This window comes from Erythrolamprus reginae, chromosome 2 (assembly GCF_031021105.1).
Source record: "Erythrolamprus reginae isolate rEryReg1 chromosome 2, rEryReg1.hap1, whole genome shotgun sequence".
Taxonomy (NCBI): Eukaryota; Metazoa; Chordata; class Lepidosauria; order Squamata; family Dipsadidae; genus Erythrolamprus; species Erythrolamprus reginae.
Genome location: NC_091951.1, coordinates 233,725,664 through 233,797,752, shown reverse-complemented (window position 1 = coordinate 233,797,752; position 72,089 = coordinate 233,725,664). Strand labels below are relative to the sequence as shown.

General features: G+C 42.5%; 1 protein-coding gene across 1 annotated transcript; it reads left to right on the top strand.

Annotated features, from left to right (window-relative positions):
- The first annotated feature begins 20,519 nt into the window (after positions 1–20,519).
- On the top strand, positions 20,520–59,043 carry LOC139159534 (uncharacterized). The gene is made up of 7 exons (XM_070736846.1): positions 20,520–21,372; positions 28,497–28,582; positions 33,379–33,447; positions 35,505–35,757; positions 39,482–39,669; positions 47,386–47,514; positions 58,659–59,043. Exons 1-7 carry the CDS (start codon positions 20,520–20,522, stop codon positions 59,010–59,012), a joined length of 1,932 nt encoding a protein of 643 aa, XP_070592947.1. The 3' UTR covers positions 59,013–59,043.
- Positions 59,044–72,089: the final 13,046 nt, after the last annotated feature.

Sequence of the window (72,089 nt, the reverse complement as noted above, 5' to 3'; positions counted from 1 at the left end):
TCGGGAGAATGGCGAGAAGCGCCCCTGCTGTTTCGGAAGGTGACAGCCAGGCGACGGCGTTTCTCGGCATGCTCCCGAACCCAAACTTTTGCCGAACCTTTGGAAAAGTTCGGGTTTGGGTTCGGCATACCGAATTTCGCAAAGTTTGGTACGAACCCGAACTTTGCGATTTCGGTTCGCCCAACACTAATTATGGCCATTAACTCACAGAGCTTGTTGCTCAAGCTTCGAGCATTCGTGCACATTACCCTAAGAACATTATTATCATTATTAGTTTTCCCCTTATCATCAGCAACTACATCTATTTTATTTACAGCTCTCTTTTCATAAACTTCAAGCAACTGATTTATCATCATTGATCCGGGACAGAAATCATCCACGTCGGTTACATCTCTGTCCCCTTTACCTAGTTTAAATGCCTGTCCAAAAAAGTTCTGAACTCCTCACTGAGCACCTGGGTCCCTCTGTATGAACCTAGAACTTTCAATTAGTAAGAATAAGATGGAGCAGCCAAATCTATGTTAAACCCCTAATGAAATGTATGGTCTTTAAATGTATGGTCTTTTAAGCCCATCAAATTTTCACAGAAACTGGTTTTGAAAAGATTTTGACTACTAAGCCCATATAATATGAAAAATCAAAATTAAGTTAAGAAAGCCCATAACTTTGTATTGAGAATCTAGATTTGCATGTCCAGCTGGTCTAACTATAATCTAGTATCGTGTCATGCTACAGGTGAAACTTAAAAAATTAGAATGTCCATGTATATGCCATGTATATGATATAGACCAGTCTAAATAAATAAATGTACCCGTATATACTCGAGTATAAGCCGACCCGAGTATAAGCCGAGGCACCAATTTTTGCCACAAAAACTGGGAAAACGTATTGACCCGAGTATAAGCCGAGGTTAGAAAATGCAGTGGCTACTGGTAACTTATAAAAATGGAAAACAATAAAATTACATTAATTGAGACATGTTTTAGAATATTTATTTTAAAGAAAACCAGTAAACTAGCTCTGTAAATTTAAAAGAGGGTAAACAAATTAACAATATTAACAATAAATTAAAAAGTAAAAAAAGTAGCTCGATCAGCAACAAAGCTAAAACCTAAGAGTTAAAATCCTTCAAAACTGGATTCCTTCTCATCATTAATTGGATTTACATTATTGTTCTGTTTTTATATATGCTGTGAGCCACCCTGAGTCCTTGGAGAGGGATGGCATACAAATCCAATTAAATAAACAAACAAACAAACAAACAAATAAATAAGTGTATCCAAAGAAGAGCTTCAGCATTAGCTGCTGTGAGGTTATCAGCATAGAAAACCAAATAGATAGATAGATAGATAGATAGATAGATAGATAGATAGATAGATAGATAGATAGACAGACAGTAGATAGAAAGATAGATAGACAGACAGACAGAAAAATAGATAGATAGATAGATAGATAGATAGATAGATAGATAGATGGACAGTAGATAGAAAGATAGATAGACAGACAGACAGAAAAATAGATAGATAGATAGATAGATAGATAGATAGATAGATAGATAGATAGATAGATAGAAATAGATACAGATAGATAGATAGATAGAAAGATAGATAGACAGACAGTAGATAGAAAGATAGATAGACAGACAGACAGAAAAATAGATAGATAGATAGATAGATAGATAGATAGATAGATAGATAGATAGAAATAGATACAGATAGATAGATAGATAGATAGATAGAAAGATAGATAGACAGACAGACAGATAGAAAAATAGATAGATAGATAGATAGATAGATAGATAGATAGATAGATAGATAGATAGATAGATAGAAATAGATACAGATAGATAGATAGATAGATAGATAGATAGACAGACAGATAGATATAGATAGAAAGATAGATAGACAGACAGACAGACAGATAGAAAAATAGATAGATAGATAGAAATAGATACAGATAGATAGATTGATAGATAGATAGATAGAAAAATAGATAGATAGAAAAATAGATAGATAGAAAGATAGAAAACTAGATAGATAGATAGAAATAGCTACAGATAGATAGACAGACAGACAGACAGACAGACAGATAGATATAGATAGAAAGATAGATAGACAGACAGACAGACAGACAGATAGAAAAATAGATAGATAGAAAAATAGATAGATAGAAAGATAGATAGATAGAAAGATAGAAAAATAGATAGATAGATAGATAGAAATAGATACAGATAGATAGATAGATAGATAGATAGATAGATAGATAGAAAAATAGATAAATAGAAAAATAGATAGATAGAAAGATAGAAAAATAGATAGATAGATAGATAGATAGATAGATAGAAATAGATACAGATAGATAGATAGATAGATAGATAGATAGACAGACAGACAGACAGATAGATATAGATAGAAAGATAGATAGACAGACAGACAGATAGAAAAATAGATAGATAGATAGAAATAGATACAGATAGATAGATAGATAGATAGATAGATAGATAGATAGATAGATAGAAAGAAAAATAGATATATAGAAAAATAGATAGATAGAAAGATAGAAAAATAGATAGATAGATAGAAATAGATACAGATAGATAGATAGATAGATAGATAGACAGACAGACAGACAGATAGATATAGATAGAAAGATAGACAGACAGACAGACAGATAGATATAGATAGAAAGATAGATAGACAGGCAGACAGACAGATAGAAAAATAGATAGATAGATAGAAATAGATACAGATAGATAGATAGATAGATAGATAGATAGATAGATAGATAGATAGAAAAATAGATAGATAGAAAGATAGACAGATAGACAGATAGAAAAAGAATTCCTGTCTAGCTCTGCCTCACAACACATTATTAGATCCTATCCAAGCAAGGACAGCAACTACCACAAAATACCATTTTTTAAACAGTTTAAATCCTTTCAAAGGAGGGGGAGGAGAATCGGACAGCAGGGGGCCTTTTTAATCCAACTAAGGGCAATGCAGAGAGAGCAAGGAATAGTTACTGTAAACCTGTTGACAAATACACACAGGGAGTAAAAAAAAAAAAAGCCACTGGGTTTCAGCGAGAGGTAGCTGGCTTTTTTCACGGTGGGGGGGAGAGGGGGCATGCACACACGCACACACACACACACACACACGACCTCACCAGAGGGGACAAAAGCTGGTGCCTCCTCGCTCTGGCTCAAGCAATGGCGCCCTCGTGTGGTGACTTTGTCAATGACCCGAGTATAAGCCGAGGTTGTGTTTTTCAGCCCATTTTTTGGGCTGAAAAACTCGGCTTATACTCGAGTAAATACGGTATATGACACAGAGCAGGCTAAATAAATAACATTTGCTCCCAAATAGAAATATCCGGTGTAACCATTTCTTCCTGTTGCCTTGTCTTGTTTTGCCTTGGTATTTTATCGCCAACTGGGTTTCTCCCACTTCGGACTAGTTCACAAGAACCGGTAGCCACTCGCTGGTGCCATTACAATAATGTCACAAAACCGGATTGGTCAGTGCTGGTCCATGGGCTATAAAGATGGTTCTCGACTTATGACCAGGATTGATCCCAAACTTTCAGCTGTTAAGTGAGACATTTGTTAAGTGAGTTTTGACACATTTTACTACCTTTTTTTGGCCATTGTTGTTAACTGTATGTGATAAGTTATTAACATGGTCGTTAAATGAATTTGGCTTCAGCATTGATTTTGCTTTTCAAACGGTTGCAGTAGATGATCAGATTTATTTATTTATTTATTTAATTGGATTTGTATGCCGCCCCTCTCCGAGGACTCGAGGCAGCTCACAGCATTTACAAAAACGAGAACAATCATATAAATCCAATTAATACTACATTAAAAACAACCATTAAATTCTATTAAAAGAAAGTAAAACCTATCAAACCAATTATTCAACACTCATACTTGAAACATTCATTGATCAGGGGGAAGATGTAAATGTCCCAAGCCTGGCGGCAAAGATGAGTTTTTAAGCTCTTTTGGAGGGCAAGGAGGGTGGAGGCAGTGAGAATCTCTGGGGGGAGCTGATTCTAGAGGGTTCCCCTAGGTCCCACCAGCCGACATGGTTTGGTTAACGGGATCCTAAGGAGGCCAACTCTGTGGGATCTCACCGGTCGCTGGGATTCGTGCGGCAGAAGGCGGTCTCGGAGATAATCTGGTCCTATGCCATGAAGGGCTTTATATGAACTTGGGAGACAGCAGTGGTCATAAGTATGAACCAATTGCCAAACATCTCAATTTGATTACATGATCAAGGGATTGATACAAGTTTGAAAAGTGGTCATAAGTTCCTATTTTCAGTGCCATTGTAACTTTCAACAGTCACTAAATGAACTTTAAATGAAGCCTAATGACTACTTGTCCTATGTCTACCTAATCCTGTTTCCAATATTTTGAATTCTCCCATTACAGGAAGAATAAAAACTATAGCGATATGATACAATGGATATTTTAGAACCAAAAATGCAAAATTGGATTTAAAAGGAAGTCAGAAATTGTTCAGTTTCCGTGAAGCGTGTGCTTTCATATTTCATTGTATCTGATTTTGTACAAATTGGTAAACTGGTTACTTTAAACTGGGTGTCTATTTTTATTTTTATTTTGTTCCTAGTGTATATTTGGAAATTTAAAATAGAATATATTTGCTACTACCAAGTCCGTTCCTGAGGAAAGAAGAACTGTCTCTCTATATATATTAGGGCAGTGAATGTATTTCAGTACAGAATCTCTCTAATGTGAAATCCCATTATCAGTAACAGTAATCCTCAACTTAAGACTGCAATTGAAGCCAGAATTACATTTGTAAGTTGTTGCAGTCCTAAATCGAGGCATCACATGGATTCCAGAAGGATGCAAACAGTGACAAATGTAAGGCAATTGCCGAGCATCTAATTGCAATTATGTAACCATAGATGTAGGGATACGCAGCCCCCATAACTCATAATATAAGTGGAGAGAGAGAGTTTGACTAAAAGTCGATTCCGCCCTAGGATGCCATGATGCCCTCTGTGCTTTGTGCCACAATGATGGTACTTCCCTGTTGTTCATGGACAACTACCCACAGGAAATGCAGAGGCCAAAGGTCACCAAAAGAGTCAGCCACTGGCCTCCCCTAGACCCAGGTAGACATAGACAATGGCTATTGTTTACCTGTTGCCAAGGGAACCAGATTGTCAGTTGCCCTGATAAGCCCCTCCCCCCCAGAGCATTCTAACCGGGTGAAATCTAACGATGGCAGCCAGAAAGTGCTGCAGGGTAAGTGTTGGTATCTCAAATGGGAGGAATCTGGCAGTAGGGGAGGAAGTTCATGCTTCCCAACTCTTTTAACATGTCTATTTTATTTCACAGAGATTTTGGAAATATTTGCGAAGAAGACTTTGCTGCTGCACAGGAGAAGAGGAGGTCATTCCCAGGTACCACCTCCCCCTTCTCCTTAAACCCTGGCCATGGTGGGACAACACCAGGATAGGGCAGCCAAAATTTTTACTAAGGCCATGGTTCCCAACGTGGGGCCCACGCCCTACAGGGGGGCAATTTGATTTTTAATGGGAGCGATTGGAACCTTGTTTAAACCAAGTTATTGGCCTTTTAGGCTTCCTTTGGCTGAGGAGTTCACTTTTGAATAGTAACAATTATATGTCAGGGGGGTCACAATTTTAGAGATGCTTAGGTGGGGTATGGTCAAAGAAAGGTTGGGAACCACTGTCCTAAGGGCATTGCGTGAGGGTGCAGATGGTCAGGATGAAGCCAGAGTCAGCACCCAGTTAAGGGTTTTTCAGTTGTTAGGAATCTTTGAATTATACTTTTTTCCATCTGTTTGCCAATCAGATATTTAAGAATTGCTACTAATCCATTTGAACACTTTTAATTATTCAATTTTTTCTAGTTTTTTTCTTACAATGCTTATAAACTCTTCGTTCTCATTATAAACCGTAGAACTATTTCTTTTTTTAATGGTAATTTCATTTAAGATTACAATTTGCAACAAAGTAACAATTTACAAAGTAGTGTATCTGTAGAGGAAGAAACTCTTAAAGTTAATTTCTAGGTTCATTGTTCAAAATATTTTTAGTATGTGCAATGTTAAAATATTTTGCTTCATTCTATATTTATAAATTGAGGGTGAGTGATTTTTTTATAATTGTAATATTTCATCTATTTTCCTTTAATGCCCAAATTTTAGACTTTTTTATTTTTTTATTTTTTAAATAATTCAAAATTATATTTTCCTATGAGAATGGGTCTTTATAATTAACTCCAAAATGTTATTTCAAATTTATCTGAACCCATAGCCATTTGAAACTTTTTAAAATAAAAAATTTAATACTCTTTCGCTATTTATTCCTTAAAGTTTGTCCTTCGTAACTTATTTCAGTAAGGATTGAAGGAAACTTCTTCAGTTCTGTAGAACATATTGATTTGTTACTTTGTTGTAAAATTGTAATCTTAAATGAAATTACCATTAAAAAAAGAAATAGTTCTATGGATTATAACGAGAACTAAGAGTTTATAAGCATTGTAAGAAAAAACGAGAAAAAATTGAATAATTAAAAGTGTTCAAATGGATTAGTAGCAGCGGGAGAAGAATCCTCGTCCCAGCACCCTGAGAAGCGAAACGTTTTATTCACTCTGGGCAGTCGAGAGAAAGGAAAATCAGGACTTTATTTACTTTATTTAAAAGGTGCCACCAAATCCCTGGTGTTTCCAAATCCCCAGTGGCTCGCTGAGCGCAGTTGTCCATGAGCGGCTGTAGGAGAGCGGCGGTGGCAGGGGAGGGTCAGGAGGGAAATAAACTTGGACAATGGCAGCATCTCCGTTTGGATGGGCCTGTGAGGGGGATGGCTGTTGCTTTGCAATTCTCTGCCTCTCATCGACAACTGCGGGAAAAAGCAATCACCTCCAGCGCTCCCACTCCAGCCTGTACTTTATTCATAAGGCAGTAAACCTGGACAATGAGGGAGTTTTCCAGCTGAAAGTGGTTGCTGCCCATCCCTAGGCACTGCTGAAGGTCTGCAGAGTCTGTAAGATCCTCTCCCCAAAATGACTTTCTGTGCATAGGGGCCTTCAGGGGCAAAAAGATGGGCAGGCTGACAGGCAAGGCTGAGAAAGGAGAGGCTCAGCTAGAGATGGATGTTTTTGACATGCCACCTTCTTCTTTTGGGCAGGACTGAAGGAGGAGGAAGAGGAGGAGAAGAGACACCTCCTGGAGTAAGTATGCTTCTGCAACGTGGCCAGTGGGTGGCCATTCCTCAAATCTGGGTGGGGAAAGGGTGGAAATCCCACTGGGGGGAACTTGGCCAGCCTAGAAAACTTAAGAAGAGCTCTTTGGATTTTTTTTACTTGCAGGTATCGATGGCTGGGGCTGCCAGGACCCCAAATACATCGAAGTCTGGCAGGGACCTGCCCTTCGTGGGGTGAGTGTCCTCTCATCCGAGGGACTCTGAAGCCCCCAAGAAGGTGGCTAGGAGTAAGGTTTACAAGAGGGGAGGCATCTCTACCCTCTGCCTCTACTTTGGCTAACAGAAGAATGACTCAGGCCCTTCGTTCTCTCCCCAGGATGGAGATCCCCAGAAGATGGACTCCAGGGCTCTCCTCTATTAAGGAACTGGTAAGGCCACTGGTAAGACCCCCTCCCCACTGTAATGGCAGACATCCTGCCAAGAAATTATGCCAATAGATTTAATATTTGCCTTCTTATTTCAGGAGCCACAAGATGAAGAAAATAGCCAGGGTTCAGGGTAGGTAAAAAAACGTGCAGAGGGGAGGCGTCTCTGCTTCTGCTGCTGCTGCTTGTGTCACAGGACAGGTGGCACAGGGCAGTCCCACTGGCAGGCCAAACCCCTTGTCAGGCCAGCTGGAAGGGCTCTTGGAGCGTCTACATGGCCACTTTTGCAAAATGGGCCATGGCTGATTTTGATCTTTGTCCCCTTTGTTTTCTTCCCCCAGAGACACCACCTATACGATCTGGCAGCGAGAGCCCTCGGAGGTAAGAAACCCTTGGCAGGGGGGCAGAGGGTGAGAGGGTTAGGGCGATGCCTTGACTCCTGATGGAAGGGGGAAAAATTATGGTAGATATCCTTCTAAGCTTAAGGCTTGGAAAGCTTTCTCCCCCTCCCATCAGGACTGAAGGCATCGCCCTAACCTTAAGGCTTGCTGTTGGCCCCTAGGGCCTGATGCGCCCTCTCCTTTCTCAATCTTACTGGGACGCAGAAAGCTTAGGATTTAGCCTCCATATCTTCATTTGCAGGATTCGATGACAGCTCAAATGGGGTCAGGGAGCAGCCTGGACCTGGCCTCATTTTTGGGATCCTCCAGCCCTTGGGTAAGTAAGACAAAGTGTTCTCAGTTGGGGAGGGGTGGAGTCCCCCTAGTTAGTTCTCCTAACCTGACCGAGCTGTGCTGGAGCGTTCTGGGCAGCGGAGCAGGGGGACACCCGGCCCTTGGGAGATGGTACTTAGGTTAGCCACATGCCCCCAAGCTCTGGTGCCAATGGCTCCTTTGCCACAAATCAGCAGGGACTGGTGTCCTTAATGGAGAATGGGATTATTGTCATCCACAGGATTCTCAGGACAGTTTCACTGATTTGGGCAGCCTGGACGAAGACACCCCGGACAGCTTGGAACGCCTCATCCAGGAATTGGAGGTATGTATTCTTTTTTCTTTTTTTTTAATAATTTTTATTTACATACAGTGGTACCTCGGTACTCGAACGCTTTGGTTCTCGTACATTTCGGATAACGAATAAAATTTTCAGCAAAAATTTGCTTCGGTATCTGAACCCACCCTTCCTGCAGCTTGGAGCTCTTATACAGCTCCTCGGCCCCCTGAAGCTGCTGGGATTGCAGCAGCCCCCACACTTCCTGCAGCTTGGAGTACCGAATTTATTTATCCCATTGGAAATAAAGAAAATAGATTTAATTGGTTCTTAGAGAGTTAACAGGGGCTGGGAACCAATTAAATCCATTTCCATTATTTCCTATGGGATAAATAAATTCGGTACTCGACCAAATCGGTTCTCGACCACACTTTTGGAACGAATTGTGGTCGAGTACCGTGATACCACTGTGTATATAATAAGACAATAACGACAAACAGTACATTTACATAAAATACAGAGAACAGAAAAAACAAGCAAGAGATATATTTCTTCTCTTCTCCTGTAGTAGAGACTGTTGACAGCGTCCTCTCTTTAAAAAAAAAAAAAAATTCTTGGCGGTGTTAAGACCAGTGGTTTGAGTTGTATGTTGTTATAGTTGAACTCTTATGTCGTAAGTTCTTATCAAATAAACCAAGCAAAAAACTATATGGACTTTTTAAAAAAAGATTGTTCTTTAAGTTGTTTCTTTATCTCGTAGCACTATAAAGACTTAAAGAGGAAGGCATAGTAATAGATTGGCTTCCATATTACCAAATTCAAAGCAGATATAAAAGGGACTTGGTAAAATTTGGAATATGTAATAAACAAAATGAAATAGACAAAATATTGACAGGATCTGACAAAAAATTTATAACCAAAATGTATATTTATCTATTAAACTACGAAAACATCGAAGAAATTGTTAAACCTAACATGATATCTTGGATGACTAACTTTGGATATGCAATTCAGCTAGAAGACTGGGAAAAACTATGGTCAGTTAATTATAAGATGACTTTGTCAACACCATATAAAGAAAATCTTTATAAAATGTTCTTCCGATGGCATTATGCGCCAGCACGCCTAGCCAAAATGAATGTAAATGTTGGAAGTGTAAAAAAGAAGTGGGAACATACTACCACATATGGTGGCAATGTAACAAAGCAAAAAAAATTTGGATTCAAATTAGGGCATGGATGGAAGAAATATTGGGCTATAAAATTGAAATAAAACCGGAAATGTATTTATTAGGCATAATTAGAGGCAAACATAGCAAAGAAAATTACTACTTAATAAATCACTTACTTACTGCTGCAAGATTAACATATGCACAAGTCTGGAAACAAGATAAGATTCCAAACAAAGAAACGGTAATTAAAAAAATATTAGACTGCGCCAAATTTAGCAAATTAACATACGAAATTCAAAACCAACAAAATAAGGACTATTACAAAATGTGGGAAAAAATTTACAACTGGGTGGAAATTAAGAAAAAGGTATAGTAAATAGAATTGTTAAAAAATAAATCTTGTAAATATATCAAGTGTAAATGTTTAATGTTGTATTGTTTGATGTCTAAATGTTTGTAAGTCATATAAAATAAAATAAAATATATATATATAAATATATATATATATATATAAAGGGGTGTTCTTTTATTTAACCAAATGTAAAATTATTCCCATATTTGGTAGTATTTTGTTTTTTCTTTTTCTTTTAGTTCCATTGTTAGTTTATCTGCTTCAGCACAATCTAACATTTTTTTAATTAAATTCCTTTCATTTGGCATGTTTTCATTCTTCCAAAATTGTGCGATAGCTATTCTCGTTGATGTTATTAGATGTTGTATTAGGTAATAATGTTCCTTATTCATCTGATTTTCAATAATGCCAAGCAAAAATATTTCAGGTTTCATTTCTAGTTCAATCTTAGTTATTTCCTTTATCCATTTCTGAAGTTTCTGCCAGATTCCTTTAACTTGTCTGCAGGTTCACCACATATGAAAATATGAACCTTGTTTCTCACCACACTTCCAACAGTTAGGCTTGAGGTTGGTGTACATTTTTGCTAGCCTTTCAGGGGGCACATGCCACCTATAAAACATTTTTATTGCATTTTCTTTGTATGCGGTGGATTTTGTGATTTTGTAATTGGTATGCCATATTTTTTCCCATTGGTCCAATTGTATTGTGTGACCTATATTCTTTGCCCAAGCAATCATATTCCCTTTTACTATTTCTTCCACGTTTTGGTGTTCTTGGAGTATTTTGTAAATGTTTCTTGTGGGGTCCTGATAAGATTTTATCTAATGGAGTGTAGTTTTTCTGTATTCCATATTTCTTTATGTCTACATGGAATCTAGATGATATTTGGTGATAACACCACCAATCCACTTTTATTCCTTCTTCATTTAGCTGTGTTCGTGTTTTTAATTTTGAGTCTTTATCTAATAAGTGTGAATAGTTTAATAGTTTTTGTCGACTTATAGTGTTTGGGTAAATTATTGCTTCTATGCTTGAGAACCATAGTGGTATTTTAAAATAATGTTGCTTCCTAATTAAGTTCCAGTTGTCTATTAATGACTTCCTTATCAGATGGTGTTTAAAATATGAGTGTGTAGTAGATTTGCTGTCCCAAATGAAACTGTGCCATCCAGACTGGATATCATATCCTTCCAAAGCTAGTAGTCTTGTATTTTGAAGTTTAACCCATGTTAGGGCTGCTGCTCGGTAATAGAGTTTGAAGTCGGGTAAGCCAAGTCCGCCTTGCATAGGGCTATCTTGTGTCCATTTAAGTCTAATTCTGGTCTCTTTTTTCCCCATATAAATTTGGATATTAATTTGTCTAATTTTTTTTAAAAAAGGTTCCTTCTAATTTAATTGGGATTGTTTGGAAGTAATATAGAAATTTGGGTAATATGGTCATTTTTATTGTGGCAATTCTTCCTAGTAATGAGATTGGTAATTTAGAATGGGATCATTGTCGTCCACAGGATTCTCCAGAGAACAGTCCGGCGAATTTGGGCAGCCTGGAAGGAAACACCTCGGACAGCTTGGAGCGCCTCCTCCAGGAGTTAGAGGTATGTATTCTACCCTGTTCAGGGATCAATGCCTTGCTTTGCGAAGCTCAATGAAGCAATGAGCTATGCTGTGCAGGGCCACCCAATCAGACAGGTCCTAGTGGGGGATGCTGGCACAATGTGGTCTACTGGAGAAGGAAATGGCAGCCTTCTCCAGTATCCTTAGTAAGAAAACCCCAAGAAAAGCATCAAAACAATGCCAGAAGATGAGCCCCTCAGATAGGAAGGAGTCCAATATGCTACATGGGAAGAGCAGAGGGCAAGTACAGAAAGAGCAAACTGGTACTAACAACAGCCTTTCCTTCCTTCCCCAGGAGCTGCAACAGAAGGAGGAAGAACCAGCTCCAGGCACCTCCAGAGGTGAGTTGGTAGTTGGCTGGGAAAAGCCTGCAGGGAATGCGGAACTCCAAAAGACTGCGCTACGTAGTAATGGGCAGGACCCAGAATGGTTGGAAACGCTATTCCGGCAGCGGCAATGGAGTGCATAGTCTCGCTCCACTGCCGCCGGTCTTGCAGGCGCAATGCACGCACAACCTAAGCAATTCTGGCAGCTAAAATCACTTGGGTTTTGATTCCATGCGTGCACAGAATTTTTGCTGCTGGAAGAACGTCTGCGCACGAGATTACGGTTGCTCCACATGCGCAGCATCCGGAATCTCACAGCAAGAAGATACAGCAATGATAAATAGCCAACCTACATAACACTAAAGAAAGATACAGCAATGATAAATAGCTAAGCTGCATAACACTAAAGAAACAAAGGCACAAAGAAATCTAATAGGATAATGAAATACTAATGAAATAGGACGGTCAGTAGTCCAAAATTTACAACTATAATAAGGATCTGAATATCAGTTGTTAAGGTACCACAGTCATAAGTTGAGTCACTATTTGATAAGATTTAATGTTACAACTGTTTTTATGACCATCCGTAAGCAAGTCATTGTGATTATTAAGCAAAACAAGTGGTCGTAAGTGCAAATCCGTTTTAACCAGTGGGCGGTTTTGCCATTGGCAAAAAGTGTTGCAAATGTGATGACATGACCATGGGCCATTGCAAGCTGTCATAAATGCAAGTTTGGCTGCCAGGCACACAAAATGCAATCATCTGACCATGCGATAACTGAGTACATTATAATTTTGAATGGCTATTAAACTGGTTGTAAATCAGAGACGACCTACACCAGGAAAGGAACCTACACCTTGGAAAAAAATAAAGTATAATCCCCAAAAGGGATAAATCTGAAAGAGGTTCATAAGAATACAAACATTTAATTCTTTGTGTTTACAACTCTGTAGAATGAAGAAAAATAAAAGAGCAAGACCTAGAATAATGATTAATTTTTTAATAAATCTAAAGGACAGGGTTTTTTTAAAAAAATAAAAGATTGCCCTTTTTAATAAAGGACAGATATGGTTACTATAAATTTATAGCTACCTTTTCTAGCATCGGCTTCTCTGGATGTTTTTAATTCTAGTTAACATAATTCTTAATCAACCTGATTGTGGGTTGTTAAAACCATTGTCTTTCCTAACACAATTTTCCTTATCTCCCATTCAGCAGTGGAAGAAGCTTTTGATTGCTTTTCGGAACTGTCAGTCAATGATAGCCCGCCTCTGCCTTTTCATGTTTTCATAGGTATATAAAGACCACTGAGGCCAGAAGTGGCTTTATCCTTGGCTTTGAGGTATGTATGACTAACCTGAGTTGCTTTCCTAACCCCCCCCCCCCCCCGAAATGTGGTTTAAAGTTGGTCTTTCTGTTTTGTTTTTAAGTGACTCTGCAAAGCAAAACTAATAATTTAAGGGCGATCCGGAAGGGACCTCCGCATTGCGGCAATTGGAGCGAACACCCGCCCACCCTCCGCTATCAACAGTGTGTCATAAGGAGGTCGCCTTTGGGGCCGAATAGGAATTTTTTGCGGCCTCCCCTTTAGAGGCGGCCGTTTTTTCGCCTATTCCACACTGACGGTGCGGACTGGATTGGTTAGGGGGTGTGGCGCAATTAGTTATTTAGGAATTTCCGCCCCGTTAGTTTGGCTCTGCAGGTCCTTAGTTTGTTTTGAATTAAATATTCAAAGTTACGTATTTAAATTTATTTAAAGTTATTTAAATTTATGCTAATTAATAAATGACCCTTAATTAATCCACAATATATGTCTCAGCGTCTTTACTCCGCCTCCGGGGGGCAATTATATATAAGACAGCCCTAAACATGTCTTTTTCAAAGCCTGCAGTGAAGAAAAAAGGTTGGTGATGAGCACGTGTCTTATTTGCACAAGGAATACAATTTGAAATGTCATTACCCAACTAAACATGCTGAGGAGTATCAGATCCAGGGGCTTAAAGCACAGGTTTCAGTCTTCTTTAGAGGAAATGGAGTCAGAATATGGGGATGTGCTCTACTTCACCGAGGTACGTTGGCTCAGCAGGGGAAACATATTGAAGAGATTTTTTGAGTTGAGAGCGGAAGTGGAGAAAGATGGGATTGCTATTCCTGCGCCAAGTGATACAAAATGGCTTATGGACTTAGCTTTTTTTGTTGATATCAATACATGAGCTTACTGTACTGAACAAAAAGTTACAAGGCCAGGGGCAACTTGTCAGTGCTGCCTATGACAATGTGAGAGCATTCTCTACAAAACGTATGTTATGGAAAGCCCAGCTTTCTCAGACAAACATTTGCCATTTCCCAGCATGCAAGGCACTCATGGATGCAGGCACACCATTCAGTGGTGAGGAGTATGTGGATGTCATTTTGAAGCTACAGGAGGAATTTGATCACACATTTGCAGACTTCAAGATGCACAGAGCAACATTTCAAATTTTTGGGAACCCCTTCTCCTTTGATGTGCAGGATACCCCTCCTGTGCTTCAAATGGCGCTCATTGACCTGCAGTGCAACTCTGAACTCAAAGCCAAGTTCAGGGAGGTGAGTGGAAAAGCAGACAAGCTCGGGCAATATTTGACAGAATCGCCCCCCCAGCTTCCCTGAGCTTTCCCAAATGTTCAAGTGGACCATGTGTCTTTTTGGGAGCACATACTTGTGCGAAAAGCTCTTCTCTACCTTGAACTTCAATAAATCCTGTTATGTTTGTACTTTTAAATAAAGGTAACCGCTGATTGGCTTAAGTCACGGCCAAGGGAAACCTTGTTGCGAAAGTTTAAAAAAGAGGAACTCACGTCTGTTTTCCCTGCGCAGATGCCCCATTTGCGTTTTATTCTAAAACCCTTTCACCTGCAGAAAGGAATTACTCTCAATTAGATAAGGAGGCATTAGCTTTAGTTGCAGGCGTTAAACGCTTCCATGGATATTGGTTTGGCCACTCTTTTACATTGATTACGGACCACAAGCCATTGTTAGGCATTTTAGCAGGAGATAAGCAGACCCCCACATTTCTGTCTCCGAGAATAACCCGCTGGACGATCTTTTTAGCTGCTTATAATTATGTACTTAAGCACAGGGAGGGGAAAGGAAATTGGGCACGCAGACATGTTAAGTAGGTGTCCTCAGGCAGAATTAGTACACGACCCAACCCCAGCGTCCAATGTATTGCTGATAGAAATGCAAGAAAACCCATTAATAACGGCAGCGGAAATAGCCAGAGAGACAGAAATAGACCCTGTGTTATCCCGAGTAAAGCAATGGGTACTTAAAGGGTGGCCGGAGGGGGGGGGGAATTCCAAAAGAGACATGCCAGGTATTCAAGAACAGACAAACTGAATTAAATGTATTAAGAGATTGCATATTGTGGGGTGACAGGGTGGTAATTCCTAAACAGCTACAGAAGAAAGCATTGAAATTGTTACACCAGGGTCACCCAGGCATGGTAAAGATGAAAAGCCTGGCCAGGAGCCACCTTTGGTGGCCAGGTTTAGACCAGGACATAGAAATCTGGGTAGCCACATGTCACCCATGCCAACAAACTCGCCCAAACCCACCAAAGACCAAACCAACGGAGTGGGAGACACCAAAGGGACCATGGTCCCGCATACACATAGACTTCGCAGGACCTCTAGCGGGACAATCATTCCTCATTGTGGTCGAAGCATACTCCAAGCGGCTGGAGGTTGTCTTAATGACCTCAACTACAACAGCAGCTACAATAAAGGGGCTGCGGAGACTTTTCTTAACACATGGACTGCCGGATGTGCTCGTCTCAGACAACGGTCCACAACTAACCTCCAGGCAAATGGAGGTCTTCCTGGCCGAAAGGGGGATCCAACATGCATTAATATCTCCCCATTTCCCGGCCGCTAGTGGCCGGGTTGAACGCATGGTGAGGTTCACAAAAGAAGCCCTGCACCGGTCAGCACCTGGAGAATGGCAACAGCAGTTGGACGAATTCCTATTAGTCCAGCACATCACCCCGTTGGCCAGCACAAACAAAAGTCCAGCAGATCTTCTCATGGGGAGGAAACTCCGTTCCCAGCTGGACAGAATTAACCCAGAGTATTCCGAAAGGAAAGACAAGCATACAACGGAACCAGAACGGACTTTTAAAACGGGTGACCCAGCAAAAGACTTTGACTCAAATCTCCGCTGGAGAGAGGGGACAATTGAATCAAAAACCGGCCCCAAATCATACACGATCCAATCAGCCAATGGGAAAATCTGGCGCAGACACATAGACCAAATCAGAAAACGACACCCAAGTGAGTTAACACAAAGTAACAATGACATTTTTCCCATAGATAAAACGCTTGGGAATTACCAAAACCAACCAGACTACTCACCGCATCCTCTTCTGGCATCCAGCGGTGGCTGCCCTGGAACCCAGGCGGCTGGCGTTGGAAAGACCACTTCTACGTCCATAGGGCAAGACAATCTTTACCAGGACGGAGCAGCACAGGACCCAGCCGACCAGGAGGACAATTCCCTGCAAACTGAACTGCGCAGGTCTGTGCGAGTCGGCAAGCCACCAATCAGGCTACAAGACTACATCACATATCTAAATGATTGAGTTTGTTCAACCTATGGGGGAAAGTGTATTATGTTTGTATTTTTAAATAAAGGTAACCGCTGATTGGCTTAAGTCACGGCCAAGGGAAACCTTGGCGCGAAAGTTTTAAAAAGATGAACTCACGGCTGTTTTCCCCACGCCAGCAAGGTATATAAGGCGCGGCTTTAGCCGGTAGCCAGCAGTCACTTCCTACCTGCGAGCTGGTCACTTCAACTGTTCCTGATTGCCAATAAAGAGCTGTTAACCTTCCTCGGCCTCCAGCTTCTCATTTAACAAATCCAAGTACAGGTCCAGACTTACTGGTGAGCATCTTCAAGCCCTATGGAGGGTCTCAACTGCTTCCTCCCTTAAACCAAATGTGGCTTAGTTATGCAAGAGTAAGAGCTGCCAGATCTCTAGCAGCAAGAAGTAGGGAGAAGAAGCCACGTTCAAAACAGTTCATGTTCAATGTTCCATTCATGTTCAGAAAGTTAAGTATTAAAGAACTATTAATACAGACATTTGAATCTCAATAATACTAATTACATTTCTCTAGTCAGCAATTACAATATATGTGGCTTCTTCAGTCTTCTATATGTGCTGTATTATTGTTGTTGTTGTTGTTGTTATTATCATTTTGTTATCATGTTGTTATCATTTTCATTTAATTTATTTATTACTGATTTATTTTTATTTTTTGTATGAATTTGTTAATTTATTTTTATTTTTTAACATAAAACAAGATGAAAAAATAAAGACATTTGATAACATTGGAATGTTTTTGTAAGAGCTTTTTGGGGGGAAAACCTGATGTGGCCCAGCCTCACCCAGCCTCTACCTCCAGCGGCCCCCAGGTAAATTGAATTTGAGACTCCTGGTTTAAAACAATGCGTTGAGGTAGGACCAAATGTCTATACATCTATAATAATTTAAAACAAATGTTAAGCTAGACCTTTCAGATAAATAAGAATAAGATGGAGCAGCCACATCTGTTAAACTCCTAATGAAATGTATAGTCTTTTAAGCCCATCAAATTTCCACAGAAACTGATTTTTAAAAGATTTTGACTTCTAAGCCCATATAATATGAAAAATCAAAATTAAGTTAAGAAAGTCCATAACTTTGTATTGAGAATCTGGATTTGCATGTCCAGCTGGTCTAACTAATCTAGCATCATGTGATGCTGCAGGTGAAACTTGAAAAATTAGAATATCCATGTATATGCCATGTATATGATATAGACCAGTCTAAATAAATAAAATTTGCTCCCAAATGGAAATATCTGGCGTAATCATTCCTTCCTGTTGCCTTGCTTTTTTTTGCCTTGGTATTTTATTGCCATCATAAACCTACTCATAGTTAATTATGGGCTTTTGTGTTTCTGTGTCTCTCTTCACTGCAAAAAGTGTACAAACCAGAGGTGAGTTTCTCCCAGTTCGTACTGGCTCACAAGAACCGGTAGCCACCCACTGGTGCCGTCATGATAATGTCACAAAATCGGATTGGTCAGTGCCGGTCCATGGGCACCACCATCTTTAAAAATAAAAAGGAATTCCCACCACATTTCAAAAATGTTTTTCCTCCTGAGCATGTGCAGAAGCCAAGTTCCTGTACTGTGCATATGGAGGCCATCTTTTTTTTTTTGGCTTTGGGGTTTTGGGGGGGAGGGGATTTTTTTCTTACTGTGCATGTGTGCCCACAAAGAACTGGCCCTCCCACGAAGCGCACCCATGCGAACCAGCAGCGAGGGAAGTTGGAACCTACCCCTGATGCAAACCATTGAAAACACTGGCTGTCTCATCCTGGGGGGAATTACAGGAGGACAAACAGCATGGACCACATCTCAACATCTCTCATCTCAGGCCTGATTTGGAGGCCTTGTGTTGGGAAAGGCCATTTCCTATTACCCACAAATTCAGTGAATGCTGATTGGCTCTTATAACCATCAATCAATAACACAGGGGTCCTCCTTCCTGTTTATATTGTTGGCTGGAAGAGAAGTTGGAAATTTGGGAGCTGGGAGTGGAAGGACAGACGGGAGGGAAAGCCTGGAATCTTAGCCCTAGGAAAGCTAATATGAGTTATAGAGGTGGTTCTCAACCTATGACCAGAATTGAACCCAAACTTTCAGTTCTTACCTGAGACATTTGTTAAGTGAGTTTTGCCCCATTTTACTATGGTTTTTTTGCCATTGTTGTTAACTGTAGGTGATAAGTTAGGGGCTTGAGCAAGTTTGCTAGCTCAAGAGCTACATTGAAATGCTTCTTGTCAAAAGTTGGAGGTATTGAGTCTGCCACAGGAAGAGTGAACTGCTTCTGAATGTTATCAATGAACAGCTGAGGAGCTGGAATAAGGGCCACTGTCTGGACTTGTTCAGCAATATATGGAATGGGAAGTAGAAGCTTTGTTTCCAGTTCCTGTGATAGGAGGCGTGGCCAGGCCAGAGGCCTTCTGGAGAAGTGATTTAAATAAGGCTGGTGGGAAAAGGCCTGCAGGAGTAGGCTGCTCTATTGGTAAAGCTTCATCAGGAGAGAGGGCCTCATCCTCTGCCTCTTCCATTGCTGAGGCTTGGCTCTCATTATCTGAGGTAGCTGAATAATTATGATCCTCTAATCCTCCAAAGATTTGTGTTGCAAAGAAGGCTGGTTCAGCAGAGGCTGGGCCTGGTTTTGTGGGTGACTAGAGCAAGCTCCGGTAATCACCATGTAGAGTGGAAAAACAGCCATTTGCTGAAAAGCAGCCATACACTGTTGTATAGTATTGGGCAATAATATTTTGAATATTGTTAGGATCCAATATTGGTGCCTGGGCTGTTTGGACAGTCCTTGGTTGTTGCCCTACCTGAATGCCAGGTGTAGTAGGCAAGGCTGTTATATTACTAACTAGCAGTAGTAACTGTGAAGCAGTTGCCATAGGTGGATTATTGGATCCAAAGGCTGAAGCCACCTGAGTGGGGGCACTTGCTGAGCTGGGGCTTTAAAACCTGCCTCCCACCAAACATTTGTGTTAATTAGAGACACACTCTCATAATCCAAAGCTGACTCACCTTGCTTGTTGAAGTTGAGGAAAAGTGAGGTGGTAAAGATGACCACTTTTCCACATTATTGTCAGGCTTGTGCAGTGTTCCCTCTAATTTTTTTTCGGTGTGGGCGGAAAAGTATAGTGTCTGAGCAGCAGTCCCTTCGGGACTGGGCGGCATAGAAAAATAAATAAATAAATAAATAAATAAATCCCTTCTTTTTTATTAAAAGAACCTCTTTATTTCTTCCTCTCTCTCACTCTCTTTCTTTCTTCCTCTCTCTCACTCTCTTCCTTCCTCTCTCATCTCTCTCTCTCTTTCTTCCTCTCACTCTCTTCCTTCCTCTCTCATCTCTCTCTTTCTTCCTCTCACTCTCTTCCTTCCTCTCTCATCTCTCTCTCTTTCTTCCTCTCTCTCTCTCTCTTCCTTCCTCTCTCATCTCTCTCTCTGTTTCTTTGTTCCACTCTTCCTTCCTGTTGTGTTTGTTTAAAAATATTCACAGAAATTCGGTGATTGGTTAAGATGCGGCTATTCGGAAAATTGCCGCGAAAGTTAAATTGTTGTCAGTTGAAAAAGCCCGCCGTTTTTAAGCGTATAAATAGGGCAACGGACTAGCCGTTGCATTCATTCGGATGACTACCGTTCCACTGCTTGTATTTTACCTCGTTATGAATAAACCAGTTCTGATTTAAGCTACCGGAGTCCTGACTTTTCAGTGGCGACGAGGAGGTCGAACACCCGCGAACGCAGCCATGAACTCGGCCATGGCTCCACCGCCGCCAGTATTCAACTCCGAGACAGAAGCCTGGACCTCTTACATGTCCAAATTCACATTTTTCCTCAAAGCCAGCAATCTACATGACGCCGATGATGAGAGGAAGAAAGCCATATTCCTCGCCTATTGCGGCACAGAAGTCTACAGCTTGGCCTCTACCCTCGTTGACCCAGACACTCTGGAAACCATTGCCTGGTCAGCCCTACAAGCAAAACTCGCCGCGCATTACCAGCCGACAACTCCTGTCCGTGTATACCGCCACCAATTTGCACAAATGCGGCAAGCAGACGGAGAATCTACCAACGACTTCATTACTCGCCTGCGCGCACTCCTTCCAAAATGCAAATACAAGGATCCGGAGGAACAGTTGATTGACCGCCTTATTTTCGGACTCACTAATATCACGCTACAGAAGAAATACTTAGTAGATGAGGCTGCCTCCCTCCAAGACATTCTCAAGGCAGCAAAAGCCTCCGAGGTATCTGAAACATCTGTTGCCGAGATTAAACGCGCAACCCCAACCGTTCATCACATCCCCGATGAATCCACTTGGCTCGCCTGCCCTCCAGATGAGAAACACTCGGAATCCACTACTCCAGATGACACCTGCCTCCAAATCCGAAGAGCTCCCGACCACGACGCCAGAGAGACACCCCGTTCAGACAGATGCGCCGGCTGCAACGGAAATCACCCACGTTTTCGCTGCCACTTCAAGGATGCCTATTGTTGCCGTTGCCAGTGCCGCGGCCACATCGCTGAAGTCTGCCGCGCCGCCAACCCAACTCCAGCAAACCCACAAAACCAGCGACCCTACTTTCCACCAAGGAATCGACGACCGCCGTTTTCACGCAACGTTTCCCGCCCGGCTGACAACTCTAACTCTTCGAACCAACGAGGTAACTGCCATTCTTCTGTAAACTTCAATTTCCCCACTGCGGAAAACAAACTATTTGTTTCTCTTTTCCTCAACGGCCGCCCCTGCGAAATGGAATTGGACACTGGCTCCAGACATTCCATAATGCCTTGGGAAAAACTTAAATTATATTTACCTCATGTAAAAGTGACTGACTTAGAACCGTGGGAACCGGGCTTGAGTGATTTTCAGGGACATAAGATTCCAGTAGTAGGATGTTTAAATGTGCCTATTGCGTTTAAGAAATTTCAAGGGTTTTTACCGCTCATTGACGGTCCTAAACACACACTATTGGGACTTAGATGGTTGCAACCCCTAGGCATTGAAATCTCAGGGTTTAACAATGTTTGTGACTCTTTTGACCCAACTGATTTAGTGAAAGAGTTTTCCGAAGTTTTTTCTAGTACACTGGGTAAATATACAGGCAGCCCCATTTCATTTAATCTGGACCCAAACATTTCTCCCATCCGTCTAAAGCCCTGCAGAATTCCCATCCCGCTTTTGCCTAAAGTGGATGAACAATTAGATAAATTAATAGCTCAGGGCATCTTGATTCCCACTGATCATGCTAAATGGGAAACTCCAATCGTAACCCCTGTTAAACCGGATGGATCTATTAGAATTTGCGCAGATTATAAAGCAACAATAAATAAAGCCTTACAGCATAATGCCTACCCAATCCCAGTTGTGCAACAGCTCCTGCACACATTAGGAAATGGGTCCATTTTCGCGAAATTGGACCTGGCCCAGGCATATCAGCAGCTCCCCGTTGATCAAGACACATCTGAAGCCCAGACCATTGTAACGCACAGAGGTGCCTTTAAATGCACCCGACTCCAGTTTGGAGTCTCCACCGCCCCCGGCATTTTTCAGGGTCTCATGGAACGAATTTTAAATAATATTCCGGGGGTCGTCCCATATTTTGACGACGTATTAATATCGGCCACATCCAAATCAGAATTGTGGGAGAGAATTAGGCGCGTTTTAACTAAATTTAAAGAAACAGGACTCCATTTAAAAGCGGACAAATGTTCCTGGGCAGTTCCCAAAGTAGAATTTTTAGGCTTCACCATAGACAAATTCGGAATTCACCCCACAAACGACAAAGTTGATGCTATAAGAAATGCTCCCACTCCTTCAAACAAGACAGATTTACAAGCATTCCTGGGACTCCTTAACTTTTATTCCGTCTTTCTTAAACAGAAAGCGACGGTGGCAGAACCGCTCCATAACCTTCTAAAGAAAGACTCTGCCTGGACGTGGGGACAAAAAGAACAAGCCGCTTTTACCGCAGTAAAAAATTTACTTTCATCCAACAGTGTTTTAGTACAATATAATGTAACCCTGCCCTTATCCCTGACTTGCGATGCCTCTCCATTCGGCATAGGAGCTGTCCTCAGCCATACCTTCCCAGACGGCACGGAAGCCCCAATAGCCTATTACTCTAAAACTCTCTCTTCAGCTGAAAGAAATTATTCCCAACTCGACAAAGAGGCGTTAGCCCTTGTAGCTGGAGTTAAACGATTTCATTATTATTTATGTGGCCGCTCCTTCACCCTCATTACAGACCATAAACCTCTTTTAGGTATTTTGGCGGGAAACAAACAAACTCCCGCCTTTCTTTCCCCTCGCATGATTAGATGGGCTATTTTCCTAGCCGCTTACAATTATACTTTAATCCACAGGGGGGGGAAGGATATTGGAAATGCCGATGCATTAAGCAGGTGCCCCCAAACAGAATTGGTCAGTGATCCTGCCCCTGCGTCAAGTATTTTATTAATAGAAACTAGTAAACAACAGTTATTAACAGCAATAGACATAGCCAATCAGACACAAATAGACCCAATTTTAAAAAATATTAAACAATGGATATTAAAAGGTTGGCCAAATGAACAGTATTCAAACCAATATCAACCCTTTAAGAACAGACAGCTTGAATTAAATGTGTTAAAAGATTGTATATTATGGGGAGACAGGGTTGTTATTCCCAAATCCTTACAAAAACAAGCATTGCAGTTATTGCATATAGGTCACCCAGGAATAGTCAAAATGAAAACTATTGCTAGAAGTCATTTATGGTGGCCTGGGTTGGATAAGGACATAGATGCATGGGTTGGTGGTTGTGCACCCTGCCAGAGAACAAGACCCAACCCACCAAAAGCCACACCATCTGAGTGGCCAACACCAAGAGGGCCCTGGTCTAGAATACATATTGACTTTGCGGGACCAATCAGGGGCCAATCCTTTCTACTAGTTGTGGATGCATACTCCAAATGGTTGGAAGTTGAACTCATGGCATCTAAAACTACTAGTGCAACCATAAAAGCACTAAGGAAAATGTTTGCCACACATGGCATCCCAGATATTGTGGTTTCTGACAACGGGCCTCAGCTAACAGCCCGTCAAATGGAACTATTTTTTTCGGACCAGGGCATAAAACATGTGCTCACCCCTCCTCACTTTCCCCAAGCGAATGGACAAGCAGAACGAATGGTTAGAACCACAAAAGAAGCATTAAACAAAGCACCATTAGGAGATTGGCAACAACAAATCGACGAATTTCTAACCATTCAGCACATAACACCATCAGCGTCCACAAACAAAAGCCCGGCGGAACTTTTAATGGGCCGGAATCTCCGCTCCAAACTAGACAGAATTCACCCTAATTACCAAAACGACCAAAAAGAAATTAAACTACAAAATGAGAGACAGTTTAATATCGGGGATTTAATTTACGCCAAAGACTATGATTCAAATGATAAGTGGAAAGAAGGAACTGTATTAGAGAAAACCGGGTTTAAAACATATATTATACTATTAACTGATGGGCGTAGTTGGCATCGGCACATCGATCAACTACGCAAAATAATTAAATCTAACTCAGACATTTTGCCTACTATAGAAAAACCAATACAGGACTTACCAGAACCACTTCGAGACTCCAGCGAAGGCTGCCTGATGCCCCTGGCGGCCGGCGGAGATCAAAATGCATCAACGCAACCAGGCCCGTCAGAGATTAGCTTTAGCGGAGCAACGGAGCCGGCCGTCCAGGCAAGCAGCTCCCAGCAAAATGAACTGCGCAGGTCCCAGAGAACTGTAAAGCCACCAATCCGCTTGCAGGACTACGTGACGTGGATTAACACGTAATCATGATCTCATCTAAAGAGGGAGGGGTGTTGTGTTTGTTTAAAAATATTCACAGAAATTCGGTGATTGGTTAAAGACGCGGCTATTCGGAAAATAGCCGCGAAAGTTAAATTGTTGTCAGTTGAAAAAGCCCGCCGTTTTTAAGCGTATGAATAGGGCAACGGACTAGCCATTGCATTCATTCGGATGACTACCGTTCCACTGCTTGTATTTTACCTCGTTATGAATAAACCAGTTCTGATTTAAGCTACCGGAGTCCTGACTTTTCACTTCCTCTCTCATCTCTCTTTCTTTCTTCCTCACTCTCACTCTCTTCCTTCCTCTCTCATCTCTCTTTCTTTCTTCCTCTCTCTTTTCCTTCCTCTCTCATCTCTCTCTCTCTTCCTTCCTCACTCTTCCTTCCTCTCTCATCTCTTTCTTTCTTCCTCTCTCACTCTTTTCTTTCCTCTCTCATCTCTCTTTTTCTTTCTTACTCTCTCTTACTCTCTCTCACTCTTTCCCTCTCTTGTTCTCTCTCTCTTGCTATCTCTCTTTCTCTCCCCCTCTTTCTCTCTCTCTCTTATTCTTACTTTCTCTCTATTTTACTCTGTCTGTTGCTCTCACTCTCTCTCGTTCTCTCTCCGTTTTTCTCACATCAGAGGCAGGTGAAGGGGATTTTCAATATCGGGCACGTGCGCTCCCCATCCCCTGCCAGCCCGCCCGGAACATTTAAAATAAGAAAAACCTTCGCCAGCTCTAAGTTCTCATGCTCGAGGAGGGGGTTCGACTATAGGACCGCCAATGTATTTTTCTATATTCTGGTTGCTTCTCTGCTTCCTGGCTGCGGAGGAAATCAAGCACCCTTTCTTGCTTCCAGCCGCTCCTCCGACCCGTCCTCAACTCACCCACCAGCTGCTGCTGCGACTCTCGGAAGCGCCCAGAAGATACTCGGTGATCCTCCCGTTCTCTCCCCTTTCTAGGAATGCAGTACTTGATGGTTTTAACCCCTTAAAGGTTAAAAAAAAATAAGGACACTCGGCGCGGCGAGGCGAAGCGACGTTAAGGGGATGACTCGAGCCCCCGCCCCCAGGACACTTGGCGAGGTGAAGTGGCGTTAAGGGGATGGCTCGAGCCCCCCCACACGCACTTAGCCATGGCGCACTTAGCTGCGTCTTTCAGTTTTTGAACCTGGCCCAGGAGCCAATCGCCAAATGTAGGCTTTTGCAAAAAGTAGGTGATTGGCTCCTGGGCAGGGTTAAAAAAAATGCGCGCTGACAGCTGCAGCTAAGCGCGCTATGGCGCATAACTCAGCTTACAGGGATCTATGGGCTTGTGCACTCATTCACGCTTTTTGTCACTCCACTCTCCCACTCTGGGTGACAACAGGCAAAGAAGCCTTCCACTCAAAATGTGATGCCTTTGCTTTTGTTGTTGTTTTGTTTTGTTCTCCTTGCATGGCATCGGCTGCTGGGAAATCTCCTGTGAATCCGCCGTAGAGACTCTCCTCAGCCCAGTAAGTGAGGGAATCTGCTGACAGGCTGGATAACACAGTCTGAAGCCATTGTTTTTGTTTTTTGGAGGGTTTTTTTGGCACGGCTGCAAGCCCCAGCGCCTGTAATATGGTGGACAAGAGCAGGAAATTTAAAATCTGGTGACTGTAGCAAGCTCTTGTAATCACCTTGTAGAGCAGAAAAACAAATACCAGCTAGAAGATAGTATAAAATGATCGGGCAAGCCCTTTGTGATCAGCATGGCTGGATTACTGTCCTGAGCTGACTTTGAGAAATACAGTATGTGACAAGCGGTCCGGTTACAGAGGTAAAATATTGCAGCCAAGTTAAAAATACAGTAAATTTTGATGAGATAACAGCAGAAGAAACTCTTGTAGTGTTAAATTTTCTTTTCTACCTATTAATCAGCAGTCAGATAGGAATTCCACGACCTCCCTCATGACGGACTGAGTGACAAACTGGAGATATTACATCGTAGGCGGATATGTATATCAGTCCTCAATGTGATTGGACAAGGAAAACCCTACCTGAAGTCTGACTCCAATTATCATGGAGAATTGTATGGCGCCCCTCTCCAAAGACTCGGAGCAGATCACAACATGCAATATACAGAGTACAAATCCAATATTAAAAACAGTATTTAAACCCCTTATAATAAAACAACAACCATGCAACCCACATAAACCATACATAAATCATAATAGCTGAGGGGAAAGGCAAGGAGGGTGGGGGCAGTCCTGATCTCCGGGGGGAGTTGATTCCAGAGGACTGGGGCCGCCACAGAGAAGGCTCTTCCCCTGGGTCCTGCCAGACGGCATTGCTTAGTCGATGGGACCCGGAGAACGCCAACTCTGTGGGGAAAAATTGGCCGCTGCGATTCGTGCAGCAGAAGGCGGTCCCAGAGGTAGTCTGCTCTGATGCCATGTAAGGCTTTATAGATCATAACCAACACTTTGAATTGTGACCGGAAACTGGTCGGCAGTCAGTGCAAGCGGTGGTGTATTGATGAAACATGGGCATACCTAGGGAAGTCCACGACTGCTCTCGCGGCCGCATTCTGCACGATCTGAAGTTTCCGAACACTTTTCAAAGATAGCCCCATGTAGAGAGCATTGCAGTAGTCGAACCTCGAGGTGATGAGGGCATGGGTGATTGTGAGCAATGACTCCCTGTCCAAATAGGGCCGCAACTGGTGCACCAGGCGAACCTGGGCAAACGCCCTCCTCGCCACAGCTGAAAGATGGTTCTCTAATGTGAGCTGTGGATCAAGGAGGACACCCAAGTTGCGAACCATCTCTGAGAGGGTCAATAATCCCCCCCCCCCCAGGGTAATGGACAGACTGATGGAATTGTCCTTGGGAGGCAAAACCCACAGCCACTCCATCTTGTCAGGGTTGGTCCTTTTTTCAGTGCCATTGTAACTTTCAACAGTCACTAAATGAACTCTAAATTAACCCTAATGACTACTTGTCCTAGGTCTACCCAATCCAATTTCCAATATTTTGAATTCTCCCATTGCAGGAAGGGAAAAAATATAGTTATATAAAACAATTAATATTTTAGAACTAAAAATGCAAACTTGGATTTAAAAGAAAGTAAGAAATAGTTGGGTTTCCATGAAGCATGTGGTTTAATATTTCATTGTTTCTGACTTTGTACAAGTTGTGAAACTGGTTATTTTGAACTGGATGTCTGTTTTTGTTTTTATTTTGTTCCTAGGGTATATTTGGAAATTTAAAATAGAATATATTTGCTACTATCAAACCCATTCCTAAAGAAAGAAGAAATGTCTATATTTATTAGGGCAGTGAATGCTTCAAAATTTATTTGGAAGATATTTCAGTACAGCATTTCTCTAATGTGAAGTCACATTATCGGTAAGAGTGGTCCTTGTAAGTTGTTGCAGTCCTAAATAGAGGCATCACATGGATTCCAGAATGCTGCAAACAGTGACAAATGTAAGGCAATGGCCGAGCATCCAAATGTCGTCATGTAACCATAGAGGTAGGGGTATGCAGCCACCATAACTCATAAAATAAGTGGAGGGAGAGAGTTGGACTAAAAGTCACTTCTGCCATAGGATGCCATGATTCCCTCTGTGCTTTGTGCCACAATGATGGTGCTTCTCTGTTGTTCATGAACAGACAACTACCCACAGAAAACATAGAGGCCAAATGTCACCAAAAGAGTCAGCCACCAGCCACCCTTAGACCCAGGTGAGCTGCCCTCCTTGTGTAGGCATAGATAATGACCATTGTTTACCTGGATGTTGACAGTTGCCCTGAAAAGCCACTACCCGGAGCTTAGCTGCCCATTCTCACTGGGTGAAGTCTCTAGACTGCTACCTTTCACGATGGCAGTGAGAAAGTGGTTTAGGGTAAGTGTGGCTATCTCAAATGCGAAGAAACTGGCAGTAGGGGAGAAAGTTCATGCTTCCCAACTCTTCTGCCATGTCTTTTTTTCTTCACAGAGAATTTGGAAAAGATTGCAGATATTTTTTTGCTGTGCAAGCGAAGAAGAAGACCTTCCCAGGACTCCTCGTTCTTCTGCTCCCAGGTACCACCTCCCCCTTCTCCTTAAACCCTGGGCATGGTGGGACACCACCAATATAGGGCAGCCAAAATTTTTACTGGCTTATTTTGTGGGTGGGGCTTGATGGTCATGTGACTGGTAGGAGTGGCTTGCTGGCCATGTGACCAGGTGGGAGTGGATTGATTATCATGTGACTTGGGACTGGCTTAAAGCTCATGCTACCGGATGGGAGTGCCTTACCTACCATAGTGGCTTGCCAGCCATGTGATGAGATGTCATGTGACCGGATGGGAATGGTTTGAAGGTCATCTGACGGGGTGGGCGTGGCAAGTCATGTGATTGATTACCAAGTGGGGTCCCCAGAGGCAAATCAAACCTAGGTAGTCCAGAGGAGCACTCAGAACAATAAAAAAATAATTTTTTATTAACTTTTTAACCGCATCATCACGGGGGGGCCACACCCCACAGGGGGGCAATTTGATTTTTAATGGGAGTGATTGGAACCTTGTCTAAACCAAGTTAATGTCCTTTTAGGCTTCCTTTGGCTGAGGAGTTCTCTTTTGAATAGACTACCACCTTTCACGATGGCAGAAAGAAAGTGGTGCAGGGTAAGTGTGGCTATCTCAAATGCGAAGAATCTGGCAGTAGGGGAGAATTTCATGCTTCCCAAGTCTTCTGCCATGTCTATTTTTCTTCATAGAGAATTTGGAAAAGAGTACAGGTTATTTTTTGCTGTACAAGCGAAGAAGAAGACCTTCTCAGGACTCCTCGCTCTTCTGCCCCCAGGTGACCACCTCCCCCTTCTCCTTAAACCCTGGGAATGGTGGGATTTTGTGGGAAAACACACGACAATATTTATGTAATCTAAAAGCTTAGAGATAATTTCTACTTCAAGGGAAATGGGGGACTTCTCTGAAGAGTTGGAGTCACCAATTATCAAACAGGAACCGAGCCCTATATTGTCTTCAGACTTGCCTGGGCCATCCCACGAGGTTCCACAGATATATATAAAAAGGTAATGATTTTGTGCACTTACTACTTAAATAAGAATAACATAAGTACAGAAAACAATAAACAAGCCACTTACAAAAGGAAGATGAAAGTCCTGCTGGTCTCCACTGCTGGTCTTGAACAGTTGGCCACTCCAATGATCTGCGAGTTTAGAGCTCAGGGAGATGAGGGAATTACCATCTTGATCAAACCAGAGACAGCACCTTTGAAACAATATGTACTTTCTATTTAATCACTTTTGAAAAGTCCCTGTAAAGAGTTTTTCAGTTGTTAGGAATCTTTGAATCAATATGTTTTACAGAACTCAAGGAGTTTCCTTCAGTCCTTACCGAAGGAAGTTATTAAGGACAAAAATTAAGGAATAAATAGCAAAAGAGAAATTAAATTTTTTATTTTAAAAAGTTTCAAATGGCTATGGGTTCAGATAAATTTGAAATAACATTTTGGAGTTAATTATAAAGACCCATTCTTGTAGGAAAATATAATTTTGAATTATTTAAAAAATAAAAAATAAAAAAGCCTAAAATTTGAGCATTAAAGGAAAATAGATGAAATATTACAATTATAAAAAATCACTCACACTCAAATTATAAATATAGAATGAAGCAAAATATTTTAACATTGCACATACCAAAAATATTTTGAACAATGCACCCAGAAATTAACTTTAAGAGTTTCTTCCTCTACAGATACACTACTTTGTAAATTGTTGCTTTGTTGTAAATTGTAATCTTAAATGAAATTACCATTAAAAAAATAGTTCTACGAATTACAAAGAGAACTAAGAGTTTATAAACATTGTAATAAAAAACTAAAAAAAATTGAATAATTAAAAGTGTTCAAATGGATTAGTAGCAATTGTTAAATATCTGATTGGCAAACAGATGGAAAAAAGTATATTTCCAAGCACATCTAGTTTGCTGTTCTGAGATCATACACAAACACACAAACATACAAATGTACATAATACAAAAGCTACTGAAGTAGTAATTCTTAAAGAACATCTAAACAGCTACCAATTTTACAGAGTTTTTTAAAAAAAATATTTCCTCATGTCAGGGATAAAAGCTGTATTATCTCATTTCAAACATTCTATACCAATGATGGTGAACATATGGCACAGGTGGCACACGGAGTCATATCTGCTGGCACACGAGCCCTTACCCTAGCTCAGCTCTAGCACACAGGCACGCATCGGCCAGCTGATTTTTGCCCCATACAGAGGCTCTGGGAGGACATTTTTGGCTTCCGGAAAGCTTCGGAGGGGAATCGGGTAGGGCAAAATTGCCCTCCCCAGGCTCCGGGGAAGAATCTGGAACCTGGGGAGGGTGACAAACGGGCCTACCGGGCCCAGAAGAAGTTGGGAAATGGGCCTCCAGAGGGCCTCCAGGGGGGCAGGCAAGGCAATTTCTGAACTCTCCAGGCATTGAATTATGGGTGTGGGCACTCACACAGGTGCAATAGCACTATCGGCACCAAAGGGAAAAAAGGTTTGACATCACAGTTCTATATGATTTCTTCAAACGGAATGACAAAGAACCAGTTCCAGGCACCTCCAGAGGTGAGTTGGTAGGTGGCTGTGAAAAGCCTGCAGGGAATGCGGAACTCCAAGAGACCGCTACGTAGGGATGGGCAGGACCCAGAATGGGTGGAAACACTATTCCGGCAGCAGCAATGAAGCGCGTAGTCTCGCTCCATTGCCGCCGGTCTTGCACGCTCCCCCCTTGGAAAAAAATAAAGTATAATCCCCAAAAGGGATAAATCTGAAAGAGGTTCATAAGAATACAAACATTTAATTCTTTGTGTTTATAACTCTGTAGTATGAACAAAAATGAAATAGCAAAACCCAAAATAAGAATTAATTTTTAAAAAAATCTAAAGGACAGGGTTTTTTTTAAAAAAGTAAAAGATTGCCCTTTTTAATAAAGGACAGATATGGTCACTGTAAATTTATGACAAATTTCTCATTTAGCAACATAAATTTTGGGTTCAATTGTGGTAAGTTGAGGCCCACCTGTAATTCTCAGAAATGCCAACAATTTCTGATTACTTTGAAAGAAAGTTATGCTGATAACTGTAGAATCAGGATTAAAACATTTGCTTTGTTGAGGGTGTAAGTCTTTTGTTGAAAACACCCGAGCTATTGACTTGTAAATAATAAGAATCAAAATCTGAATAATTTGTACAAACACAGCTAGTTGGCAAAAGTGCAAGAATAAAGATCAGCCCAAAGCAAACAAATCACATTACAGTAAGCTAAATGTATGGAATCAAATACTGTAATACCTCATGATACGCACTTATTTGGTGCAAGGAGGAGGTTCGTAAGACGAAAGGTTCGTAAGACGAAACATTGTTTCCATAGGAAACAATGTAAAGTCAATTAATCCGTGCAACGAACCCCCCCCCCACATACACACACAAAAAACCGGCTTTCGGCGACTGCTGGGAAGCCGCGCGGCTGTTTTAAAAGGTGACAGCTGGCCTGGGGGGCTTCCCAGCTCCCCCCCGAACCCGGGTTCGGCGTTCGGGGGGGTGCTGGGAAGCCCCCCAGGCCGGCTGTCATCTTTTAAAACAGCCACGCGGCTTCCCAGCTGTCTCCTGAAGCCGAACGCCAAAGCCGAACTTCCGCGTTCGGCTTCAAGAGACAGCTGGGAAGCCGCGCGGCTGTTTTAAAAGGTGACAGCCGGGCTGGGGGGCTTCCCAGCAACATCCCGAACCGAACCCGGGGTTCAGAAAAATTTTGCCTCTTCTTACGAACTTTTTTCGAGTTACGAACCGGCGTTGGGAGACTGCTGGGAAGCCGCGCGGCTGTTTTAAAAGGTGATAGCCGGGCGGCAGGGATTCCCAGAAGCCTCCCGAATGCCGGTTCGTAACTCGAACAAAGTTCGTAAGAAGAGGCAAAAATTTTCTGAACCCCGGGTTCGGTTCGGGAGGTTGCTGGGAAGCCCCCCAGCCCGGCTGTCACCTTTTAAAACAGCCGCACGGCTTCCCAGCTGTCTCCCGAAGCTGAACGTGGAACCACTTTTCGTGGGAAGGTAACGGTGTGCCTCTGGTGTTTAGTCATGCCGGCCACATGACCACGGAGACATCTTTGAATAGTGCCTGGTCCTTGTTTGCAATATAGTTTCTGATCTTTATTAATTGAGAGTGGGCGGGAGAGGGGAGAGAATCTTCTATTACTGATTAACAAAATTCTCCCCTTTCGTGTGTATCTTGCAATTTACGGTATCTCAAAATCCAAGAGAAACCAGAACTTTTCCGAGACTGAGTTCCCTACTTTCTACTCTCTGGGATTAAAGTTCCGGGGTGGGTGGGTGTGAAGAACAATACAGACCTATTACAAGACCATGGACAAAACAGATGAATTACTGTAGCTTAGTACAATTAAAAAAAATTAAAACGTTCCAGAGATTGTGATGTCTATTGCTTTCCGCAGAAGCCAAGTTTCCGGCACTGCGCATGAGCCGCCATCTTGTTTTTGGCTTTAAAAAAAATATATTTTGCAAATTTTGGGCCCCTGCGCTTTGCGCGCACACGCCCACATGGCGCAGGAGGAAGCGAATGGCAACGAGGTAAGTTAGAACCCACCCTTTACCTAAATGAGTGCATAGCATTGCAATCCCACCTTTATGTGATTGCTTTCCTTTATCATTACACTTCAGCATAAAACAATATAGGCCTTTTGTAAATTCTAAGTAGCATAAAAACCAAATGCAACTAGAATCCAGTTGTTGAACATAACTGGGAATCTTTTAAGTAATCAAATCTTTTTTTCATCCTTACTGTTTACAGTTTCTTTTGCAAATATGTTTGCCTGTAGGAATCTTTACAGGCTACAACACAAATATCCTATTATGCAACAGACGGTGGACCAGGTAATCACTTGACCTTCCATAATATTAGATTGACTGCAGTGTATGCATGGTTCTTTTAGGATACTGTTTTATTATATTATTGATTTTAATCTGATTGTTCTATTTCCCTATTTTACTATTGTTGTATTTATCTTACGTGTTAGCAGCTCTGACTCCGTTTTGGAATAAGTAAGTAAATATGTAAGTAAATAAATATAAATATCATAAATATAAATATCATATCTATCTGTGTAGATTCATGTAACCAACATGTGACATTTTACATTTCATTGAATTTCAAACTCCCAACGTCCTTAGGACAGGGAATGTGAAGGATGCAGGGCACTGTAATTCAGCAAGACTTAGAAGACCACAAATTCTCTTTCTCTCTCTACCGTAGTCAGTACAACAGATAAGTGATCAACTTCATGAGAATGGATTTCAGACATAGCTGTTATCAGCAGGTGCTGAACCAACCAGGTCATGCTGAAATGCCAACCAGCCTTTTCTTCCTGTGGGTGGAAAAAAAAGACATTTTATTTTCTCCTTTAAATATTTCACCTTCCAAATTTTTGGACTAGTAGGATTCCTCCAGCAAACATTTTAAAATGCTTTTTTGCCTTTTTTATAAAAAATGTAAAACAGCCCCTTATGTTTAGTAGGGTCTATGTGAGGGTAAAACGTTTGGGCTTGGCATGTCAACATTTTGGAAAACAGTTAACGTTTTTATTTTATTTATTCACATTTCTGAATTGCCTATCTCCATCAGAGGGGGACTCTTACGTGTGTGTGTCACACAAAAAACACATGAGAAAGAATTTTTTACATATTTTGAAAAGTATCAAACAATTGTGCGATTCCTCAGAATCTGCCATGTCATTTACCTTCAGGTGGTGTTTTTTCTGTTGACAGGTCTCTGAGGCAGCTCCAGGTCACACGAGGCCTCACATTCTTTTTTTGTGTAGGTTCTGTGGCTTCTGAAAACTATCTGATACTTGCCTGATTTTTAGAGCCTCCAGAGGTTGTGCAAAAGCGTGGCCCCCTCGCACAACCTCCAGAGGCTGCATGGCAACGCACACATACCCCCATTCTCATGCAGCTCCCAAGATGTCACATAATTGCATGAGAACAGCATGTGCTTTTGAGAATAGTTGTTAGGTGTTGGTAAACACTGGTGTGTTACCCAAAACATGCCATATTTGACATGCGCTCCCTAGGTTCAGCAGCATCATTACTCCTATTAGCAGGGTAATTGAGTTCCAGATTTATAAAGCATTTCACTGGCTTTGCGGGTATTTTCATAAATAAAAGTTTTTTCTTGGGAATCTTTGTTTCATTTCTTACCCTGACCCATTTCTCAGTAATCTTAGAACATGCTAATCAATTTGGTTTGTGCACAGATAGTCCTCTACTTAACAACCATTCATTTAGTGCCCATTCCAAGTTAATAATGGCACTGAAAAAAGTAGCTTAAGAGGTTTTCACAATTAATGACCATTATAACATCCCCATGGTTGCATGATCAAAATTTGGGTGCTTGGCAATTGGCATGTATAGATGACAGTTGCACTGTGTCTTGTGTGATCACAATTTCTAATCTTACCAGCTGACATCTAACAATGTCATTGTCAGTTTCACTTAACAACTACATAATTTGCTTAACTTTTATGGCAAAAGATTTAAAATGGGACAAATCTCGCTTAACTGCCTTGCTTAGCTAATGGAAATGTGGGCTCAATTGTGGTTGTAAGTTGAGGACTATCTGTATATTTGTTATTGTTGTTTTTTAAAGGTAATTGCTGCACTAAAAGCAAACTGAACAAATAAAATTCAAATTGGATGCAAAAACGACACATACCCTGTTTTCCCCAAAATAAGACATCCCCTGATAATCGGGATTTTGAGTGATTGGCAATAAGACCAAATGCTTATTTCAGGGTTCAAAACAACATAAGACAGGGTCTTACTTTGGGGGAACACAGTAACCCAAATTTAGAGAGGAAGATACAGTATATATGCGCTGGTGCTTAATTCTGTCGATTTTCTTCATTCTTCTGTTTTTGGATTTTCACTGCCAGATCATGACAAATGCCATTGAATCTATTTATACCAAATTAACTGAAGTAAAGGACATTATGGATACCATGCTAGATATAAGCATTGAAGCTGCCGCGGAGAGCATGGAATTAACGTTGTGTTCAGCGAGGAGTGCTGTGGACACCATTATGGATATCGACATGGCACAGATGATGGCGAGTAGTGTTGACAAGATTATCTTCAAATCGGATGACTTATTAGAGCACTTTCTGCCAATCACGGATGAGGAATTTTGTAAGACTATGCGGTTCCCTCTCTTGATTATCCACATTTTAATAAGTTTGACCTCTAAATTTATTAACTTCTTTTATTTCTACAGCTATCTATCTCTGCCAAGTGACCCTGGATGGCATATAATTCTAAAACCGTAAAACAGTTAATTTTTTAATCCAAAAGTAAATGTATACAATAGCTGAGATAGTTGCCTATTTGCCGATGATTCTAAAGTGTGCAATAGGGCTGATATTCCTGGAGGGGTCTGTAATATGGTAAATGATTTAGCTTTACTAGATAAATGGTCAAAGCAATGGAAACTGCAGTTTAATGTTTCCAAATGTAAAATAATGCACTTGGGGAAAAGGAATCCTCAATCTGAGTATTGCATTGGCAGTTCTGTGTTAGCAAAAACTTCAGAAGAGAAGGATTTAGGGGTAGTGATTTCTGACAGTCTCAAAATGGGTGAGCAGTGTGGTCGGGCAGTAGGAAAAGCAAGTAGGATGCTTGGCTGCATAGCTAGAGGTATAACAAGCAGAAAGAGGGATATTGTGATCCCCTTATATAGAGCGCTAGTGAGACCACATTTGGAATACTGTGTTCAGTTCTGGAGACCTCACCTACAAAAAGATATTGACAAAATTGAACGGGTCCAAAGACGGGCTACAAGAATGGTGGAAGGTCTTAAGCATAAAACGTATCAGGAAAGCCTTAATGAACTCAATCTGTATAGTCTGGAGGACAGAAGGAAAAGTGGGGACATGATCGAAACATTTAAATATGTTAAAGGGTTAAATAAGGTTCAGGAGGGAAGTGTTTTTAATAGGAAAGTGAACACAAGAACAAGGGGACACAATCTGAAGTTAGTTGGGGGAAAGATCAAAAGCAACGTCAGAAAATATTATTTCACTGAAAGAGTAGTAGATCCTTGGAACAAACTTCCAGCAGACGTGGTTGGTAAATCCACAGTAACTGAATTTAAACATGCCTGGGATAAACGTATATCCATTGTAAGATGAAATACAGGAAATAGTATAAGGGCAGACTAGATGGACCATGAGGTCTTTTTCTGCCGTCAGTCTTCTATGTTTCTATGTTAACCAACTAACAGCATTTCTTCTTTCATTCATTCAGTTTTTAAAACTTCTTCATTTGAGTAAAGTTTAAAACATCTGAAAGGCATTAGCTAGGAAAAGTAGACCAAGAATGCATATGCTGGCCTAGTAAAGATATACAATATTGAAAATATGTCAGAAGTAAGCATGGGGAGGTATTATTATTATTATTATTTATTAGATTTGTATGCCGCCCTTCTCCAAGGACTTAGGTATGCTAAACAGATTAGATTAGTTATTTTTAAAAACCATGGAATCTAATATTTTGTAGGTAATTTTTCTTAAAATTGAGCGCTGTTAATTTTGATAGGGAAAATCTCTTGCCTAGAGAGCTCTTGCTTGTCAGTGAGTGATGCGAAATCTGAAAGACCCAACTGATATGATGAGCCAGTAATTGTGGCTTATTCAACAAACCATATTCGATCATCCATGACGTAACCTAAGCCCATTGTGTGTGATTTTATTTAGCCTATATAGAGGAACTGAATGATCTTATCTAAGATAAAAGCTGCTTACACAGATAGCCCTTGACTTACAACTACAATTGAGCCCGAACTTTCTGTTGCTAAGTGAGTTTTGCCCTATTTTATGACTTTTCTTGCCGCTGCTGTAAGTTCATCATTGCAGTTGTTAGATTAGCCACCACGTTGCTAAGTGAATCTGGCTTCTCCATTGATTTTGCTTGTTTAGGCTGCAGTGGTCGTAGGTTTGAAAATGGTCATATGTCCCTTTTTTCCAGTGCCATTGCAACTTTGAACTGTCACTAAATGAACTGTTGTAAATTGCATTTCCAGCAACAGGTAGATCTTTGTGCCAAAGGACATGCAGTGTGCAGCATTGACACGAAATAGATCAGTGATGGCAAACCTTTTTCTAATTTTGTCCCACAAACACCATCCCATGCACACCAAATACATGCCATGCATGCTCCTAATGGGCTGTTCTTCAACCTTAGGTTTCCTAAAGCTTCTGGAATGCAAAAAACGGCCCAATGGACAAACTAGAAGTTCAGATAAACGAACTTCCAGTTTGTCTGTTCATGGAGGGCCTCATGTGCCCTCAGCTATGGCTCCATGTGCCACCTGTGGCATGCGCTCCATAGGTTCTCCATCACAGGAATAGACAGGGGAGGAGACCATATATGTAAGAGAAGGCGGGTGCCCTCAGTCAGTTGCATAGAAATGAACTAGGACAAGTAGAGGCGTGGCTAAATGTACTTTATTAGAGAATAAAGTATTCTAAGAATCAAATCCAGGCATCCAATGCATAAACTCCTGAATAGAACCAATTTTACTTTTTTAAAAAATGGGTCACATTTTAGCAAATCAAAGTACAGGCTTATCATCTTATAAATTTTCTTTCAAATCCCTCTGTCGATCCTCTTTCCAGCTGATCTTCCTTGCTACAGCTGATTTTAAGACATATGCAAAGGTTAGGTTGAAGACTTAACTGAAAAGGGTATCTGTTATTTCTCCTCTGTTGTGGAGACTATTGAAAACTTATTGTCACCTAACCTAAATGAAAGGCATGGGCCTTTCTACCCCCTTAAAGCAATACATTAAAACTAATTGCTATGTAAGGAGGGGAAGATAAAGAGATAGAGAGAGAGAACAATTCCTCAAAGCCAAAATAAAACCATACTTTCCACGTAGATCAGGACTGGCTGATTTCTTTGTGCTGGTATTCTTTGGCAGGAGAAATTGGTAGCCTATTGGGCATTGCAGATTCAACCAATCTAAAAATTTCAAAGCCATAACAAGTCATCACTATCATTATTACTCATTGGCCATTCAATTTTGGTGTAAGGTCACCAAAAATGAAATGCTTTACTTAAAAAAAAAAATTGGGTCACATTTTAGCAAACAAAAGTACAGGCTTATCAGGCTTATGAAATGAATGCTCTGACTTTACGAAAAACATTCTAAAGCAGTGTTTCTTAATCTCAGCAATTTTTACGATTGTGGACTCCATTTCCCAGAATTCCCTAGCTAGCATCCCACAGAATTCTGGGAGTTAGAGACCACACATCTTAAAAGTTCTGAGGTTGAGAAACACTGTCCTAAAGTGTGGCAGATGATTGATGGGGAGCCTGGTACATATTATTTTATTTATTGATCAAATGTATATACCTACCCATCTCCACCAAAAGGGTTGTATTTTACCATCTTGCCCTCTTTCACAAAATCTAACTGAACAGTTTCACAAAGCCTATGGATCTTATTTTTACACAGCATAAAGGTTAGGTTCACTACACTAAAATGTAATAATAGTGTAGTGCTGGGGAAGGGAGGGCAGTGAAAAGGAGTCTGGGCCAACGCTGATCTCTTTTTGTGGTTCCTCACCAAATTGTAGTATATGTGGTAAAATAATCCCCTCACTTCCTCAATTAAATATTATTAACAATGAGGGAGAGGAATTGAAATCTTTTTTTTTTTAGTTATTCGAAGTATAGCTCAGATTTCCCCAAAGCTTAATCAAGGGGGATTTATTTGAGGAATAAAGTGACTAATAGCTAAAATTTCTCGGAAACCTAGTTGTGAGGAATGTTATTTGTGAAATGAACGGACTGATAATATTAGCTCAGGGATTGTGAATGGGGATCTCTTTTGATCTAATTGTTGTTTGTTTAGTTGCCATTGCATTTTCGGACCGCTCTGGAGCAGCCTCTCTTGAAAATCAGGAAGGAGAGCCAAGTTACTACAGGCGCCTGAGTTCCTTGTCGATGAAGCTCTGTAGTCGAGCCTACCAGCATTCTCGGATAAAGATCAAACTGGGTGCAGAGCAGGTATTGCTCCAGCTTGAACAGCTCTTTTACTTGGTAAGAAACTCAGTCATTCTGTGCTATGTTTGGGAAATAAAAGGAAAGGGTGAATAGTGAGACCTTGGGTGAGAAACAGCATCCTTGTTGGACCATGTAAGTTGCTGAATGGTCTCTTTAGCAAATAGCCCAAGCAGCTGAACTCGGGGACATTGATTCAGCCATGGAATGGAGGCAGACTGTTTTCTATAAAGCACTGATGGCGAACCTTGTTTCCCTCATGTGCCAATAGAGCATGCGTGCGCGTTATCGTGCATCTGTGAGTGCCCACAACCATAACTCAATGCCTGGGGAGGGCGAAACGCCTTCCCCCACCCCCTGGAGGCTGGAAATGGCCTGTTTCTCAACTTCTGGTGGGCCCAGTAGGCTCATGTTTCACCTTCCCCAGGCTCTAAAGGCTTCTCTGGAGCCAGGGGAGGGTAAAAAATGCCCCCCCTCATCCCCCTGCAGGCTTTCCAGAAGCCAGAAATGCCCTCCCAGAGCCTCTGTGCTAGCCAAAAATCATCTGGCCGGCACACACATACACATTGAAGCTGAGCTGGGGAAAAGGCTCGCGTGCCAGCAGATACTGTTCTGCATGCCACCTACAGCACCCGTGCCATAGATTCGCCATCACTGCTATAGAGTCATTTGCAGGTTCACAGAGGTGTTATTGAAGAAGCTGACATTTAATATACTGTACAGTGGAACCTCAACATACGAGCAGCTCTACTTACGAGCTACTCGAGATAAGAGCTGGGAGGGGAGAGACATTTTTGTTCGTCTCCCGAGCTCAAATCCGGGATACGAGCTGAGAAGAGCCGGGCTGTTTTGCTTTCCTTCCTTCCCGCGCTGATGCAGAGCAAAGCGTCACGCCCCCCTGACGCTTTCGGCGGCTTCCGAAGCGACGCTGGGCTCTTTTGCCGCCAAAAGCGTCAGGGGGGCGTGACGCTTTGCTCTGCATCAGCGCGGGAAGAAAGGAAAGCAAACCAGCCCTGCTCTTCTCAGCTCGTATCCCGGCACTTGGTGAGTGGAGAGGCGGTCGCCTCCCCTGCCGCCCCACTCTGCGGGTCCTTGGCTTCTGCTGGGGGTGGGGGGATCTGAACGCTCTCTGCTGGGGGTGGGGGGATCTGAACGCTCTCCCTGGCTGGGAGCGCATTCGCTGCGAGGGCTTTCTCCGTCACTTTCGGGAAAGCGCGCCGCGCCCCTCTCGCAGCTCGGAACTGACAGGGCTGTGAGAGGGGCGCTGCGCGCTGCACGCTGCGCGCCTGTTTTAAAGGATCGCAGCCGGTCTGGGGGGGCTTTCCAGCCCCCTACCCGGGCTCGGGGGTAGCTGGAAACCCCCCCCAGAGCAGCAGCGATCTTTTAAAAAAGACGCGCATCTTCTCCGCTGACTCCTGGCGAACTTCCCCGCTTTAGGAGTCAGCGGAGAAGCTGCGCGCCTGTATTAAAAGATCGCTGCTGCTCTGGGGGGGGTTTCCAGCTACCCCCGAGCCCGGGTTGGGGGCTCGGGGGTAGCTGGAAAACCCCCCCAGAGCAACAGCGATCTTTTAAAACAGACACGCAGCTTCTCTGCTGACTCCTGGCGAACTTCCCCGCTTTAGGAGTCAGCGGAGAAACATAGAAACATAGAAACATAGAAGTCTGACGGCAGAAAAAGACCTCATGGTCCATCTAGTCTGCCCTTATACTATTTTCTGTATTTTATCTTAGGATGGATATATGTTTATCCCAGGCATGTTTAAATTCAGTTACTGTGGATTTATCTACCACGTCTGCTGGAAGTTTGTTCCAAGGATCTACTACTCTTTCAGTAAAATAATATTTTCTGATGTTGCTTTTGATCTTTCCCCCAACTAACTTCAGATTGTGTCCCCTTGTTCTTGTGTTCACTTTCCTATTAAAAACACTTCCCTCCTGGACCTTATTTAACCCTTTAATATATTTAAATGTTTCGATCATGTCCCCCCTTTTCCTTCTGTCCTCCAGACTATACAGATTGAGTTCATTAAGTCTTTCCTGATACGTTTTATGCTTAAGACCTTTCACCATTCTTGTAGCCCGTCTTTGGACCCGTTCAATTTTGTCAATATCTTTTTGTAGATGAGGTCTCCAGAACTGAACACAGTATTCCAAATGTGGTCTCACCAGCATTCTATATAGTGGGATCATAATCTCCCTCTTCCTGCTTGTTATACCTCTAGCTATGCAGCCAAGCATCCTACTTGCTTTCCCTACCGCCTGACTGCACTGTTCACCCATTTTGAGACTGTCAGAAATCACTACCCCTAAATCCTTTTCTTTTGAAGTATTTGCCAACACTGAACTGCCAATACAATACTCAGATTGAGGATTCCTTTTCCCCAAGTGCATTATTTTACATTTGGAAACATTAAACTGCAGTTTCCATTGCTTTGACCATTTATCTAGTAAAGCTAAATCATTTACCATATTACAGACGCCTCCAGGAATATCAACCCTATTGCACACTTTAGAGTCATCGGCAAATAGGCAAACCTTCCCTACCAAACCTTCCCCTATGTCACTCACAAATATATTAAAAAGAATAGGACGCAGAACAGACCCTTGTGGCACACCGCTTGTAACCTGACTCTGCTCAGAATACTCGCCATTAACAATAACTCTCTGATGTCTACGCTTCAGCCAGCTGCAAATCCATTGAACTATCCAGGGATTAAGTCCAATCTTCACTAATTTATCTATCAGCTCTTTATGTGGAACCGTATCAAAGGCTTTGCTGAAGTCCAGGTAGGCAATATCCACGGCGCCACCTTCATCCAACACCTTTGTGACATAGTCAAAGAAATCAATGAGATTAGTCTGACATGATTTGCCTTCAGTAAAGCCATGCTGATTTGGGTCCAATAAGTTATTGTTTTTTAGGTGCTGATTTATCCTCTTTTTGAGTAGAGTCTCCATCATTTTAACTACAACTGATGTCAAGCTAACTGGCCTGTAGTTACCAGCTTCTTCTCTACTGCCCTTCTTGTGAATAGGCACAACACTGGCCATTCTCCAATCCTCAGGAACTTCTCCTGTTAACAAGGAGAAGCTGCGCGCCTGTATTAAAAGATCGCTGCTGCTCTGGGGGGGGGTTTCCAGCTACCCCCGAGCCCGGGTTGGGGGCTCGGGGGTAGCTGGAAAACCCCCCCAGAGCAGCAGCGATCTTTTAAAACAGACCCGCCGCTTCTGAAGCCAAACGCCAAACGCGAACTTCCGCGCCTGAGGAGTTAGCGGCGAAGTAACGTGAAGGATTGGAAGCTCACCAATCGTCCACGTTACTTCGCTCCTGTCCTGGCTAAATCGTGTGGCAGCAAACATGCTTTGGGGGTTTGGTTGGGGGGGAGGGAGATAGGAAGGTGCTACTTCTCCCCCCTAGCCAAACCCCCAAAGCATGATTGCTCCCACACGATTTAGCGGCGAAGTAACGTGAAGGATTGGAAAGCTGAAACCGCACGGCGTTCGGAGGCTTCCGAAACACAGGGAAGGTTAGTGAAAAGGTGCGATGCTTTTCCGGAGAAGCGAGCGATCCGGGAGTCCAGGAGGGGGAGAGAAAGAGAAAGAGAGAGGGGGGAGAGAGAGAAAGAGAGGGATAGAAAGAGAGAGAGAGTGAGAGATGCTTAGTGAGCCTTTCTTTGAAGTTGAGTTTCTTTATTGCTTTCTTTCTTGCTCTTTTTCTTTCTCTCATTTACCTTCCCTTCCTCTATTTCTTCTTTTCTTTCTCCTTCCCACCTTCTACCCTCCCTCCCTCCCTTCACTCATTCCTCTCTTACTCTCCCCTTTCATAAGTTCCAGGGATCGATCGTGAAGGAGAAAGAGAGGGAGAGATCTGGATCCCCCCCTCCCCCGATCGTGTGCGTGTTTTGCAATCCGAGGCTACGGCGCATTTTCAGAACTCGGTTAGCTTGCGCGAAGGTGGCCGGCCGCACGTGATGGAAAAAGGTCTGGGAAGGCTTTGAATCTCCATAGGAGGGAGGGAGAGCGTAGTTAGGATTCTCGAATAGGCACCTCTGATTGGGTTTAATTTGACAGATTGATAGATGAAGCCCTCTGCCCTCTCCAAACGCATCTGGCTAACGGGGCGATTACCTCCCGGCTTCTTACACCCGCCGGAGTTCAGGATGGGGTGGGACGGAGAGACCGGTATGAAGCGAGTGACCTATTCCAGGACTGCAGAGGCGTTTCGCCCGCCCCCCCCCAAGACTGTCTCGTCTTAAGGTTTTAAGGGGAGGCTTTTTATTTCTCTTTCATTCTCTTTCTTGCTTTCTTGCTTTCTCTCTTTTACCTTCCCTTCCTCTATTTCTTCTTTTCTTTCTCCTTCCTACCTTCTTCCCTCCCTCCCTTCCTTCAGTCCTTCCTCTCTTACTCTCCCCTTTCATAAGTTTCCTTGCTTCCTTCCTCTATTCCTGTCCCTTCCCCCTTTCTTTCTTTCTTTCTTTCTTTCTTTCTTGCTTTTTCTTTCTCTCTTTTACCTTCCCTTCCTCTATTTCTTCTTTTCTTTCTCCTTCCCACCTTCTTCCCTCCCTCCCTCCCTCCCTTCACTCATTCCTCTCTTACTCTCCCCTTTCATAAGTTTCCTTGCTTCCTTCCTCTGTTCCTGTCCCTTCCCCCTTTCTTTCTTTCTTTCTTTCTTTCTTTCTTGCTTTCTTTCTTGCTCTTTTTCTTTCTCTCTTTTACCCTCCCTTCCTCTATTTCTTCTTTTCTTTCTCCTTCCTACCTTCTTCCCTCCCTCCCTTCCTTCAGTCCTTCCTCTCTTACTCTCCCCTTTCATAAGTTTCCTTGCTTCCTTCCTCTGTTCCTGTCCCTTCCCCCTTTCTTTCTTGCTTTCTTTCTTGCTTTTTCTTTCTCTCTTTTACCTTCCCTTCCTCTATTTCTTTTTTTCTTTCTCCTTCCCACCTTCTTCCCTCCCTCCCTCCCTTCACTCATTCCTCTCTTACTCTCCCCTTTCATAAGTTTCCTTGCTTCCTTCCTCTGTTCCTGTCCCTTCCCCTTCTTTCTTTCTTTCTTTCTTGCTCTTTTTCTTTCTCTCTTTTACCTTCCCTTCCTCTATTTCTTCTTTTCTTTCTCCTTCCCACCTTCTTCCCTCCCTCCCTCCCTTCACTCATTCCTCTCTTACTCTCCCCTTTCATAAGTTTCCTTGCTTCCTTCCTCTGTTCCTGTCCCTTCCCTCTTTCCTTCCTTCCTTCCCACCCTCCGTCCATTCATTCACCCATTCCTCTCTTGATCGCTTAAAGCCGGTCCCTGGTGCAAAAAGGGTTGGGGACCTCTGTCCTACAGGATTGGGTGGCAGAGAAGTTGAACATATGTAAAATTAAAAGTTTAACAAAGTTTACAAGTTAAGTGAAAGAAACTTCATTATTCATTTATATGTACATGTACATTTCTTCATTAAAAACCAATTAAAATTATTTACATTAATTCCTATGGGGAAAAGTCGTTCGAGATAAGAGCTGCTCGACTTAAGAGCCCAGGTCCGGAACGAATTAAACTCGTATCTCGAGGTACCACTGTACATAGCAAAACTCTTAAAAGATATTTGATTTAAAATATATTAAAAGATAAATTGGGCTGATGATGAATGATGGTTACAATAACCTAACTGTAATAGCCACTACTCATTTGGCTGAATCACTTTGGGCCATACCCACACTGAGCCCAATCCACCTCACAGGGTGATGGTTGTAGGGAAATGAGAAGAAAGTATTGGGTATGTTCACTGCCTTGAGTTACTTATGAAAAGGACAAAGGCAGGATATAAATATTCCTGTGTCTAAATCTTGTTCTACCATTAGTATCCAGTAAAAGGTTAATGAGCAGCTGGATTGAGTTATGTAGATTTGGATTTGGTCTAAAAACAAGGGCTTTGCACAATGTATATGTTAACCAGGTAGTCTGCCTGCAGTGCTGTTTTTAGGGACTGTGCATTGTGTCTTCCACTTGGATTCTTGCTTAACAGTCTATCTACAGCAATCTTTCTTAGCGTTGAAGATGTTAAGAAATTTAACTTCCAGATAGGATGGCCTTTGCTAAGAATTGTAGAAATTGAAATCCAGAGAATCAAGTCAAAGTTTCCAAGGTTGAGAAACACAGACCTACGTTATCCATTAATCAGATTCAGAATGGGGGAGAAAACATCAACATTTTCTTGTATTATAGCAAATCTGCTCATCTTTTGTGCATAGGTTCTTCCTGCTTGACTTCATGTGGATTCAACCTTTTCATTAATAAAAAAAATTGTGCTACGTTCCCCAATTTGATGCTTTCCAGATGTGCTGGATTGTAATTATACAGTATAATCTCCATTTGACATGGCCATTTTGTCATGCAACAATGTAGTGCAGTGCCTTGTATGCTCTGATCTTAAGTGAGTGCATAATACTCACCTGGAAGGATTAATGGCAAATTCAGGCTGGTGACTTTTTGATTAGAAAGCAGTGTTGTTCAATATTGCTTGTTAATATAACTCCAGAATAATTGCTTGTTTGGAACTCTTCACACAACCTTAGTACATTTTAATGGTCTGATTTCTATTCGAGGAATAGGCAGGAGCGTTGGTAGAAACTTTTGAAGCATTCTTCCAAAAATAGTTTTCCAGCTTTTCTAATCTGGCCGTGTCTGGGAGAGGATGAGAGATGTGGTGTAAGATACTTGCAAGATACCAAGTTGAGACTGCTTTAGGGCAGTTCACTACTGTAAAGAAAAATTCAATTCTAAGGGACTTCAGTAAATCTCTGACCCCAGGACAGATGAAAATCCATGTATCTCTGGAATATGAGTGGACATATGCCAATTTTTTTTAGGGGGGGTGTCATTTATGGGGCTTCATGAATGGAACATCCAAAGCTGAAAGAGATTTAAGTATTTTCTCTCACTGGAGGAATTTTAAAAGGTGAGGTGGATGCTTTAAACATCTGCCAAGCTTGAAGTTCCAATTTGTTCCTTTAATCCTCTGTCCAATAGTAACCTCCCCCCCCCACGCACACACAAATATTCACTACAACTACTTTGGTCATGTTAGAAGATCACTAGCAATGCCCTCTGAGGTTCCCAGGCCAAAATGAGCCTTGTTTATTAATGCTAATGTGAAAGGCTACAGCAATTATATAATGAAGAAAAAATGCCCAGCTGATTGTGCACTGGTTCTTTTTTATTTTGTCTGTTGGGGGAAAATATTTTCTTTTTTTTTTAAGAAAACTATTACATTTCAATAAGAGATCATATATAAAGAAAGAAAAAGTATTACAGAAGCATAGAATGACTAGGAAAGAATGGTTCAGAAAAAAGTCAAAATAATGCAGAAAAACAAGAAAAAACGGAGTAATTTCTGACTTTCAGTGCTGTTGTAACTTTGAACAGTCACAAAATGAATAGTTATAGGTCAAGGGCTACCTATACTTCCTGAATAAACGTGATGGAAGTTCCTTAAGAGATTTTTCTGAATAATTGAAGATAGCAATAGCTATTACTACCCTCAGAATTTTGCCCCGCAAAAAACTAGGTCCTCATTTTACCAGCTTCACAAGCAGCCGTCAGAAATAGCCTGCAGTTCTAGATTCTAACCACTGCGCCGCTGTGGCTCTTATGATAAGAGTAGGGAATGTATAGCTCTGGCCTTTGAGCCAAAACTGTAGTTATGATGCCAAACGCAAAACACTAGGCTTGAGTGCGTGATTTTTTTCTTTCCCTTTTCCTTTTTTTTTTTTTGCTTTTTTGTAGCTAAAATATACCAAGGAGGAATTGGACTACAAAGTTCACAGAGGTCACGAAAAAATGTACCAGATGTGGAAGGAATGGTACAAAGGAGAACCTAAGCAGGACCAGAGCAATGGAGCAAATCAGACAGAGGTATCTCAGCATGAGAATGATTCATCTTTTGAAGATACTAAAAAAATAGGGAATGGCCATTGCTCAGTGAAGATTCACTGAGGAGAGGACGAAGGAACACCGAGTCACTGCTGAGGGGGTGTCGAGGGTGCCGAGGGAGAGCGGACAGAGAGCCCGGCACCGGAGGAACATCTTGTCAAGATTAGGAGGGCCCCTACCTCATCAAGGTGCTCAGCTTCAGAAGAATGAGCCAGGACCTTCCGGAGGTGATGAATATTGAAGCACAGACAAAGCATGTTCGAATGAACAAACTAGTTTTATTTTAAAAAAATATAAAAATAAAAATGTCTACGGAGAGACAATATGGCACATCTTATAGCTACAAAGATGAACCGCAAGATGAACTCTAAACTTAGAGACCGCCCTTCTTCTTCAGTAGGGCAGGAAGTGAGCAAACAGGTTACATCACACAGGAGGAGCTACATTACTAGACAGAGTTAACTCTCTAACTACTGGATGTTTCTCAATGTGTATGAAGGCTGGCAATTCCCAGCGCGACACCCCTTCTTTGTCAGTCATCAGAGACATAAGGGACATCAGGACATCAAGACATCAATTCACTTGAGGCACATTTTGTTGGTGAGGTATTCATGTTGATCAGCTGGCAATGGCTTATTCAGCAAGTCAGCGATCTGCTCAGTAGTAGGTATGTACTGAATTTTCACGAATCCTTCTTTCACCTTCTCTCTGGTATTTTGATACCGGATGTGAATGTGCCGTGAACGAGCTCCAACAAATTCAGTTTCAGCAATGAATGCAACTGAAACATTATCCTCCATAATAAAAATTGGTAACATCGGGTTTTCCCAAATACTATTAATGAGAGGAAAAAGAGACATTAATGCATTACAGCAATCAGAAACACATGCATATTCAGATTCAGTTGAAGAGCAAGAAATGAACTTCTGCTGCCTAACTTTCCAAAAGAAAGGACAACCATTTAAAAACATGATATAACCAGAAGTACTTTTACGTGTTTCCGTGTCACTTGCCCAGTCAGCATCAGCATAACAAATCACTTCAGGGTACTCAACATGATCTGGCTCGAGGTACAGCTTTTTGCCTTTTGTGAGCTTCATGTATTTCAGCAACTTCTTTATGCAAGACCAGTGAAACGTGGTTGCTCTCCCAACGTATCTGGACAGTAGATTCACACTCAGTGAAATGTCAGGTCTTGTCCAACTGCTGATGTACAATAGCGATCCAATCACTGACCGGTACAGCGTTTTGTTCTCAAAATCAGGATACTCTCCTCGGGTTAACCTGTAAAAATCAGTCTGCATAGGAGAACGACAAGTATTTGCATCAGACATGTTACAATTTTGCAAAAGCTGGTCAACCTTGCTTTCTTGTGAAAGAGAGAACCCCTTCTCAGTTTTCTCAAACTGAACACCTAGATAATCATTAATATGCCCTAGGCTTTTCAAGGTGAAATGTTGTTCAAGGCCCTTAGCAAAAGTTTGACTAGTGCTTTCATTCAGACCCACATAAACAATATCATCAACATAAACAAGAACAACTTCATAAGTCTTACCTTGCCCTTTTGTGAACACGCATCCATCAGATTCGGACTTAATAAAGCCCATTGAATTTAGCTTTTGGGATAACAATTTGTACCAGCAGAGGGCGCTCTGCTTGAGGCCATATAAAGACTTGCTCAGAAACCAGACTTCACCTTCTCGGTCCTGGAATCCGGGAGCACCTTTGACGTAGATCTCTTCATTCAGATCAGCGTTCAAATAGGCAGTCTCTACATCAAATTGAAAAACTTCTAAGCCCAAAGCAACAGCAGTGATCAGGGCAATCTTGACACTCTCATTTCTGACTGTGGGTGAATATGTGTCAGTGTAGTCATCTGGATAAACTTGAGAGAATCCTTGAGCTACAAGTCTAGCTTTGTACAGCTTTCCTTCATTAGGATTTTGTTTGACTTTATACACCCAGCGTGTGCCAATGACTTTCTTCTTGTTAGGCGGCTCCACCTGCTGGAACACTTTAAGTTTCTTTAAACAGTCCAGTTCGCGTTCCATAGCCTCATACCATTTTTCTTGTTCAGAGTCAGGTAAAAGTTTGATCTGGTGAAAATGATCAGGTGGAAGTGTAAGGTTATTACACATGAAAAGATAAGGAGATTCAGATACTTGCTGTGTAAATCTCTTTGGAGGAGTTCCTTTGGTGGTTCTTTTGGAACGCCTTGGAACGCTGGTCCATCCTTCATCATCATTTCCGCCTTCAAGTTCATCACAAGAGGTTTCCTCTGCGACTGTTGAAGGTTGTTCATCACTTGGGATGTCAGGAACATCTGGCACAGCTCCCTGGTCATCAGGTGTCACCATACCATCCTTGGGAAAATAAACTGAAGTATCATTACTATGTATACTGGACCAATTTGTGTCTTCCTCAAATTTAGCTGAATTGGAAATGTAAACTCTGTGATGAGAGTCAGCAAATTTGTGGTATTTGGAGACTTCATCAAAGCCGATGAATCTCATTCTTTCAGACACGGGACCTCCTTTTCTTCTCTGTTCAACTGGAATGTTAACAGTGGCATAACAACCAAAAATGTAAATGTTCTGGACATCAGGCTTCTTGCCATGAAGCAAGTAATAAGGAGTGTCTTGTATGACGCTACTCCATGTTCTGTTAACAATGTAATTAGCATACCTTAATGCTTCGCCCCAGTATGAAAAGTCCACGTTCGCATCCTCAATGAGACAACGGAACATCGTCTGCAAAATACCGTTCCTCCTCTCACACACGCCATTATGAGCGGGAGTCCCAGGTGATGAGGTCTGCTGGCGGATTCCATTCCTGGCCATCCATCCTTGGAACTTTTGCGACATAAATTCTCCTCCACGGTCACTTTGAATCCGCTTAATCCAGACGTCGTGTTGGGTGAGTATTTCTGCAGCAAAGCCTTTAAAAGCCTCAAACGCCTCTGATTTATGTTTTAAAAGAAAAACATAGCCAAATCGTGAGTAACTGTCAACTACAGTTAAGAAATACTTACGTTTACCAACAGTAGGCCGAAATGGACCGACAACGTCGGTATGGACCAATTCAAAGATGCGTGTACACAGTCGGACAGCAATTTTTGGAACTGGGGAGTGCCGGGACTTGGCTGAGTTACAAATTTTGCAATCTAAGTAAACTTTGCAAGCCCCATCAATTTTGAAACCGTCAGCATATTCAGACATCTTTGCTAAGATGGGGTAAGAAGCGTGCCCCAAGCGACGATGCCATCTGTGAATACACCTGGAATGAAAAGATTTGTTTGTTAACACATGTTTAACATTTGCAATAGCATTTGGAACCTCAGGAGTTTCATTGGCTTTAGGAGCCTTTGAACTAGCGGTGGCACCAGGGTTTCTCTCTGGACCTGTGCTAACGCCCTTTGGAACGCTTATACTTACACCACCTTTACTGGCAGGTTTTGGTTGCAAATAAAAAACACCTTTGATGGGGATGGCAGTAGCAAGAAGTTTGCCATCCTTGATAATGTTAGTGTCAACAAGTTCATAGTTTATTACAACCTTCAATTCTTCTCTCAGGCAATATCCGCTGAGGATGTTGTTCTTGGCAGTAGGAACGTAGAAAACATTTGAGATAAGGGAGTCCAGTTCTTTGACGAAGACTTTTCCTTTTCCTTCCACCTTGGAACGAAGATTACCAACTCCGTATACTTCCTTGACATCAGTCGGGTGTAGCTCAGAGAAGGATTCCTTCCGGCATGCGATGTGTGCCGCTGCTCCGCTGTCCAGGGTCCATAACTCACGAATGTCGTAGAGTGGACTCTTCTCAGAGACGGTGCTGAGGCGGATGATACCAACATAAGTAGGTTTCTCATCTTTTGAGTCTTTGGGAGTTGACTTTGCAGCCCCAGAACTCTTTCCTCTGGATCCTTTCTTGTGCGCGCTCTTTGGCTGAGTTGGATAAGGTGGACTGTCAGTTTCGCCAGGTTTCACACTCTGCACATCAGGAGACTTGCGAGTGTCATCCTTCTTAAAAGGTTTCTGGCGTGGGTACTTAGGAGTACTTGTTTTCTGCTGACCGCCCTTTGCCAAATTAGGTTTAAATGCTGCTGACATGGGCCTAAGTCCAGTGTTCAGCAACTCTGCTTCTTCAGTTAGCATGTTACAGAGTCTTTGAGTAGATTTCTGGGCCATTGGGAGTATGCTGAACTTGTAAACAACTTCCTTCCATTCAGGACCAAGGGAAGTTATAATAGCCGCATTTACTTGATTGTCATCATAGCGGTATCCTCTTTCTTCTAAGTCTTTATGCATTGTTAAAATCTTAGATAAGTGTGGTGCAAGTTCACCCCCAGTTGGAAGTTTAGTGTTATTAAACTTGGCTATCAGTATATAGTTGCCTTCTTCTGATATTGGCCTAAACATGCCATCTAATGACTCTAATATCTGTGCAGAAGTAAAGTCATGTGTGTCATATCTTATTGACAATTGTGAGTCCATGCTCATGAGAATGAGTAGCTTGGCTTTTATGTCAGCTTCTCTTTCTTCTGCAGTCCAGCGCCTTACTGGGGGATTATGTGCAATCCCATCTATGTCATGAGCCAGTAGGTGCAAATTTATTCTGTGAAGCCACTTCCGATAGTTATGTCCATTAGGCAGCAATATAAACTCACCTTTCAGAACAGAAGAGGTGATGGTTTGCCTTGTTGGTGCACCCATCTGAGGTGCTGGGAGTGGTTGGAGTTGAGCCCCAACCCCTCCTGGCAAACCTTGTAGCTGTCCAACTTGGGGAAGTTGTGCTGGCATCTGTGGAATATGGACTGGAGATCTCTGTGGTGAAACAGAAGGACCTGAGACAAATGCATTTTGTTTCTGCATCCTTGCAGCCATATCTGCCTGGGAAAATCCCTGCTTGGTTTCAGGTAATGCCTTTTCCTTTCGGGCATACCATCCACTAGTGGCCGCTGTTGCGTAACTTGCTTCAGTGGGGGAAATCCTCCCTCCTTCTCGGCTTGCATTTGCTAAAAGTTTTTTCTCTTTGGGCTGATAGCCTCCCCCTTCCTCTTTTGGAATGTCTTCTATGTTAGATAAGGCAGGAGGGAAAAAGTGCGTGATCACTGGAGAATGGCTAATGTGCGCATGTCTATCTTCTTTAGAAGAATAGGCATACGTGGCATCTCTCAGGGGCATTTCCTCCATTTTTTCTGTAAGAAGTTTAAGCTGAAGTTTTTTTAAAGATCTTAGCTCCGTTCTGGCATCATCTGCCTTTTGTAAATAACTGGAGTAGATCTGTCTCTGCTCATTAGTTTTCAAAGTAGGAAGGTTATCAAAATGAAGACAGTGGGATTCTAACGAATCAATTTCCTTTTCATCTCTTTCTATCATTTTCTCAATCATCTCCAGAGTTAGGGATGTCCCCTTAATTCTATCAGAAGTGAGAGAACTCAAGTCATCTAGGTGCTTTGTTTTGGCTGACGCCTTTACATGCAAAACAGATGATTGAGATGGGAATAGAGTTAAATAGAGAGGTCCGGTGCCGAGATGGTGATGATTGGGAACGGCAGAAACAACACGAGGGAGAGAGAGAGTGACAGTGGGGAAGAAATGGAGTCAAGTGCCGGAAGTCAGCTGTAACACCAACAGACGAACGAGGACGTTCAGGGGAAATTAAGTTAGCCCCCTCCCGTTGGCAACAGTAGGTGAGAGCTACTGGGGGCCAAGGGGAGTCAAAAAACTAAGGACCATTCTATCTACTCCCTTCCCCCCACTCCCCTCCTTCCCCTCTTAACCTTAATTTTTGTGATCTATGTATATTATTGCTGAAAGACTATGCCCCCTGCGGACTGTGGATGAATTGAAGAACACTGCCCCCCTGTGGACTGATTTAAAAAGACTCCTAGAAAGAGAGGAAATTAAGATCAAGCCTTTTTAAATTAGACTAAGACCTAAGACCTTCGAAGACCAGAAGAACATCATGCCTGGACTGACTGATTACTGATGATTGAAGAATATAAGATCTGTTTTATACCATCAACGAAATTAATTTTTATATTTATATTAACTTGAAATTTTAGTATATATTGTATATAGTTATATTTTAATGGTTTTAGTGTTTTTAAATTGTTATTAATTGCCATTTTATACTATTATTAATTTAATTGACTTTTTAAAGTAATCAGGGTTCTAAGTAATGGATGACTGGGATAAATTTGCTTGTGGCTATGAATGGAATGACTGGTATGATGGAGTGTATGGGGGTGTGGGGGGTGTGGTATGGATGAGTTTATTGATAGTAGAGTGAATGATAGGTCTGGCCCACCTGATGCTCGGGAGACAGGAGAGAAAGGGGCGCCGATCTCTGGGGGGGCAGAGGGTCGAAATATCCCTGTGTTGCTGGGGAGAGGCAGATATGGCGGGGGCCACAGAGTTAGCCATTCCAGGGGAACGAGGGACCGTTGCTTAATAACGGTCCCTTGTTCTGGCTCTGTGAGCCCAACCTTGGGTGCTGGTGGTGAGTGTAACTCTGGCCCTACGCTCAGGTTGCTGCTGCTGAATGCCAGGTCGGTAGTAAATAAAGCTCTCCTCATCCGGGATTTGATCCTGGATGAGGAGGCCGACCTGGCATGTATTACTGAAACCTGGCTGGGCCCGGAGGGAGGTGTTCCTCTCTCTGAAATTTGCCCAGCCGGGTTTCAGATATGGCATCAACCTCGACCCCAGGGAAGGGGGGGAGGAGTAGCTATTGTAGCCAGGGAGAGCCTTTGCCTGCGTAGACTCATTGCACCGGAAATTGCGGGTTGCGAGTCTCTCTTGATGAAGTTGGACTTAGGGGTTCAGGTGGGCTTATTTCTCACGTACCTGCCTCCCAGCTGCGTGTCAAAAGCCCTGCCTGTGCTACTCGAGGAGGTAGCCGGGTTGGCGGTGGAGTTCCCCGGACTCATCGTCCTGGGGGACTTCAACCTGCCGTCACTCGGCGAAACCTCTGGGTTGGCACAGGAGTTCATGGCCACCATGACAGCCGTGGACCTGACTCAAGTAGTACAGGGTCCAACTCACGAGGGAGGGCACGCACCTGACATGGTATTCCTTTCCGAGCAATTGAGTAATGGTCTGAGACTAAAGGGCTTAGAAGTATTGCCTTTGTCATGGTCAGACCATTTTCTACTACGGCTTGACTTCCTGGCTCCAATCCTCCCCCGCAGGGAGGCGGAACCAATGAAGATGTTCCGCCCCAGACGCCTGATGGACCCAGAGGGCTTTCAAACGGCGCTTGGGGTTATTCCAGAGGCACTCGTCCACAGTTCGGCGGAGTCTCTCGCGGAGGCCTGGAACAGGGCTGCGACGGGGGCTCTTGACCGGATTGCGCCTTTGCGGCCTCTCCGTGGCGTTAGACCCCGTAGAGCTCCATGGTTCAACAAGGAGCTCCGGGAGTTGAAACGCCAAAAGAGACGTCTAGAGAAGCGATGGAGGAAGAGTAGGTCTGAATCCGACCGAACACTTGTAAGAGCTTTTATTAAGACTTACAAAGTGGCGCTCAAGGCGGCAAGATGCGCGTATCATGCCGCCTTGATTGCATCAGCGGAATCCCGCCCGGCCGCTCTGTTTAGGGTGACCCGCTCCCTTCTTAACCAGGGGGGAGTTGGGGAGCCCTTACAGAGTAGTGCCGAGGATTTTAACACGTTTTTCGCTGATAAAGTCGCTCGGATCCGGGCCGACCTCGACTCCAATTGTAAAACAGAGTCGACTGACAACGAGTCAGTCGAGGTGACTGGGGCACGTACTTGTCCACCTGTCTGGGAAGAGTTTGATCTGGTGACACCTGATGAAGTGGACAAGGCCATTGGAGCTGTGAGTTCCGCCACCTGTTTACTGGATCCGTGTCCCTCCTGGCTGGTTTCGGCCAGTCGGGAGGTGACGCGGAGCTGGGCCCAGGAGATTACCAATGCTTCCTTGGGGAGGGGAGTTTTTCCATCACTCTATAAAGAAGCGCTCGTGCGCCCCCTCCTCAAGAAGCCCTCCCTGGACCCAGCTGTGCTTAACAACTATCGTCCAGTCTCCAACCTTCCCTTTATGGGGAAGGTTGTCGAGAAGGTGGTGGCGCTCCAGCTCCAGCGGTCCTTGGAAGAAGCCGATTATCTAGGTCCCCAGCAGTCGGGTTTCAGGCCCGGTTACAGCACGGAAACCGCTTTGGTCGCGTTGATGGATGAGCTCTGGCGGGCCCGGGACAGGGGTTTATCCTCTGTCCTGGTGCTCCTTGACCTCTCAGCGGCTTTCGATACCATCGACCATGGTATCCTTCTGCACCGGCTGGAGGGGTTGGGGGTGGGAGGCACTGTTCTTCAGTGGTTCTCCTCCTACCTCTCTGGCCGGTCGCAGTCGGTGTTAGTGGGGGGTCAGAGGTTGACTCCTAGGTTTCTCCATTGTGGGGTGCCTCAGGGGTCGGTCCTCTCCCCCCTGCTATTCAACATCTACATGAAACCGCTGGGCGAGATCATCCAAGGACATGGGGTGAGGTATCATCAATATGCGGATGATACCCAGCTTTACATCTCCACCCCATGCCCAGTCAACGAAGCGGTGGAAGTGATGTGCCGGTGCCTGAAGGCTGTTGGGGCCTGGATGGGTGTCAACAGACTCAAGCTCAACCCGGATAAGATGGAGTGGCTGTGGGTTTTGCCTCCCAAGGACAATTCCATCTGTCCGTCCATTACCCTGGGGGGGGGAATTATTGACCCCCTCAGAGAGGGTCCGCAACTTGGGCGTCCTCCTCGATCCACAGCTCACATTAGAAAAACATCTCTCAGCTGTGGCGAGGGGGGCGTTTGCCCAGGTTCGCCTGGTGCACCAGTTGCGGCCCTATCTGGACCGGGACTCATTGCTCACTGTCACTCATGCCCTCATCACCTCGAGGTTCGACTACTGTAATGCTCTCTACATGGGGCTACCTTTGAAAAGTGTTCGGAAACTTCAGATCGTGCAGAATGCAGCTGCGAGAGCAGTCATGGGCCTACCTAGGTATGCCCATGTTTCACCATCACTCCGCAGTCTGCATTGGTTGCCGATCAGTTTCCGGTCACAATTCAAAGTGTTGGTTATGACCTTTAAAGCCCTTCATGGCATTGGACCAGAATATCTCCGAGACCGCCTTCTGCCGCACGAATCCCAGCGACCGATTAGGTCCCACAGAGTGGGCCTTCTCCGGGTCCCGTCAACTAAACAATGTCGGTTGGCGGGACCCAGGGGAAGAGCCTTCTCTGTGGCGGCACCGGCCCTCTGGAACCAACTCCCCCTGGAGATTAGAACTGCCCCTACTCTCCCTGCCTTCCGTAAACTCCTTAAAACCCACCTTTGCCGTCAGGCATGGGGGAACTGAAACATCTCCCCCTGGGCATGTTTAATTTATATATGGTATGCTTGTGTGTATGTCTGTTAGTATATGGAGTCGTTTTAAATCTTTGAATTTTAAATTTGTTAGATTATTTATGATTTGTTTCCATGTGTTGTGAGCCACCCCGAGTCTTCGGAGAGGGGCGGCATACAAATCTAAGTAATAAATAAATAATAAATTCTGCCTTGACCATGGTTTGTGGCTAGGCATACTGGGTAAACCTAGACAATTATGATTTATTTGGTAATTATTATTCATTATTAAATGGATTAAATCAGGGATGGCGAACCTATGGCACATGTGGTGGCATGCGAAGCCATTTCTGAAGGCACGTGAGGCATTGCCCTCTGTCAGCTCGGGCCCACTGGTCTGCTGATATTTATAGTTTATACTTTATCAGATTTGTCTGCCACCCCCTCCGAAGACTCGAGGCGGCTCACAGCATAACAGTAGTACAATACATTACCAATCCAATAATAAAAATTAAATCAATTTAAGCAAGTATTAATAACATAATAAAATCCCTAACTATGCAATCACACACATTCAACCTACTCTATCATACAGTAAGGCCAAAAACATAATTAAAAAGAGGGGGAAAGGTGGTAATTATCCCCACGCCTGGCGACAAAAGTGGGTCTTCAACATTTTATGGAAGGCGAGGAGAGTGAGGGCTGGTCGAATCTCTAGAGGGAGTTGATTCCAGAGGGCCGGGGCCACCACAGAGAAGGCTCTTCCCCTGGGTCCTGCCAGCCGACATTGTTTGGTCAACGGGACCTGGAGAAGGCCACCCCTGTGGGATCTAATTGGCCACTGGGATTCGTGCCTTCTTTATGGCCGTTTTTGCTCTCCCCAGAGTTCAGGAAAGCCTCCTGAAGCCATTTTGCTCCAGCAAAAACTGGAACAAAGCCTCCTGGCCTGTTTTTTTGCCATCTCCAGGCTTCAGGAGGCTTTTCTGAACCCTGGGCAAGGGCAAAAAAAGTCCCTAAAAGCCTATTGGAAGTCCGGAGGCTTCAGTGAGGCCTGTCCGCATGTGTGGAAGGGCAACGTAGGGGGGGTTGTGTGCATGCGGGTCTGGAGGGGAGAGCATTGCGTTACAGGTGTGGGTACACACACGCGCCCTATCACCTGCAAGCGCATCCTTTTGGCACCCGGATCAAAAAAGTTTCGCCAACACTGGACTAAATCTTTATCCCCAACGCAAATTGGATCTTGCAACATTATTAAACAAACTATATATTTATGCAAAAATTATTCCCAGAGCCAGAAGAGAGTTGGTGTGTTTCTCAGGATGTATGAAAAGGCTGAGATGAAGAGCTGGGTCAAAGATCCTTTATAGAACATACACAACATACAGAAAATTGCTTGGGGAAGAAAAGAGGGAGGAGATTTGAATTCTGCCACCTGGCATGTACTGCATGGCTGAAATCAAGGGAACGGCAATCAACAATGGTGTCTCCATGCATAAACAAGAATATTCAGTTGCCCTATGTCCGTCTGTCAACCTCTCTCCCCACCCCCTCCCTCCCTTCAGATAATCCCATAGATCAGGGGTAGGCAAAGTTGGCTCTTCTATGACATGTAGACTTCACATCCCAGAATGCCTGAGCTAGCATGATTGGCTCAGGAATTCTGGGAGTTGAAGTCCATAAGTCACAGAAGAGCCAACTTTGCCTACCCCTGCCATAGATGAACACCTATGATGTTCAATTAACAGATCTTTTTGTTCATTTGTTTCATAACAGATGGAATCCCATTCTCTAGCCACATCCTACACTGTTGCACAGAAGATGCAGGAGGTCTGCCAGAATGTCTTAACCAACCTGCAGAGCCTTCCTGAACATCTTCAACAAAAAGTCCAACAGGCTCAGTGTGATTTAACAGAGGTACAAGCTGTCCTCTCTACTGCCACATCCTTCCAGGATCTTCCCAGTGGCTTCATGAAAGAGACCACAGAGAAAATTAACAAGGCCAGAAAGGCTCTGTTTGAAGTCATGGAATATATAGCTAAATACACTTGTCAGCCATGGGTAGAGGGACCCTATTGTCCTGCTGAATATTCAGCAGAGGAATCCATAAAACACAATAACGTATATTAGTTCTTTACTCTTAATAATTTATGAAACAAATAACATATATCAATTCTTCCTATTAATAATATTGAGAACAGAATTAAAAAACATGATAACTTACAACCACTTACTAAATACAGAAGGAAATATAAAAACAAAGGAAGAGCTAACAGAACAGAACATAACTTTGGACTGCTGGCCATACAGGCTAATATTTTCAAAATGGCAAAAAAACATCAAAAACGAAGGAATATTGGCACAGGACACACCCCTTGATAAACTAATATTAGGAAGGGAAAAATTTTTTATAACAAGAATATATAGCTACTTAATAAATTATGAAGTGGAAACTGAAATATCAAAAGATCCAATGACCAGCTGAGCAAGGAACTTTGGCTACAATATCCACATAGACCAATGGGAGACAATTTGGAATAAGAACTACAAAATCACTAAGTCAGCAGCATACAAAGAAAACACTATAAAAATGTTCTAAAGGAGGCATTTGTCACCATCAAGACTAGCACAGATTTTCCCCAAAACTAGACCAAACTGTTGGAGATGTTCAAATCCCTCTGGAACTTTCTTCCATATCTGGTGGAGCTGCCCAAAAATAAAAAAATTATGGAGCAAAATAAGGTCCTGGATATTCGAAATCACGGAAACCAATCTCTCATTCAAACCAGAGATCTTTTTATTAGGAATAATAGACATGAAAATAAAGAAAACAGTTTACTATATAATCCAACACATTATAATAGCAAGTAGAATATCAATAGCTCAAAACTGGAAAAGGGAAGAGGTACCATCAGACAGAGACCTGATTAAAAAAATATTTGATTGCGCCGAGTATGACTCCTTAACACAAAAACTGAAAGACAACAAGGAAACAAAAAATATAACCACATGGGACAAGTTCTATAACTGGATCAATGAAAGGGAGAGAGTTATGGAAGGGAACAGAAACAAAACACAATAAAACAAATTATAAAAAGATCAAGAATAAAAGGAGAGAAGGAGAAAAACAAAACAAAACAATTTATTTGCTTGCTCGCTGACTTTTTTTTTTCTTTTTTAGGATCGAAATCAATTATAACTATAACAATCATAATATTAAATACATCATTTAGAAAAGGAAGTTTTAGACTAACGATTAAGCAAACTTTAAGAAATACGATTTCGCTGACAGAATAGCCGGGAAAATAAAAACAAATATAGCTGCAGATTGGCAGCGGGGGGGGGGGGGGGCTGTTTTATGTTCAATGTTATTGTTGAATGTGGTTTGTTCGACCCTATTGGAAACAATGAACAGATGCTTATGATATGAACACCTTGTCCTGTCAACACTGTTTTGTATTGTGAACTGGGGTCTTCCGATGCATTCCTTGGACAAGACTTAGGTGGCTGGGCTCTTAGAAAATGAGAGAAATTAGTAAATGGATTGACCTTTTAAAAGTAATTATTAGCCACTTCCATATTATGCATGATTCTTTTAATATTATATACAGTGATCCCTCGAGTTTCGCGATCTCGATGTTCGCTAAACGCTATATCGCGAGTTTTCAACCCGGAAGTAAACTCCACCATCTGCGCATGCGTGCCCTTCCACGCATGCGTAGATAGTGGAGTTTCCCCACCGGGCAGAGGCTTCCCTGGGTCTTCCCCCACTTGCCCCGGTAAGACAGCGGCGGTGCGAGCAACGGGGCGGGCGGGCGGCACGCGCGGGGGAAACCCCTGCTCCGCTTCCCAGCTGAGAAGCGGAGCTAGGGTGTCCCCAAGCGCGCGCGCGCTTCGGGACACCCCCGGCTCCGCTTCTCAGCTGGGAAGCGGAGCTGGCAATGGCGGACGCCACGCGCGAGCGCGGGGATACCCCAGCTCTGCTTCCCAGCTGAGAAGCGGAGCTAGGGTGTCCCCAAGCGCGCGCGCGCTTCGGGACACCCCCGGCTCCGCTTCTCAGCTGGGAAGCGGAGCTGGCAATGGCGGACGCCGCGCGCGAGCGCGGGGATACCCCAGCTCTGCTTCCCAGCTGAGAAGCGGAGCTAGGGTGTCCCCAAGCGTGCGCACGCTTCGGGACACCCCCGGCTCCGCTTCTCAGCTGGGAAGCGGAGCTGGCAATGGCGGGCGAAGGGCGGGCGGCGGTGGAAGTAAAAACACCATCTGCACATGCGCAGATGGTGTTTTTACTTCCGCACTGCTACTTCGCGAAAAATCGATCATCGCGAGGGGTCCTGGAACGGAACCCTCGCGATGATCGAGGGATCACTGTAGTTGTAAGTGTACTTTATGTTGACTACTAGCCAAATACTCAACTGTATAACTTAAGAATTTTAATTACTATAGAGATCTAGGTTTTTAATAAGTGAGAGGCAATTGTACATTTGTTTACACAAATAAAATTGCAATTAAACAGCTGTGATGTGGCAATGTGTAAGTGGCTTGAAATAGCGGGTTCTAATATTTGATCTGGTTCCTGAAGGTTGCAATTTATTATATTCCATTTTAGAGGTTAGATAGGTTGTTTGATTCATTCTTGCAGGCAACTTCAAAAGAAGTCTCTCACAAGGATCAGTTTCTCTGCACGTATGCAGCTCTATCAAAAACCTAACTGCCCAAAAATAGTTTAATTCCTTTTTATAAAGGTTCACTGATGTTAGACTTGCCTCCTGCTGTGCCCAGTCTCAGAATTACTAGACATAGCTTATTAAACATGCTAATATTTATTTATTTATTTATTCTTTGTCCAATATACAATACATATGAACTAGAATAGACATTAAGTAATATAAATAAAGATAGAAAGTAAGAAAGAAGAGAAGTAGAAGAAATGGAGAGAAAATATATGATATATGAGATAAGGAAAGACAATTGGACAGGGGACGATAGGCACATCAGTGCACTTATGTACGCCCCTTACTGGCCTCTTAGGAACCTGGAGAGGTCAATCGTGGAGAGTCTTAGGGAGCAATGTTGGGGGCTGGGGGCTGACACCACTGAGTCCGGCAATGAGTTCCATGCTTCGACAACTCGATTGTTAAAGTCATATTTTTTACAGTCAAGTTTGGAGCGGTTAATATTAAGTTTGAATCTGTTGTGTGCTCTTGTGTTGTTGCTGTTGAAGCTGAAGTAGTCGTTGACCGGAAGGACGTTGCAGCATATGATCTTGTGGGCAATACTTAAATTGTGTTTTAGGCGCCGCAGTTCTAAGCTTTCAAGATCCAGGATAGTTTGTCTATTTTCGTAGAGTATTCTGTTTCGAGTGGAGGAGTGAAGGGCTCTTCTGGTGAAATACCTTTGGACGTTTTCGAGAGTGTTGATGTCTGAGATGTGGTGTGGGTTCCAGACAGATGAGCTGTATTCGAGAATGGGTCTGGCATAGGTTTTGTAGGCTCTAGTCAGCAGTGAGAGATTGCCAGAGCAGAAGCTACGTAGGATCAGGTTAACAACTCTGGAAGCCTTTTTGGCGATATTGTTGCAGTGGGCTTTAGCACTTAGGTCATTTGTTATTAGTATTCCAAGGTCTTTTACTGAGTGTGGGTTGGCTGAGAGAATTTGTTTATTCAGTTCATATATGTGGTTTGGATTCTTTTTGCCGATATGGAGGGTAGAGCATTTGTTGGTTGATATTTGAAGTTGCCAGGTGTTAGACCAATCTGAGACAAAGTCGAGGTCTTTTTGGAGAGTGAGTGTGTTGTCAGTGGTGTTGAAAAGTTTCACATCGTCGGCAAAAAGCACACAGTTGCTTGCGATATTATCGCAGAGGTCATTGATGTACAGGATGAAAAGAGTAATAGAAATAAAAGTTCAGAAAGGACCAAACAGAAGGAGAGGAGAATTGGGTTCTTGCTCAAGTCTCTCATCAAAATAGTGCAGTGATGGAGGTTTTTGTGAAAGAGGTAGGTGAGGAGGATTTAGAGGGGGTTTTCAGGGACAAGGAGGAAATGAATGGCTAAAGAGGTCAGAAAGAACAATTAACAGAAAATCAAAGGGTGGAACTACAACAGAATCAATGTGGCTGCTGCATGGAGGAGAGATATGCTTAGTAAACTACAGACAACCATTAGGTTTTAACTCTAGGTGTCAGCCTTCCAGAAATCCCAATAGGAGATTCCAGGGGCGGAGATTTGACGTCACGGAGACGTCCTTCCTGGACGGCCGAAACGGGGACTCCAGGAAGGATGTCTCCGTGACGTCAAACCTCCACCCCTGGAATCCCCTATTGGGATTCCCCACCTCCGTTTGCACCTCCTGACTGGCCGACAGCTCCCCGGCTCTTCTGGGAAGGTGACAGCTGGCCAGTGGCGCTTCTTGGCATTCTCCTGAACCTGAACCCGAACTTTTGCCGAACTTCCGGGCTTGGCATTCGGGAGAATGGCGAGAAGCGCCCCTGCTGTTTCGGAAGGTGACAGCCAGGCGACGGCGTTTCTCGGCATGCTCCCGAACCCAAACTTTTGCCGAACCTTTGGAAAAGTTCGGGTTTGGGTTCGGCATACCGAATTTCGCAAAGTTTGGTACGAACCCGAACTTTGCGATTTTGGTTCGCCCAACACTAATTATGGCCATTAACTCACAGAGCTTGTTGCTCAAGCTTCGAGCATTCGTGCACATTACCCTAAGAACATTATTATCATTATTAGTTTTCCCCTTATCATCAGCAACTACATCTATTTTATTTACAGCTCTCTTTTCATAAACTTCAAGCAACTGATTTATCATCATTGATCCGGGACAGAAATCATCCACGTCAGTTACATCTCTGTCCCCTTTACCTAGTTTAAATGCCTGTCCAAAAAAGTTCTGAACTCCTCACTGAGCACCTGGGTCCCTCTGTATGAACCTAGAACTTTCAATTAGTAAGAATAAGATGGAGCAGCCAAATCTATGTTAAACCCCTAATGAAATGTATGGTCTTTAAATGTATGGTCTTTTAAGCCCATCAAATTTTCACAGAAACTGGTTTTGAAAAGATTTTGACTACTAAGCCCATATAATATGAAAAATCAAAATTAAGTTAAGAAAGCCCATAACTTTGTATTGAGAATCTAGATTTGCATGTCCAGCTGGTCTAACTATAATCTAGTATCGTGTCATGCTACAGGTGAAACTTAAAAAATTAGAATGTCGATGTATATGCCATGTATATGATATAGACCAGTCTAAATAAATAAATGTACCCGTATATACTCGAGTATAAGCTGACCCGAGTATAAGCCGAGGCACCAATTTTTGCCACAAAAACTGGGAAAACGTATTGACCCGAGTATAAGCCGAGGTTAGAAAATGCAGTGGCTACTGGTAACTTATAAAAATGGAAAACAATAAAATTACATTAATTGAGACATGTTTTAGAATATTTATTTTAAAGAAAACCAGTAAACTAGCTCTGTAAATTTAAAAGAGGGTAAACAAATTAACAATATTAACAATAAATTAAAAAGTAAAAAAAGTAGCTCGATCAGCAACAAAGCTAAAACCTAAGAGTTAAAATCCTTCAAAACTGGATTCCTTCTCATCATTAATTGGATTTACATTATTGTTCTGTTTTTATATATGCTGTGAGCCACCCTGAGTCCTTGGAGAGGGATGGCATACAAATCCAATTAAATAAACAAACAAACAAACAAACAAATAAATAAGTGTATCCAAAGAAGAGCTTCAGCATTAGCTGCTGTGAGGTTATCAGCATAGAAAACCAAATAGATAGATAGATAGATAGATAGATAGATAGATAGATAGATAGACAGTAGATAGAAAGATAGATAGACAGTAGATAGAAAGAAAGATAGACAGACAGACAGAAAAATAGATAGATAGATAGATAGATAGATAGATAGATAGATAGATAGATAGATAGAAATAGATACAGATAGATAGATAGATAGATAGATAGATAGACAGACAGACAGATAGAAAAATAGATAGATAGATAGATAGATAGATAGAAAAATAGATAGATAGAAAAATAGATAGATAGAAAGATAGAAAACTAGATAGATAGATAGAAATAGCTACAGATAGATAGACAGACAGACAGACAGATAGATATAGATAGAAAGATAGATAGACAGACAGACAGACAGACAGATAGAAAAATAGATAGATAGATAAATAGATAGATAGAAAGATAGATAGATAGAAAGATAGAAAAATAGATAGATAGATAGATAGAAATAGATACAGATAGATAGATAGATAGATAGATAGATAGATAGATAGATAGAAAAATAGATAAATAGAAAAATAGATAGATAGAAAGATAGAAAAATAGATAGATAGATAGATAGATAGATAGATAGATAGAAATAGATACAGATAGATAGATAGACAGACAGACAGACAGACAGATAGATATAGATAGAAAGATAGATAGACAGACAGACAGACAGATAGAAAAATAGATAGATAGATAGATAGATAGAAATAGATACAGATAGATAGATAGATAGATAGATAGATAGATAGATAGATAGATAGAAAAATAGATATATAGAAAAATAGATAGATAGAAAGATAGAAAAATAGATAGATAGATAGAAATAGATACAGATAGATAGATAGATAGACAGACAGACAGATAGATATAGATAGAAAGATAGACAGACAGACAGACAGATAGATATAGATAGAAAGATAGATAGACAGGCAGACAGACAGATAGAAAAATAGATAGATAGATAGATAGATAGATAGAAATAGATACAGATAGATAGATAGATAGATAGATAGATAGATAGATAGATAGAAAAATAGATAGATAGAAAGATAGACAGATAGAAAAAGAATTCCTGTCTAGCTCTGCCTCACAACACATTATTAGATCCTATCCAAGCAAGGACAGCAACTACCACAAAATACCATTTTTTAAACAGTTTAAATCCTTTCAAAGGAGGGGGAGGAGAATCTGACAGCAGGGGGCCTTTTTAATCCAACTAAGGGCAATGCAGAGAGAGCAAGGAATAGTTACTGTAAACCTGTTGACAAATACACACAGGGAGTAAAAAAAAAAAGCCACTGGGTTTCAGCAAGAGGTAGCTGGCTTTTTTCACGGTGGGGGGGAGAGGGGGCATGCACACACGCACACACGCACACACACACACACACACACGACCTCACCAGAGGGGACAAAAGCTGGTGCCTCCTCGCTCTGGCTCAAGCAATGGCGCCCTTGTGTGGTGACTTTGTCAATGACCCGAGTATAAGCCGAGGTTGTGTTTTTCAGCCCATTTTTTGGGCTGAAAAACTCGGCTTATACTCGAGTATATATGGTATATGACACAGAGCAGGCTAAATAAATAACATTTGCTCCCAAATAGAAATATCCGGTGTAACCATTTCTTCCTGTTGCCTTGTCTTCTTTTGCCTTGGTATTTTATCGCCAACTGGGTTTCTCCCACTTCGGACTAGTTCACAAGAACCGGTAAGCACTCGCTGGTGCCATTACAATAATGTCACAAAACCGGATTGGTCAGTGCTGGTCCATGGGCTATAAAGATGATTCTCGACTTATGACCAGGATTGATCCCAAACTTTCAGCTGTTAAGTGAGACATTTGTTAAGTGAGTTTTGACACATTTTACTACCTTTTTTTGGCCATTGTTGTTAACTGTATGTGATAAGTTATTAACATGGTCGCTAAATGAATTTGGCTTCAGCATTGATTTTGCTTTTCAAACGGTTGCAGTAGATGATCAGATTTATTTATTTATTTATTTAATTGGATTTGTATGCCGCCCCTCTCCGAGGACTCGAGGCAGCTCACAGCATTTACAAAAACGAGAACAATCATATAAATCCAATTAATACTACATTAAAAACAACCATTAAATTCTATTAAAAGAAAGTAAAATCTATCAAACCAATTATTCAACACTCATACTTGAAACATTCATTGATCAGGGGGAAGATGTAAATGTCCCAAGCCTGGCGGCAAAGATGAGTTTTTAAGCTCTTTTGGAAGGCAAGGAGGGTGGAGGCAGTGAGAATCTCTGGGGGGAGCTGATTCTAGAGGGTTCCCCTAGGTCCCACCAGCCGACATGGTTTGGTTAACGGGATCCTAAGGAGGCCAACTCTGTGGGATCTCACCGGTCGCTGGGATTCGTGCGGCAGAAGGCGGTCTCGGAGATAATCTGGTCCTATGCCATGAAGGGCTTTATATGAACTTGGGAGACAGCAGTGGTCATAAGTATGAACCAATTGCCAAACATCTCAATTTGATTACATGATCAAGGGATTGATACAAGTTTGAAAAGTGGTCATAAGTTCCTATTTTCAGTGCCATTGTAACTTTCAACAGTCACTAAATGAACTTTAAATGAAGCCTAATGACTACTTGTCCTATGTCTACCTAATCCTGTTTCCAATATTTTGAATTCTCCCATTACAGGAAGAATAAAAACTATAGCGATATGATACAATGGATATTTTAGAACCAAAAATGCAAAATTGGATTTAAAAGGAAGTCAGAAATTGTTCAGTTTCCGTGAAGCGTGTGCTTTCATATTTCATTGTATCTGATTTTGTACAAATTGGAAAACTGGTTACTTTAAACTGGGTGTCTATTTTTATTTTTATTTTGTTCCTAGTGTATATTTGGAAATTTAAAATAGAATATATTTGCTACTACCAAGTCCGTTCCTGAGGAAAGAAGAACTGTCTCTCTATATATATTAGGGCAGTGAATGTATTTCAGTACAGAATCTCTCTAATGTGAAGTCCCATTATCAGTAACAGTAATCCTCAACTTAAGACTGCAATTGAAGCCAGAATTACATTTGTAAGTTGTTGCAGTCCTAAATCGAGGCATCACATGGATTCCAGAAGGATGCAAACAGTGACAAATGTAAGGCAATTGCCGAGCATCTAATTGCAATTATGTAACCATAGATGTAGGGATACGCAGCCCCCATAACTCATAATATAAGTGGAGAGAGAGAGTTGGACTAAAAGTCGATTCCGCCCTAGGATGCCATGATGCCCTCTGTGCTTTGTGCCACAATGATGGTACTTCCCTGTTGTTCATGAACAGACAACTACCCACAGGAAATGCAGAGGCCAAAGGTCACCAAAAGAGTCAGCCACTGGCCTCCCCTAGACCCAGGTAGACATAGACAATGGCTATTGTTTACCTGTTGCCAAGGGAACCAGATTGTCAGTTGCCCTGATAAGCCCCTCCCCCCCAGAGCATTCTAACCGGGTGAAATCTAAGGATGGCAGCCAGAAAGTGCTGCAGGGTAAGTGTTGGTATCTCAAATGGGAGGAATCTGGCAGTAGGGGAGGAAGTTCATGCTTCCCAACTCTTTTAACATGTCTATTTTATTTCACAGAGATTTTGGAAATATTTGCGAAGAAGACTTTGCTGCTGCACAGGAGAAGAGGAGGTCATTCCCAGGTACCACCTCCCCCTTCTCCTTAAACCCTGGCCATGGTGGGACAACACCAGGATAGGGCAGCCAAAATTTTTACTAAGGCCATGGTTCCCAACGTGGGGCCCACGCCCTACAGGGGGGCAATTTGATTTTTAATGGGAGCGATTGGAACCTTGTTTAAACCAAGTTAATGGCCTTTTAGGCTTCCTTTGGCTGAGGAGTTCACTTTTGAATAGTAACAATTATATGTCAGGGGGGTCACAATTTTAGAGATGCTTAGGTGGGGTATGGTCAAAGAAAGGTTGGGAACCACTGTCCTAAGGGCATTGCGTGAGGGTGCAGATGGTCAGGATGAAGCCAGAGTCAGCACCCAGTTAAGGGTTTTTCAGTTGTTAGGAATCTTTGAATTATACTTTTTTCCATCTGTTTGCCAATCAGATATTTAAGAATTGCTACTAATCCATTTGAACACTTTTAATTATTCAATTTTTTCTAGTTTTTTTCTTACAATGCTTATAAACTCTTAGTTCTCATTATAAACCGTAGAACTATTTCTTTTTTTAATGGTAATTTCATTTAAGATTACAATTTGCAACAAAGTAACAATTTACAAAGTAGTGTATCTGTAGAGGAAGAAACTCTTAAAGTTAATTTCTAGGTTCATTGTTCAAAATATTTTTAGTATGTGCAATGTTAAAATATTTTGCTTCATTCTATATTTATAAATTGAGGGTGAGTGATTTTTTTATAATTGTAATATTTCATCTATTTTCCTTTAATGCCCAAATTTTAGACTTTTTAATTTTTTTATTTTTTAAATAATTCAAAATTATATTTTCCTATGAGAATGGGTCTTTATAATTAACTCCAAAATGTTATTTCAAATTTATCTGAACCCATAGCCATTTGAAACTTTTTAAAATAAAAATTTTTATACTCTTTCGCTATTTATTCCTTAAAGTTTGTCCTTCGTAACTTCTTTCAGTAAGGATTGAAGGAAACTTCTTCAGTTCTGTAGAACATATTGATTTGTTACTTTGTTGTAAAATTGTAATCTTAAATGAAATTACCATTAAAAAAAGAAATAGTTCTATGGATTATAACGAGAACTAAGAGTTTATAAGCATTGTAAGAAAAAACGAGAAAAAATTGAATAATTAAAAGTGTTCAAATGGATTAGTAGCAGCGGGAGAAGAATCCTCATCCCAGCACCCTGAGAAGCGAAACGTTTTATTCACTCTGGGCAGTCGAGAGAAAGGAAAATCAGGACTTTATTTACTTTATTTAAAAGGTGCCACCAAATCCCTGGTGTTTCCAAATCCCCAGTGGCTCGCTGAGCGCAGTTGTCCATGAGCGGCTGTAGGAGAGCGGCGGTGGCAGGGGAGGGTCAGGAGGGAAATAAACTTGGACAATGGCAGCATCTCCGTTTGGATGGGCCTGTGAGGGGGATGGCTGTTGCTTTGCAATTCTCTGCCTCTCATCGACAACTGCGGGAAAAAGCAATCACCTCCAGCGCTCCCACTCCAGCCTGTACTTTATTCATAAGGCAGTAAACCTGGACAATGAGGGAGTTTTCCAGCTGAAAGTGGTTGCTGCCCATCCCTAGGCACCGCTGAAGGTCTGCAGAGTCTGTAAGATCCTCTCCCCAAAATGACTTTCTGTGCATAGGGGCCTTCAGGGGCAAAAAGATGGGCAGGCTGACAGGCAAGGCTGAGAAAGGAGAGGCTCGGCTAGAGATGGATGTTTTTGACATGCCACCTTCTTCTTTTGGGCAGGACTGAAGGAGGAGGAAGAGGAGGAGAAGAGACACCTCCTGGAGTAAGTATGCTTCTGCAACGTGGCCAGTGGGTGGCCATTCCTCAAATCTGGGTGGGGAAAGGGTGGAAATCCCACTGGGGGGAACTTGGCCAGCCTAGAAAACTTAAGAAGAGCTCTTTGGATTTTTTTTACTTGCAGGTATCGATGGCTGGGGCTGCCAGGACCCCAAATACATCGAAGCCTGGCAGGGACCTGCCCTTCGTGGGGTGAGTGTCCTCTCATCCGAGGGACTCTGAAGCCCCCAAGAAGGTGGCTAGGAGTAAGGTTTACAAGAGGGGAGGCATCTCTACCCTCTGCCTCTACTTTGGCTAACAGAAGAATGACTCAGGCCCTTCGTTCTCTCCCCAGGATGGAGATCCCCAGAAGATGGACTCCAGGGCTCTCCTCTATTAAGGAACTGGTAAGGCCACTGGTAAGACCCCCTCCCCACTGTAATGGCAGACATCCTGCCAAGAAATTATGCCAATAGATTTAATATTTGCCTTCTTATTTCAGGAGCCACAAGATGAAGAAAATAGCCAGGGTTCAGGGTAGGTAAAAAAACGTGCAGAGGGGAGGCGTCTCTGCTTCTGCTGCTGCTGCTTGTGTCACAGGACAGGTGGCACAGGGCAGTCCCACTGGCAGGCCAAACCCCTTGTCAGGCCAGCTGGAAGGGCTCTTGGAGCGTCTACATGGCCACTTTTGCAAAATGGGCCATGGCTGATTTTGATCTTTGTCCCCTTTGTTTTCTTCCCCCAGAGACACCACCTATACGATCTGGCAGCGAGAGCCCTCGGAGGTAAGAAACCCTTGGCAGGGGGGCAGAGGGTGAGAGGGTTAGGGCGATGCCTTGACTCCTGATGGGAGGGGGAGAAATTATGGTAGATATCCTTCTAAGCTTAAGGCTTGTAAAGCTTTCTCCCCCTCCCATCAGGACTGAAGGCATCGCCCTAACCTTAAGGCTTGCTGTTGGCCCCTAGGGCCTGATGCGCCCTCTCCTTTCTCAATCTTACTGGGACGCAGAAAGCTTAGGATTTAGCCTCCATATCTTCATTTGCAGGATTCGATGACAGCTCAAATGGGGTCAGGGAGCAGCCTGGACCTGGCCTCATTTTTGGGATCCTCCAGCCCTTGGGTAAGTAAGACAAAGTGTTCTCAGTTGGGGAGGGGTGGAGTCCCCCTAGTTAGTTCTCCTAACCTGACCGAGCTGTGCTGGAGCGTTCTGGGCAGCGGAGCATGGGGACACCCGGCCCTTGGGAGATGGTACTTAGGTTAGCCACATGCCCCCAAGCTCTGGTGCCAATGGCTCCTTTGCCACAAATCAGCAGGGACTGGTGTCCTTAATGGAGAATGGGATTATTGTCATCCACAGGATTCTCAGGACAGTTTCACTGATTTGGGCAGCCTGGACGAAGACACCCCGGACAGCTTGGAACGCCTCATCCAGGAATTAGAGGTATGTATTCTTTTTTCTTTTTTTAAAATAATTTTTATTTACATACAGTGGTACCTCGGTACTCGAACGCTTTGGTTCTTGTACATTTCAGATAACGAATAAAATTTTCAGCAAAAATTTGCTTCGGTATCTGAACCCACCCTTCCTGCAGCTTGGAGCTCTTATACAGCTCCTCGGCCCCCTGAAGCTGCTGGGATTGCAGCAGCCCCCACACTTCCTGCAGCTTGGAGTACCGAATTTATTTATCCCATTGGAAATAAAGAAAATAGATTTAATTGGTTCTTAGAGAGTTAACAGGGGCTGGGAACCAATTAAATCCATTTCCATTATTTCCTATGGGATAAATAAATTCGGTACTCGACCAAATCGGTTCTCGACCACACTTTTGGAACGAATTGTGGTCGAGTACCGTGATACCACTGTGTATATAATAAGACAATAACGACAAACAGTACATTTACATAAAATACAGAGAACAGAAAAAACAAG

Excerpts from the sequence above, each read along its gene's own strand:
- LOC139159534 (XM_070736846.1), top strand. The coding sequence starts at position 20,520 with ATGTCCAAATTCACATTTTTCCTCAAAGCCAGCAATCTACATGACGCC. Across the intron at positions 33,448-35,504 it reads TGCAACAGACGGTGGACCAG|ATCATGACAAATGCCATTGA; the intron begins GTAATCACTTGA and ends TTTCACTGCCAG. Across the intron at positions 39,670-47,385 it reads TTGAACAGCTCTTTTACTTG|CTAAAATATACCAAGGAGGA; the intron begins GTAAGAAACTCA and ends GCTTTTTTGTAG.